This window comes from Suricata suricatta, chromosome 1, assembly GCF_006229205.1.
Source record: "Suricata suricatta isolate VVHF042 chromosome 1, meerkat_22Aug2017_6uvM2_HiC, whole genome shotgun sequence".
In the NCBI taxonomy this organism is placed as follows: Eukaryota; Metazoa; Chordata; class Mammalia; order Carnivora; family Herpestidae; genus Suricata; species Suricata suricatta.
In genome coordinates this window covers 138315322-138380840 of record NC_043700.1, presented here as the reverse complement: position 1 = coordinate 138380840, position 65519 = coordinate 138315322, and the positions used below count along the sequence as shown (strand labels likewise).

At 36.9% G+C, this 65519-nt stretch overlaps 1 long non-coding RNA gene across 3 annotated transcripts; it reads left to right on the top strand.

The window, feature by feature from the left end:
- Nucleotides 1-6110: 6110 nt before the first annotated feature.
- LOC115283592 lies at nt 6111-44790 on the top strand. Of its 3 annotated transcripts, XR_003905044.1 has the most exons (6): nt 6111-6178; nt 8569-8626; nt 9302-9427; nt 11147-11318; nt 30036-30312; nt 44594-44790. It is a non-coding gene; the product is annotated as an uncharacterized LOC115283592 (long non-coding RNA). The 3 variants fall into 3 exon arrangements; XR_003905031.1 differs by lacking the exon at nt 30036-30312; XR_003905038.1 differs by lacking the exons at nt 9302-9427; nt 30036-30312.
- The last annotated feature ends 20729 nt before the right edge of the window (nt 44791-65519 follow it).

Sequence of the window (65519 nt, the reverse complement as noted above, 5' to 3'; positions counted from 1 at the left end):
GCTTAAAGCCTGCTTTGGATTCTGTGTCTCCTATCTCTCTGCCCCTCCCCCGCTTGCTCTTTGTCTCACTCTGTCTCTCAAAAATAAATAATGTAAAAAAACAAACAAACAAACAAACACCTACATGCCTAACAACAGAGCATCAAACTACTTGAGGCAAAACTAAAAGTGCTGCAAAGAGAAAGAGAGAAATCTACTTTTAGAGTTGGAGATTTCAACATTACTCTTTCAGAAATGGATAAATCTAGCCAGAAGAAAATCAATAAAGGCATGGTTGAACTTAACAACCCCATCAATCAATAACATATAATTGACATCTATTGACTACTTCATCCTGAATACAGCAGAATATATATTTTTCTCAAGCTCAGAACATTTACCAAGGTAGACCACAGTTTGAGCCATAAAACACACCTAAAAAATTTTAAAGGATAGAAAGCATATAATGTGTGGTCTCAAGCCACATAGAATTAAACTAAAAATGAATAATAGAAAGATAACAGAACAATACAAAAGTGAATGGAGATTAAACAACATACTTTTATTTCTTTTTTTTATGTTTATTATTTATTTTTGAGAGACAGAGAGAGACAGTGCGAGCAGGGGAGGGTCAGAGAGAGAGGGAGACACAGAATCCAAAGACAGGCTCCAGGCTCTGAGCTAGCTGTTAGCACAGAGCCCGACATGGGGATGGAACCCATGAACCATGAGATCATGACCTGAGCCAAAGCCGTCTGCTCAACCAACTGAGCCACCCAGGCACCCCAACAACATACTTCTAAATACCACACAAGTCAAAAAAGAGAGCTAGGAGAAATTTGAAAACATTTTGAACTAAATGAAAATAAAAACACAACTTATCAAAATTTGTGGGATGAAGTAAAAGCAATACTTGAAGGGAAGTTTATAGCATTGAATGAGTATGTTAGAAAAGATGGATCTAGGAGTTCCTGGGTGGCTCAGTCAGTTAAGCATCCTACCTAGCCTTAGGTCATAATCTCACAGTCTGTGGGTTTGAGCCTTGCATCAGGCTCTGTGCTGACAGCTCAGAGCCTGGAGCCTGCTTCAGATTCTGTCTCCCTCTCTCTCTGTCCCTCCCCTGCTTGCTCTCTTCCTCTCTCTCTCTCAAAATAAAATAAAGACATAAAAAAAATTAAAAAAAGAAAAGAAAAAATGGATCTAAAATCAATAATCTAAATTTCCACCCTAGGAAATTAGAAATAGTAAAAATTAGAGCAGATATAAATAAAATTTAAAACAGGAAATCAAGAGAGAAATATCAATAAACTAAAAGCTTGTTCTTTGAAAAGATCGACCAAATTAATAAGCATTTAGCTGGGTTAACTAAGGAAAAAAGAAAGAGATACAAATTACTAATATCAAAGAAGATATACAAAGGACAAATAGACATGAAAAGATGCTCCACTCATATGTCATCTAGAAAGTGCAAATGAGACAAGGGCCAAAATCTGGAACATTGACAATGTCAAATGCTGGCAGAAATGCAGAATGACAGGAAATCTCATTCTTTGCTGGTAAGAATGAAAAATTGTATTCTGTCACTTTGGAAGACAGTTTGGTGGTTTATTGCTAAAACTAAACATATTCATACCATAAAATCGAGCAGCAGAGCCCCTTGGTATTTATGCAAAGGAATTAAAAACTTATATCTACACAAAGATCTGCACATGAATGTTTATAGCAGCTTTATTCATAAGTGCCAAAACTGGAAGCAAAAAGATGTCCTATAGTAAGTGAATGAATAAAAACTGTGGCATAACTACACAATGGATTCTTATTCAATATCATAAAGAAATGAGCTACAAGGCTATGGAGAAACTTCAAATTCATATTACTAAGTGAAAGAAGTGAACCTGAGAAGGCTACACACATACGATTCTAACGATATGACATTCTGGAAAGACAAAGCTCTGGATAGAATTTTTAAAATCAGTGATTACCAGGGATAGGAGATGGGAAAAAGAAATGAACAGGCAGAGCACAGGGATTCTTAAGGCAGTAAAAATATTCTGTATGATAGCATAATGATGGCTATATGCCATTATATATTTGTTCAAACCCACTGAATGTAAAACACCAAGAATGAAACTTAGGTAAACTGTGGACGTTGGGTAATTATGATGTAGGTGCATGGCATGCCCACGTAGGTTCACCCTTGGTAACAGTGCGCCATTCTGCACAAGGATGTGGCCAATGGAAGAGGTTATGCGCGTGTTGGAAGAGATATATGGGCAATCTCTGTACCTCCCTTTGAATTTGATCAGAAACCAAAATCTTCTCTAAAAAAGTAAAGTTTCTTTTTTAAAGAAACAAAACTTTTAGACAAAAAAAAAATAGTTCAAGGGCCCTGGGAGTTTTACTATGGAGAAGAAAAGATAGTAACCTACCTCTGTAAATTTAAGAATTTTTTTGTAGATTAAGCCACTAGTATTTCTTTATGTACCCCGAGGAAAAAGTTAAAAATAAATAGAATTCAATTTAATTTAAAGAAGTAGTTTAATTAATTAATTTATTTATTTTTGAGATATAAAGAGCCCACATGTAAGGGAGGGAGGGGCAAAGAAAGAGGGAGAGAGAGAATTCCAAGTAGACACAGTAGGTTCAGTGCAGAGCCCAACATGGGGCTCGATTCCACGAACCATGAGATCATGACCTGAGCCAAAATCAAGAGGTGGACAGTCAACCAACTGAGCTACCCTGGCCCCCTCAAGAAGTATGTTTTTTTTTTTTTAACATTTATTTATTTTTGAGAGACAGAGACAGAGATGGAGAGTGGCAAAGAGAAAGGGAGACACAGAATCCAAAGCAGACTCCATGCTCTGAGCTGTCAGCATAGAGCCCACCATGGGGCTCAAACACACAAACTGGAAGATCATGACCTGAGCCAAAGTCAGATGCTTAACCAACTGAGCCACCCCGGTGCCCCAAGAAGTACTTTCTAGTTGTCAAATCCATCAGCTACCTGAAAGTGGTATCCATTTATGTCTTGTTATCTTTGTACGTGCAATGCCTACAAAATGCCTGGTACATGGAAAGTACTGAGCAAATATTTATTGATTTCTTTTGCTTTTACTTATTGATTTGCTGATTTATTTATATATATATAAATCACACATATTTAAAGAAGATATATTTAAAGAAAATAATAAATCAATAACTGTATATATATTAACATATCAATATATCTATCTATATATTCTATTCATAGAAACCCAGCATATAAACCAGATAAAACCAGAGAAGTTTATGTTGAATTGGCTGTCAGGAAACCCTCCGCCCTTATGATATCTCCAAGGAATAAAAGCCCTTGTCAGTTTTAAAATCCTAAGGGGCCCCTGGGTACCTCAGTCAGTTGAACATACGACTTCAGCTAAGGTCATGATATCAGAGTTCATGGGTTGGAGCCCCACAACAGGCTCTGCACCAACAGCTCAGAGCCTGGAGCCTGCTTTGGATTCTGTGTGTGTGTGTGTGTGTGTGTGTGTGTGTGTGTGTGTGTGTGTGTGTTTCTCTCTCTCTCTCTCTCTGCCCTTTCCCCATTTGTGTTTTCTCTCTTTCTCTCTCAAAATAAATAAACATAAAATAAAATCCTAAGAGTTTAGAAACTCTAGATACTAGATCTAGTGTTAAGACTTAACTTTTTGGGGCACCTGGATGGCTCAGTTGGTTAAGTTTCCAATTTCAGCTCAGGTTATGATTTCACGGTTCATGAGTTTGAGACCACGTCAAGTTCTGTGCTGACAGCGCAGAGCCTGGAGCCTGCTTCATTCTGTGTCTCCTTCCCTCTCGGCCACTCTCCTGCTCTTACTATGCCTCTGTCTCTCTCTGTCTCTCTCTCTGTCTCTGTCTTTCTCTCTCCCTCAAAAATAAATAAACATTGGAAAAAAGACTAAACTTTTAAACATAAGAATATTATACAAACTTCCTTTGCTCAATTTCTTCATATGTAAACTAAAATGAGATTGGAATTACTGATTTTCCTTTAAAACCTACAATTACATGAAGCAAATATTTAAAATATATGTGAGATGTCACATGAAAAGTTGAAAAGAAGCAAAAAGGCAACATTTACTGAGTGCTTACAATATGTCAGACTTCAAGATAGGTCTTTTATGTTCAAAATTTATAAGATATTAGTTCAGGAAAAATTACTCTGAGACGATGTCAAAGAGGAAAGGGAATTTAAGTTTTCAATAGGTAGAGAAAAAGAAAGAACACTCCATTTAAGAAGCTTAATTTTTTTTTGTTTTGTTTTTTAAGAAATAAGACTACAATAAAGTGATCTTGTGATGAAATTGCAAAACTTACCAGGCCATTACATGATAACCAATTAGAATCATGTTACAAGCATAAAGGAAAAAAACTAATATTAGAAACAAATCTCCCAAACTAGCAATGGGACAAATCAATACCATATGTCTCCTGATACAGTCCATTAACAAAAATGCATCCCTCTCCACCTCATGCACACAACCTGAATCTAATCATGAGAAAAATACTGACAAACCCAAAGTGAGGGGATATTCTACACCATAACTGACCTGCATACTTCAAAAATGTCAATGTCATGAAACACAAAGATCGAGGAGCTGTTCCAGATGAGAAGACACTAAAGAGACATGGCAAGCTAATGAAACACATGACCTTGGATTACATTTCTCTAAAAATGACATTCTTGGGCCAATCTGAAAAATCTGAATAAGGATTATACATTAGATAATTGTTTAATTTGTATAATTATACTTGCATTATGCAAATAAATATCCTTGTGTTTAGGATATACACATTAAAGTATTTATGGATAAGGGCATTATGTCTCCATCTTACCCTCAACTGGTTTAGAAAGAAAATTACATACAGAAACACAGAGAAGTATAAAACAAATATGGTAAACTTATAGTGTATGGGGAAACTTGGTGAAGTATATATAGGAACATTTTCTACTATTCTTGTAACTTTCCTGAAGGTCTGAAAATATACCAACATGAAAATTTTTTAAGGAGAAAAATAAAGTAGTATTTCTATTTATAAAAGGAAGAAAAACTACTGAAGCTATGTTGACATACTAGAGGAATGGCATAATTCATATCAGGAAAGATAGTTATTTGTTTCAGGAAATTACTTATGGAACTCTTGGAGGGGAAATGTGTAGCTTCCCATGAGAAAATTTGGAAGAAAATGGTATAATAGAAAGAGAGCTGAATTATTCTGCATAATGAAGCAAGAGAAAATTTTAGTTTCTTCAGACAATCTGGGCCTGGGGCTCAACAATAAAAAGAAGAGAAGAAATGTGAATAAGCAATAGGAAAGAAAAAAAAAAACCTTTTAAACTGGGGCCTAAGGAAATAGTTAACAAGGAATGTCTTGAGAAGGAAGTAGTAAATGAAATTTTTGGACACAGTTGTCTATAAAAATTTAAGTTATTTTTTATAGCATGATAGACTATAATCTTCTTCATTACCCCCAAATATTTAATAAAAATCTGCTATATATAAGTCTCACTTGAAACACTTTGAATAGGAATGGAGGCATAGCATATGCTGAGCCAAGCAATCTGAGGAGACAACAATTACGGGAAGAGAAATATAGAGAAGATTATTCAGTTAATTTGTAAAATTACAAGAAAAGGTGGCCGCAACACTATAAAACCTTCAAAATTCTTTGACTGGTGGGAAGGGAAGAAGTCCAGGTTTTTCACAATGTCCCTGTGTGAACAAGAGATTCAACCATTTGTTTTAAATATTATAAGACAAAGCAACCTAAGGAGGATAGAAAATAAGATCGTATATACTTGGGTCACATAGGCATACATAAATATTAAATAATATGATCAGTAAAATGTAATTTTCCCCTACTAAAATTACTTATTAATATGATACCATAATTGCATTTCTAAGAATCTATCTGTGGTAGCCAGTCTTAAAGATGGCCCCTAATAATTTTCATCTCCTAATGTTCATGTGCTCCAACACTTAATGGAGTAACCTGTGTAACCAATGGTATGTTGAAAAAATTAGGGAGTATGATGTCTGAGGTTACTTCATAAAAGACATTGTGGCCTCTGTCTTACCTTCTCTTAGGTCATTTGCCCTAAGCAAGAGCAAGACAGCTTCCATGTTGTGAGGACACTCAGGCAGCCCATAGAAAGGCACATAAGGTGAGGAACTAAGGCTTTCTATCAACAGCCAAGAGCAACTTGCCAACAATGAGAGTGAGCCATGCTGGAAGCAGCTCCTCCTAGCGCTGCTCAAGCTTTCATATGACTGCAGCTCTAGCTAACATCTTTCCTGCCATCTCATTACAATCCTTGACCTGGAACCATCCCTCAAAACTGCTCCCAAATTTCTGACCATAAAATCTGTGAGATAATAAATGTTTATAGTGTTTAATACACTAAATGCTGAGGTAATTTATTATGCAGCAAAATATAACTAATACACTCTACTAAATTAATAATCAGGTTTTCTAAGACCCATGTGCAAATATGTTCAACATACCTTAATTTATGATAGTAAACATGGGACAATTTAAGTGTCCAAATACAAAGGACTTTTTAATGAATTATTTTACAGCAATATCATAATTAAAGATAAATTTTACTGGATCTTTTCTCCTGGCAATGTGCTAGCAGGATACATTCCACAACCATTAAAATTAATATTTTTGAGGGATGCCTGGGTGGCTCAGTCAGCTGAGCATCTGGTCATGATCTCACGGTTCATGAGTTTAAGCCCTACGTTGCGCATCAAACGCAGCACAGAGCTGGCTCCAAATTCTTGGTCTCCCTCTTTCTCTGCTCCTCCCCTGCTCATACTCTCTCTCTCTCTCTCTCTCTCTCAAAAATAAACCATTAAATTTGTTTAAAAAATAGTATTTTTAAGAATATTTAACAACATATAATGTTGAGTGAAATAAATAGCATATGAAACTATGCATATGATATGATTCCATGTTTTGTAAATATAGATTTAATTTACCTATGAAATAGATTTATAATTAAACATGTTTTTTATAGATTTACAAACTGAAAGTCAAATACACACATGCATATGCAAAAGAAAAACACTAGCAACTAATACAACAAACATTAACAGTAGCTATCTCTCATTGGAGTAGGAGTGATTTTGGTATTAAAATTATCTTTTGTTTTTCTGTATTACACCCAAATTTTCACAAAATATATGTATTACTTTATTATCTCCTTTTAAAAATAGTAATACATAATTATCCACCAAAGCACAAAATGTGCAAACAAAGGGTGGTGTGAGATAATACCCACTCACAGAATTTGATTTCTGGAAAAGTCATCTCGTTCAACACCCTCATTTCACAGATGAAAGAAGTGAGACACAGGAGGGTTAGGTGATTCTTCTGAAGTTTACCTACTTGGTAATGGCAAAACCTGAAGGGAAACTCGTTTCCTAGTTTCTGATCCAATGTTCTCTTTACTACATTACTGCCAAGGAATCAAAGAAAAGGCACCACAAGATCTCAAAAAGGATGAAGACAAACTTGAGAAAAATGGCCAAAATAAAAATAATGGCAACCAACTCAGAGCAATCATCACTTGAAAAAGGAAAAGCATGTTCTATGCAATTAGTTACCAACATTCACTACTCAAACAAATCAATATTTAAGGACTTTTATAGCACCATCACAACAGGTAGCCTTAGACAAAGAGGGCAGGCTAGACCCAGCAAGACTTTGACCTGAACTGATCCATAACTAACCCCTTTATGGGCAAGTGAAAAGGTAAATGCTATTTCATTGCCTGATGAATGGGAATCTTAGTGGTGCTGCCTCAGCCACTCTTACCACATCAGAGCCATCTATATGTGCCTTCTCTCTGCCTCCTTACTCATGCGGCCACACGGAGCGTTGTAGCCAGCCACAGCACGGATATTTATAACCCCTTTGGAAGGATCTAAATGAAGAATGAAAGAGCCCCTCACATGAAAAAAAAAATTCAACAGCTGACTCTTTCCTTACAGAAGATGCCTAACTGGTTAGCAATTTGGACTTTATTTGTGTTTGGGAAAAATAGAGATTTTGGAAAAACTTCTGTAGAAACCATAAAAACTATTTCCAAACATTTAGAGGATTCTAAGTTTGTATGTACTCTGTCGCCTCTACCGTTAGTAAAATTATCAAGAAAAAAGCAAACAAACAAACAAAACCCAAATTTACGTCCATCTGTTAGTTGCCTCTTCCATGGTAAAATGTTTCATCATCAGAAATGACAGAACCTCTACCTGAAAACTTTTGAAACTCTGATATATAATCATGAATAATTAATGTTAAAGCTTTCATCTAGTTACAGAATTTCCAAGGACATTCTCCACTTTTGGACTATGATCAAGTGTGGGCTACATGGTGCTTTTAGGGAAATAGGAAGCAACATGAAATTACTTGAGAAACCTCAAAAGAATCTATCAGACCATCAGTAAGGAGGAACTACTATTTGGCTCTTTAATTCTAAACATCAAATAAGATCCAGCTTTTGCTTTGGTGTTGAACAAAAACCTAATGAATCTACTTCTCTTCTAGGAAAAGTATCTCTTCACCCAAGAGCCAACAAATAAGGAGGCTGTTGTTTCAAGGGATGGTAAGGACATTTCCAAATATTGTTGACTGAAGGACATGAGTGATCCAAAGGTGAAAGAGAAACTTGGTTGGCCTATCACTTGCTTGGTGACTTTCTGCCAGTTAGAAAAAGAGACTGGGAAATTCCCACACGATTAGGCAAGGATTTCATGGATGGCATAACTCCAGTGGATCCCATACTATCTGTCCCCCAAATCAATACAAAAAAGAAAGATGACTTCTTAGGTCATTGAGCACATGACCAATTAACAGACAGATGGGCCTTCTTTCCAATAAATCTGTGTATGTGCACACTTTGTATGTATAAGTAAGTATATTTAAGTTATTAAAACTCATTTTTAAAATTTTATATCTTGATATTTTTCTACATGTAAATATAAATATATATGTATTTAAATAAATAAAATACATACTTTCAAAATATATTTATACTGGCCAACATTCGCTGGTCAGTTGTGGAATTAAGTGACGGTACTTTTGCTTCAAAGGAATAAGCACTAGACTGGGGAAACAGAGGATCTCAGACATTGGAGAGTTACAGTACAAACACACAGAAAAGTCAGCTTTGCCTCCAGAAGTGAGGCCCAGCCTGCCACAGTGTGGAGCTCCCATCAGGGCCCTCTTGGTTAACAGGGGGCTATATCTAACATCAACCATACCTGTGCTGTTTTCTAAGATCCTACATGGCTGAAGCTCAGGCAGAACAGGCAAATACATGTTGGATCATCCTGACCCATCTTGGCCCAACACAGACTATTTGAAGTGTGTAAGTTTGAGAAATCTCCTCTTGATGTCTTCTTAGGTAAGATTTTTATCTGTATGAGATGGTTGAGGTTTGGTCTTCCCTTAAGATAGAAGAGAAATCTTCACAAATCATCATCATTGATGTTCAAAACATTGCCAAATCAATCCCCTCTTTGAATAGTTCTGCTTCTTCCATTCATACCTTCCAAACTGTGGATGATAAATTTACCACCCAGTTTTAGGATGCTGTAGGGGGATTTTTTTTTTCATTTATCACTACTCACAGTTCTGGATTCTGAACCTCAGCCTTAATATGTCGATATATTCACATAAACCTACATGGCCTCTCATCTGTCAATCACTTCCCTTGGACATGCCACTGAGTCTTCATCATTCTCAAATACTGAGTTTTAAGTTGTTTTCTGCTGGTTTCAGCATTGTCCACCAAATTGCCATGAGTTGCCTAACTGAATCTCTTGACCTGCTACTTATTTAGGAAAGAGTATTTTAAACTCCTGATCACTCAGGGTTTTTTGTTTGTAATTCAAAGATGGGATAGAGGATGATAGTAACAATTCTTCCAAACTCCAAAGATCTTCCTGAGGACCAAATAAGAAACTGTATAAGTAATTAGATTATAAAACCATACATCATAATAGAAAGCTTAGATAGTATATATTTTATATCATAATAAATATATAATTACGAGATCATTACTACGCTGAGATATTATATAGATACATATGTCTGTATGGGCTGGGAAAAGCCAGCTTCTTATGTGGTCTGAACACCATGCTTTTTCTTCACACCGCTCTTTCAAATTGTAATTTCCTCTCTTCCTAAATCTAATTATCTTCCAGTTAGCCAGATTCCACCAAACCTCACTTTTTCCAACATTAAATACCTCTGTGGCCTTGGACAAGTCAGTTGGACAAGAAATATTTTTATTGAGGGTCTTCAACGCTGGATATTAGATTTTAGAGTGAGAAGCTGATTTGCAAAAGGTAACAACTTAAACAGCAGACCAGAAGACAACTCACATCTTTTCTTAGAAACCGGCCACCATCCCCTGCCCTAATCCACTTCTCTAGTGTTATATCAAGGAATTCAAAGATTATTGTCAAACTCAACCTAGTCTTACATATGCTGTTAGTTTATTACTAACAATTATATTATATTATTATACTATTAATAATAATATTACTTTATTACTAACTAATAATAAGTAGAATTTTTGTGCAGATACCACAATTTTTTCCATTGGTGAAAAGCCACAGATATAAGCCTCTGTTAATAAGAAGTATTCTTTATATTTCAATAATCAGAATAAACATTAAAATATTATTTTAGTTCTATCTACATTTTTAACTTTTTTCTATTTCAAATATTTTTTCTAATTATAAAATTAATGTCTGCCTCCTTTAGATGATTTATTGTCTACTTTTTTATGATTAATATTTTTATATACTACTTGATACTTCCATAAATATGAATACCTGTGTCACCACATTCTTAGCAGCAGTAAATTCTATCCATTTTGTAAATGGTTTAACTATTTTATTTCCATATTCCCTACCATCACTTCTGCATAAAGAACCAATTCTTATTTGTTTCAAGCAATTGTCCAATTTTCTAACCAAATAAGATCTTCCTTTTGTATAATATTTTTCAATTAAAGAAAGTTTTATTCTAGTTTTTATTTTTGTACACATTTTGCTTTTTGTCCCCTTTAAATACTCATTGTCTCTGAATTGGTTCTTTCTTCCTTCTCCTTTAGATCTAAATATCTCATCCTTGTGTTTAGCAACGTGCCACAATTAGCAAACATGCATAGGAGTCTGACAGACTTGAGCTTGAATTCTGTTCCATCGTCTCCTGGCTATTTGCCTGGGCACATTAGATGACCTCACCAGGTCTCTACTTCTTCTTCTGTAACACGTTGGTGTCCAGTAAGTATTCATTCAACAAGAGCCATCACTGCTCTCTTTTCTCAGTATTTTTTGAGTACTTCGGTTTAATCCTCTACCTCATCGATTTGATTTTCTGCATGTGACTTTATTTCTTTATGTGCTCTTTTGGTATTTTAACTCTCAGATTCTTCAGTTGATTCCTTCACTCATCTCTTACCCTTCTCAACCTGCTTCCCAGCTTAATGGGTTTTGTTTGTTTGGGTTTTTTGTTTTTTTGTTTTTGTTTTGCTATCAAGAGATTACATTCTCTTGGTATTTTATTAGGCACAAAGCAGAAACTTCTATGGGTTTCTTCTCTTCCCTGTAGTAGATCTTTGCCAAAAGCATGCTTTACCTCAACTCTGTTAAGGCATTATAGGTTTTTTTATATGATGGAATATTTCCTTGTGTCCTCTGTTGCTTTGATCCAGTCCCTGGATGAAAACTTGGGTAGGTCTTATGACTTGTCTGATTGCTTTTTTGGTAATGGAAAGCACTACAGTCGCTTTAAATGAAAAACATAGTCTTCATTCAGAAATTAGAAGTGTTCTGCCAGGATATTAATCAGAATTGGGTTCCTAGTATGCTGCAGGCTGGAAACTTCCAGTAGAAATGGAGCTAAATGGGAATCAAGGAAGCAATCCCATTGCGGTTGCACCAAAAACAATCAGATACCTAGGAATGAACTTAACTAAAGACACAAAAGATCTGTACTCTGTATAGAACACTTATGAAAGAAATTTAAGACAACACAAGGAAGTGGAAAAACATTCCAGGTTCATGGACTAGAAGAATAAACTTTGTTAAAATGTCTATACTACCCAAAGCAATCTACACATTTAGTGCAATCGATGTCAAAATACCATTAGTATTTTTCACAGAGCTAATACAAACAATCCTAAAATTTGTATGGAATCACAAAAGATCCTGAATAGCCAAAGCAATTCTAAAAAAGAAAAACAGAACTGGAGGCATCACAATTTGGGATTTTAAGCTATATTACAAAGCTATAGTCATCAGGATAGTATGGTACTGGCACAAAAACAGACACATAGATCATGGAACAGAATAGAACAGCCAGAAATGGACTCACAACTATATGGTCAACTAATCTTCAACAAAGCAGGGAAGAATATCCAATGGAAAAAAGATAGTTTCTTCAACAAATGGTGCTGGGAAAACTAGGAAGAGACATGCAAAAGAATGAAACTGGAGCACTTTCTTACACTGTACACAAAAATAAATTGAAAACAGATGAAAAGACCTAAATGTGGGACAGGAAACCATCAAAATCCTAGAGGAGGAAACCAGCAGCAACTTCTTTGACCTCAGCCAAAGCAACTTCTTACTAGACACATCACTAAAGGCAAGGGAAACAAAAGCAAACATGAGCTATTAGGACTTCATCAAGATAAAAATCTTCTGCCCAGTGAAAGAAACAATCAACAAAGCTAAAGGGCAGCCCATGGAATGAGAGAAAATATTTGCAACAACTCTAATATAAAAAAAGGTTGGTATCCAAAATCTATAAAGAACTTATCAAACTCAAAACCAAAAAACAAATACAATTAAGAAATGGGCAGAACACATGAATAGACATTTTTCCGGAGAAGACATCCAGATGGCTAACAGACACATAAAAAGATGCTCAACATCACTCATCATCAGGGAAATACAAATCAAAATGACAATGAGATACCACCTCACATCTGTCATAATGACTAAAATTAAACATAAGAGCAACAGGTACTGCTGAGGATGTGGAGAAAGGGGAACGGTCTTGCACTATTGGTGGGAATGCAAACGGTGCAGCCACTCTGAAGAATAATATGGTGGTTCCTCAAAAAACTAAAAATAGAAATGCTCTACAATCCAGAGATTGCACTATTACATATTTGCCCAAAGAATACAAAAACACAGATTCAAAGGGGTACATGCATGACAGTGTTCATAGCAGCATTATCAACAATAGCCAGACTATGGAGAGAGCCCAAATGCCCATTAAATGATGAATGCATAAAGAAGATGTGGTATACATACATACATACATACATCATACATACAGTAGAAGGTTACTCAGCCATCAAAAACAATGAAAAAAATGCCATTTGCAATGACATAGATGGAGCTAGAATGTATTATGCTAAGTGAAATATGTCAGAGAAAGGCAAATATCATATGATTTTACTCATATGTGTAATATAAAAAACAAAACAGTTGAACATACAGAAAGGGGAGGACAAAGAAAGGGAAGAGAGGGAAACAAACCACAAGAGATTTTTAATAATAGAAAACAAACTGAGAGTTGATGGAGGGAGGTGGGTAGGAAATGGGCTAGATGGTGATGGGTAATAAGGAGGACACTTGTTGTGGTGAGCACTGGGTGTTGTATGTAAGTGATGAAACACTGAATTCTACTCCTGAAACCAATATTGCACTGTATGGTAATTACTAAAACTTAAATTAAAAAAAAAAAAGGAAAAAATGGGGTGTAATAAATGGCCTCCTCCCTACTTCTCTGTGGTCAATATCCACCCTGCCTGGTTTACTAACTACTTCTGGACACTTTCAGGTGAAATACAAAAAGAATGAAGCATTAATGGAGAAAGGTCTTATTTAAAGGTACTCTCATAAGCTGCCTTCAGGCTCCTTGGGTTTGACATGTATTCGAAGCTCTTCTTTCAGTGGGTGTATTTGAGGGTTCTTTGGTGATCTCCAGCACTCAAATCGCTGTTCTGCAATTCTCTTGACCTAGGCAGATCTGTCTGTTTGGGGTGGTCCTTTGCAACTCATTTTGCAGCCCTTAGGAATTCAGGGCTCACCTGGAACTTCTTGCTACCAGAGTCTCCCTTTCTTCCAGATAGCCCCATGGGACAGGACCTAAGAAGATACCACCATGGCTCTCTCCTGTCTGCCCACATCTGCCCCAGAGCAAAGGCTACATGCTTCTTTGAACTAAAATAAACTGGCCACGAATGCTTTGGTCTTCTCAGTCATAGGTCAGGCACCCATCTTCTGTGAACACCCACCACAAGCCCTCAGAAGGATCTTGTAGCAGCTCCCTGCACTGTGCTTGAGGAGAGGAAAGCAGTACCCCTTAATCCTTCCACTTCTTGAGTGCGCATGTGGGCTGGGCCAAGAGAACTATCACTTTATAGTAACAGTTTCCTCTCCAAACAAATACCTTCAAAGGTCACTTCCTGATTTCTTCTATTATCTCTGATTTGGCTGAGTGGTCGAAAGGCCATAGTACAGGTGAGGAACCATTTCCATTGTATTAATCATGGAGTTTTTGGGTTTTTGTTTGTTGTTTGCTATGGTGTGATGGTTTGGCTTTCTGGGGAGACTTCAGGACAGGGAAAAAAACTGCCCCTTCCAGGCTAGCCAATTCCTAAAACTGGTAAACAACTTACTTGAAAGAACATCTTTTACATGCAAACTAACATCCTGAGCCTACACCCTCAATTGTCTCTTTATCAAACTCACACATCCGTCCATTATTTCCCCTGTGCTAAATAACCCGGGGCCAGGTATCAGAGAACCAGAGACCACCTCTACAGCCAAGAGCCCGCTAACATTGTACAAAATAGCCAGTTCTGAGCTGTTAACCCAGCCCCACTTGGCTCTTTTCACAGAAATGCTAGTAAAGGTTCTGGCCTAGGCTTTCTACTTGTTCCTGCTTTTGCCTCCTGACAAAGACCTGATGCTTCTCCTGTGGCCCTTTGTGGCATGATGTGCTGCCTTCTCTTGGGAAACATAAATAATTAATTGTCTTTCAATGGCATTGGCCATTCCTTTTCATCCTTCAGTATTGCCTCTATAAATTAAATCCCAGGTATAATTTTAATAAAATTGTAATGCTGCATATGGAGATCTGCTTCATAGTCACTTTGATGTCTGATGAACATCAATGTCATCTGAGTTGAAGCTTCAATTTTTATTATCTTTTTATAAATTCATAATTAAATGTTTTGATAGAATACAGAGCTCAGTCTAAAGTTCTACATATGCCCTCAAACTGTCCCTGGGTTATGTTTGTTCATTCAAAAGCTGTTCAGTTGACATTATGTCTGCCAGAAAGTACACTTGGTAACAAGCATATGAAAACCTCTGCCACACATAAGTTTAATTTCTGCTCACAGTAGATGCACCCTATCGCATAGAATCAGTGCCCTGGAATAGACTCTCATTTAGATCTAGAGGCAGACACTGCCATATGACTTCCAGCACTATATCTTTTTAGTTAACCAGTAAAGGAACACAGTCTTCAATCAGTGTCTAAAGTCACAAGTAAGCCAAAGACATAGTTATAGTGTCGGGGATCTAAAGCTTTTTGTTAGAAGCATTGACCAAAACATCACCTCAAAGGGATATTAGATGAGAGCCAGCATAACAATCTTAAATCCAGTTACTATTTCAAAGGGGAACTAGGAAAAGAGGGGGAGCCTAATGACATCTGAAGAACATGGAGGCTGGTGATGGCTAATAAGAGAAAGGTTGGAGAAGATGATGAGGAATGGAGCCAGGAGACAGTTCTGAGTCAAAAAGCAGGTGGACACAGAGCTTTTTATCTGGCTCTTGGGAGGCTGGGCATGTTAAAGAGGGCATCTGGTGGAATAAACATTAGCCCAAGAGATCTGGCATCCACAAAAGCAAGTAGCAGTTCCAGATGCTAAAACTGTCATTGTTCTAATAGTCTTTATAGAATTAAGGGCACTGTTTTCTTCCTTTTGTAGAGTCTAAACATATTAACCTGAAATCCTAAAATTGGGTCTGATGGTGAGAAAATATTTCTAATGTCAAATTATGATCTAAAGAAGAAAAGGCAGGTCAAAAAGACCAGAAGGGGACAGGAGTGAATTGGACTCTAGTCCTTAGTAGGGTACTGCCATATAACTGTAAGGGGTTAGAGTCAAATATTTCTCCCAAAAATTGATGTTCCAGGTTTATTTACTTGTTTCCAAAAACCAGCTGAGGTTTCTGAGACCATCATCATCTTGTTTTAAAGCCAGCTACCCTTACTTCTAAATAATGGAATATGATACCTCCTTTGTTACAGAGGAAGACGTAAGGCTTCTTACCTTCCATTGGTAGGTTGAGCAGCTACAGAAATTGATACACTGTTCTTAAAAACCAGGAACTCTGTCTCTGTTGACAATTGAAGAGTTAGTGAGTGTTGTCTAATCTCCTTCTTCATATCAATGATGCCTAAGGGTTAATATCAGTCCAGACAGAAAGCTTCCTGAGTGTTTGCTGAAGATTGAAGGAACAGAGCCCCTTACCAGTAGTAGAAGTATGTAAAGATAGGGAAGGATTATTTGAAGTACAATTTAAGGGGAAGTCAGGTCAAGGCACCTGGGTGGCTTAGTTGGTTGAGTGTCTGACTCTTGGTTTTGGCTCAGGTCCTGATCTCATGGTTTGTAAGACTGAGCCCTGCACCCTGCACCATGCTGATAGTGCAGAGCCTCTCTCTCTCTCTCTCTCTCTCTCTCTCTCTCTCTCTCTCTCTCTCTCTCTCTCTCTCTCTCTCTCTCTCTCTCTCTCTCTCTCTCTCTCTCTCTCTCTCTCTCTCTTTCTCTCTCTCTCTCTCTCTCTCTGTCTCAAAATAAATCAACTTAAAAAAAATAAAGTGAAGCCAGGTCAAAACGAAGGTTTAAAATCTGATTATGTGATCAAATAAGTCTATATGAGAGGAGGCACAAGAAAAGTTTCACTGTTTCAAAAAAGAACATGAGGAGGCTGGAGCTGACCTAAATGAATTCCATATCCAAGACTTAATATAGCCAACGTAGTTCATTAGGTAAAATTCAAAGCCAGGAATATAGGTGATGAAGGGGCCAAAGGGAAATAGATCCTTCCCTTCCATGACTACGGCAAAGAGATGAAACTACCTCTCTCCTCTTCCAACAGTAACCCTATAGGCTGACTTTTCTCAGTTTTAACTGTTTAAGATTGAGTTCTCCTTTTGTTTTTAAACCTGATTTTACCTATTTGAAAGTAATTCATGAAAATTGTGCACACACAGTCTACATAAGCCTAGAGGTCCTCTCAGATCCCGTAATCCACTGAAGACAGTTTGCAGACAATCCCTTGATGCAAAGAAAGTGAGCCAAGAAATATTTTGGGACTGACTTTCACTGTTTATAATATTCCAATTCTCATACCATTAAAATTGGAGAAATATTGTTGTACTCCTACACTACAGTATAAAAGTTAACACCTCTTGGGTTAGGAGATGACTATGTAGTACTCACATTCAGAACAAATTTTGTATCCTAGACACAGAGCTGGAGTGGTTTCTAATTTAAAATTAGATGTTCAAGAAAATAAATCTGGATACTATAAAAAAATTATACCTGTATCAGGCTAAAAAGGATTTTTTAAACAATTGTCAGGCCAACACATCATATTGCCAAACCCATAAACCGCTTCAAGAAACAGATGGAATTTATATCACAGACTCTCAAACCTCATGGGAGGGATCTTTGAATCCAATTAACCCTTTGGCAACAGTGTTTAATCTGGAGGGATATGCTCAAAGCATCCAAAAATATTTTGTCTAGACTTACCCACTGCAAAATTTTCTATGGTACATTCTCTGGATAGGGGAGCATGGATCTCAGGCAGTGGGCAAGCACTGATGAAAGCATCCCAGAATGTAGTTCTCTTTACACATATTCTCAAGCATATCTCTGTAAAAAGTTTAGAAGACAGGTATTCCATACCAGTTGGATCTGCCATTCAGCCTTGCTAGGATTGCTATGGCAAGTGCCAAGACCCAAATTAAAAGAAACTACAAAAACATGCTCCCATGTGCTGAACTACTACCGACAATATTCAAAACTGGCAAAAGCTGGAGAATTAGAATAGAATGTTTCATATAAAATGGCCTTAGTGTAATTTTTGTAGATATTTTCAACCAGTTTTAGAAAGAACTTGGAATTTAAAACAGTTGGTCCTCTTTAACATTTTATTGACCTTTTGAATATTATCTCTTTCTTCAGTGGGTAAGCTGGGTTAATTATGAAATAGTTCATTTAATTGGTTCTTGTGGTTATAGGTTGCTTACTACTGCAGCACTGTGGGAACAGAGTCAGGCCTCCTTTCCTGGAGGCCTCAATAACAAGTGTTCAGCCATTGTGTCTGCAACCACTTGGGTGTGGTTTTCTGCAAATGCAGAGGAGGAATGGACAAGCACTTTTCAAAGGTTGATGGCAAAACTCCAGGTTCTAACCTGGTTTGCCCACAAACAGAAGCATACATCATATAGTGATGACCCTGGGAAGGAAAGGGAAGAAGAGGAAAAGGAAAAAGTAGGTAAGCAAGGAAAAAATTTAAACAGGAGAAATGAAAAGGTTAGTAGCAAATCAAAAAAGGAGGAAAATGAAAGCAGTTGATTCACTAATTTATTGACCATATTGTTGAGAGGAGCTAAATAACAAGTTTAAGAAATGTTAATGGAATATCAGGATGTCCACTCTTACCACTTTTATTCAACATAGTATTGGAAGTTCTAGCCACAGCAATCAGACAAGAAAAATATAAATGGATAATAAAGAAGTAAAACTTCTACTATTTGCTGATGACATGATACTCTCGAGACAACCCTGAAGACTGCACCACAAATCTACTAGAACTGATGAATGAATTCAGTAAGGTCACAGGACACAAAATCAATATACAGAAATTACTGCATTTCTATAAACTAGTAATGTAGTAGAAGAAAGAGAAAATAAGAAAACAATCCCTTTTTTGTACCAAAAAGAATAAAATAACTAGGAATAAATTTAACCAAGGAGGTGAAAGACCTATGCTTTGAAAAGTACAAAACACTGATGAAAAAAGTTGAAGACAACACAGATAGAAAGATATTCCATGCTCATGGATTGGGAGAACCGATATTGTTAAGATGTCCATAGTACCCAAAGCAACCTATGAACTTAATGCGATCCTTATCAAAATATCAACAGCATTTTTCACAGAACTATAACAAATAATCCAAAAATTTGTATGAAACTACAAAAGACCCCAAATAGTCAAAGCAGTCTTGAATAAGAACAAAGTTGGAGGTGTCATAATCCCAGATTTCAAAATATAGTAGCTGTAGTAATCTAGGCTGTAGTAATCAAAAGAGTATAGTATTGGCATAAAAATAAACATGTAGATCAATGGAACAAAACAGAGTCCAGAAATCAACCCACGCTTACATGGTCAATTAATTTATGACAAAGGAGACAAGCATATACAATGGGGAAAAGATAGTCTCTTTCATAAATGGTGCTGGGAAAGCTGAAAATTAACATGTAAAAGAATGAAACTGAAATGCTTTCCTACACCATAAGCAAAAATAAACTCAAAATGTATTAAAGACCTAAATGTGAGACCTGAAACCATAAAATTCCTAGATGAAAACATACGCAGTAATTTCTTTGACATCAGTCGCAGCAACATTTTTTTTAGATATGCCTCCTCTAGCAAGGGAAACAAAAGCAAAATTAAACTACTGGGGCTATACCAAAATAAAAAGCTTTTGCATGGCAAAAGAAACCATCAACAAAGCAAAAGCAACCTACTGAATGGGAAAAGATATTTGCAAATAATCTATCCAATAAGGGGTTACTATCTGAAATATATAATTTGTACAACTCAACACCCCAAAAAACAAATAATCCAATTAAAAATGGGCAGAGTACCTAAACAGACATTTTCTGAAGAAGACATACAGATGGCCAACAGATACATGAAAAGATGCTCAACATCACTCATTATAAGGGAAATGCAAATCAAAACCACAATGAGGTATACTTTACACCTGTCAGAATGACTTAAATCAAAAACACAAAAAAAGTGTTGGCAAGGATGTGGAGAAAGGGAACTCTTATGCACTTTTGGTGGGAATTGCAAATTGGTGCCGCCACTGTGGAAAACAGTATGGAGCTTCCTTAAAAATTAAAAATAGGGGCGCCAGGGTGACTCAGTCAGTTAAGCTCTGAGTCTTGATTTCAGCTCATGCGCTGATTTCATGGTTTGTGAGATCAAGCCTGCATCAAGCTCTGCGCTGACAGCAGAGAGCCTTCTTGGGATTCTTTCTCTCCCTCTATCCCTGTCCATCCTCATTTGGTCATGCACTATTTGTCTCTCTCAAAAACTATATTAAAAAATTAAAAATAGGATTACTATATGATCCAGTAATTCTACTACTGGGCATTTACCCAAAGAAAACAAAAACACTAATTCAAAGAGCTATATGCAACCCTATGTTTATTGTAGCTTTTCAATAGCCAGGATATGGAAACAATCCAAGTGTCCATCAATAGGTGAATGGATAAAGAAGATATGGCGTATTTACACAATAGGATAGTAATCAGCCATAAAAAATAATGAGATCTTGCCATTTGCAACAACATGAATGGATCCAGAGGATATAATAAGTCAGAGAAAGACAAATCCCATATTATTTAAGAAGTAAAACAAATGAACAAGCAAGGAAGAAAAAAGACAAACAAACAAACAAAAACCAGACTCAAATACAGAGACAAACTGATGGTTGCCACAGAGGAGGTGGTTAAGGGATGAGTAAGAAAAGGATTAAGTGTACTCACTTGTCCTGATAAGCCCTGAGAAATGTATAGAACTGTTGAATCATGACATTGTACACCTCAAACTAACATAACACTCTATGTTAATTTTACTTGAATAAAAAAATTTTTTTAATTAGAAAAGTTTATAAGTTGATAGAAAAAAGAATGGAGAGAAATACATTAAAATCTTATTTATGCTGGTGAATTTTTCTTTTCAGTGCTTCTGTCACCATTACTGAATTATTCTTCAGTAGTTTCTCAATGTTTTATGTTCATTTCTTTAACAAACCTCTCTTATCTCCTCCTCTGTATCAGATAGAATCTCCTCTAGAAATTGCCAGCCATGGTTGAACATGTTCATCATTATTAAAAGTAATCACCAACATTTGTAAATAGCTATACACTTTCCTAAAAACACTTCTCAGGTGTATCTCTCAGTTACCACAACTTTGTGTTCCAGGTTGACCAGTATCATTGCCCCATTTTACAGGTGAGAAAACTGAGACTTAATGAGGCCAAAGGATTGACCAAAGATCATTCACCCTGACCACCCTGCAGTGACTAGGCATTCTGCACTTTTTGTCTGTGCTGTTACTGCTCAGTAGGCAAAGCAAACTTTTGTAAATGGGTGATGCATGAAGAAGGGGGTCTCAGCACCTTTACTGAATGAAAATATCTTTCTTACAAAGATGCTTACCAAATGTTTGTAGATAGTTCAGGGAAAAACTTGTTAAATAAACAAAATTAAGGCAAATAAACATGGTCTCTGATTTCAACCTTGTTTTAAAAACTTGATTGAAAGCAGTATGGAAGGAATTTCATGTAAGTGTGCATAGTGATAAACAAGGGTTAATGGCACAGCGTAGCAGTTAAGGTTTAGACCTTGGAATTAGTCTGCCTGTATCTGAATCCTGGCCATGCTGTTGATTAGCAAAATGGGTATGAGCACGTAACTTAACCTATGCTTCAGTATCCTCATCTCTATAATGTGGATAATGATAGTATGTATCTCATTAAAATCAACATGAGAGTCAAAAGAATTAATGTAAGTAAAGCATTTAGCACACTGTTTGTCATACGGTAGTGCAATATAAGTGCTAGCTATCATCATATTGTGATAATTATTTTCAGGCATTACATATTATTTTAATTTTCATCTTTATATATTTTGAAATTCCCAAATTTTTAACGTGTATATGTTAATTTAATGATTTTTTAAAGTTTATTTATCTTGAGAAAGAGAGATAGAAAGAACACGAGCAGGTGAGGGGCAGAATGAAAGAGATTGAGAATCCTGAGCAGGCTCTGCACCATCAGCACAGAGGTTGACATGGGACTCGACCTACATACAACCTGTGAGATTGACACCAGGGCTGAAATCAAGAATTGGTTGCTCAACCAACTGAGTCAACTTAATGATTTAATACAAAAAGACTATGAAAATAATAAAAAAGTAACCAGCAATAGACAACCTTCCACACCTACTGTAACTGAAAGTTTTGCTCCTACTAAGATTCAGAGCTCCTTTATAACACTCTCCGCTTTTTAGCTCCTTGGAAAATTTCTCTTACTGACAGGTAGGTGCCTTGTTTGCTGAAGGAAAGCTATGTGAATTATAGCTATCCCAAAGTCTCCCTGATGAAACCAGAGCAGATGTTTGAGAAAGTATTCAAGGTATCCAGGATTCCTTAAAGGGACAAGGTCCATCTTGAAATCATCAAGCAAAAGAAACAAACACCGATTTCCAGGTAACCTTGTGCAAATTAGATGGCAGGTAAATTAATCAAGTTTTCCTGACACTGAGTCTTTCAGTTATACACCCCTTAGCAACTTGCTTTGGGCTATTAGTCTCACCGTAAATATGTGCTGAAGCAGATGCAAAAGCATTTACCCCAAAAGTTAACAAAACTAGATTCACGAGAAACATGGCACACGCCAGACAGCTGGGAACAAATACAGAAAGCAGGACGTCTTCCAACCAGATGCTTCTCAAAATATGTGGCAAGTGTTTTAAAGAGTCCTGTAAGAATTTCAAGAACCATTCTTCTAGATGAAGAAAAGCACAGAAGGAATACAGACAAAGAGCAGATGGTATGCACAAGCTGTCTAAGATTGTGAAGGAGAGATATTACAATTTGATAAAGTAGTGGCAGTTTATGTATGTTTTAGGCAGCACCCAGCACATGTATTGTATTTCCGTAGACTGCCCTCTAGCCCTTAGAGGTTCTGTCACTCAAACAGCATCTGTGGTGAGCTAGAAACACTGAATATAACCTGTCTGTATTCAAATTGTAATTTAAGCTTCCCAAACAGCAATAACTAGGGAACTGGAAAATGATTCTATGATAATTAGCAATATATACTGAACTCTTAAATTTGGTCCATTTGGTTTCTTTATGGGATTTTTAAACTATTTTTATTACAGTTGAAAATGTGACAGTGTTCCTTGTGAGAATATATTGAACTATGCTTTATGACTATTTACTACTCAAAAGTCCTATTCTGGGGATACACGGAAGTTGGTACTAACCTTGAAGTGACGAAACGACTAAAGCCAAATACCTCCATGTTCTAGAACCACTTACCTCTACCACCATCTTAGTAATTAAAGAGAGGAGAAGTGCTGGCATACAAGGCATAGCTTTTGTGCATCTAACAGTAAACAAATATTTCCTAAAAGACCTTCTAATGAGACAAGGATTAGAGAGCAGAATCAGAATAAATGTGCTAATAATTTAAAGTTTCCGTTGGAAGAGCACTAAAAGATTTGAGAAAAAAATCAGTGCTTGTGCGTTGCTTTGAATTTTCTCCATCAATTCCTTTTTGCTTCTTTTAAAAATATAACAGATATAGGGGTGCCTGGGTGGCTCAGTCGGTTAACTGTCTGACTTGGACTCAGGTCATGATCTTACAGTTTGTGAGTTTGAGCCCCATATCCAGCTCTGTGCTGACAGCTTAGAGTTTGGAGCCTGCTTTGGATTATGTGTCTCCCCCTCTCTCTACCCTATCCCCTAACCCTGCTCATGCTCCGTCTCTCTCTCAAAAATAAACATTATATGTATATAATATTTACATATATATACCACATGTTTATATATATAATATTTATACAAATATGATATATATATATCACAAATACAGTTAAGGGTGAAAGAGGAAAAAGAGAGAAAAATTATTCTGATCATTTCTCTACTTTACTAGCCATTAAGAACCTTAGGGATTGATCAAAGGAATGTTAATATATTATACATAGGCTATGCTCTAAATGAGCATTTTCTACTTGTTCTACTGCATTGCTGAAAGTGGGAACAGGCTAATACCAAACAAATCTAATTATACAAATTCCCCAGACTTATCATGATTTCCACCCATTAGATTCTTGCACATAGCCGAAGTCTCTTTTCACTCCCAAAACAGTTACAGAGCTGTGGCCAATCTGACTATCCAAGAGATATATTAAAGTCTTTGCCATTTGATTAGGACTTTCCATTCCTGAGATTAATCTGCTTGACAAATTACACTGTCTCTCCTGCCAAAATGATATTTTCCTAATACAAATGCAACCTTGTGACAGAGTATGTTTCATTTTCTCCCTTATTTCAAATCCTGCTACCTACCAGAAAACAATTTTCCCTTCTGACTGACAGCAAAAATAAATCACTATGTGAAAGGAGATGGGAAAATAAAGCTTTCACATTGGAGGGCATAGATTTTTAATTCATACTCAAAAACTCTTACCTAGGTCTTTTCTGGGGCTTTGGGTGTATTCAGAAAGCTAACTACTATAGAGGAAAATATGGACTTTTCAATATTTCATAAGGAATTGTGTTCACTGAGCTGATACTAATTTCTGTCTCAATACTCTTAGGTCATCAGAGACTAGATGTGAACAGAGCAGCGTCATGTTGTTCTAGAAATGGGTCCTACGCTCCTTTCTAGCTATATTATCCTACCTCTGCTTCCCCGTACTGGCTGCCTCCATTTCCTGCCTGCGCACCCTCTTCCAAGCTTTGCATTTGGTTTCTGCATTCCTATCCTTCCACTCAACATAAGGTGCTCTTTTGATATTACCAGCAGCCATTTTCTTGCCAAAAAATAATTATGTTCCCCTGTCTTCTCTATTCTTGAGTTCCCTGCTACACTGAGATCTCTCTTGATCTCTTCTTCTTTCTCTAACTGCTCTGATTCTCTCTCCTTAGATCATTCCCACCCCTCAACGCTGCCCTTTCCTGATTCTCAAGGATCTGTCCTTCCCCCTCCATACTTTTCTCTCACACTCTGTCAGTCAGTGAGTTATAACACCATTGCTTCACCTATCTCCTAAAAAGGTAATCTCCAAGTCTTTATGTCTATTTATTTTCCCACCCGCCCCTCCTTACAAATAGTCACACAGCAATTCCATTTGGATGGACTTCTATAATCTCAAATTCAACCTGTTAGAAACTGACTTCATCTTTTCTCCAGATTAGCTCTCTTTTCCCAGCACTCCACCTCTCTCCTTGATTTCACCATTAGTTTAGCTTGCCAACTCACAAAACATATCTTTTTAAACCATTTTATGGGACCTGTAAAAAGTTGTACTTATTTAATATAATAATTCAATGAGTTTAAAGATAAGGGTTTACCCATGAAACCATAATCATCATCAAGGCTGCAGACATACCCATTACCTCCCAAAGTTTCCTCCTGCCCCTTTTATTATCTTCGCGTGTGTGATAAGAACACTTATTATAAGATCTTTTATTTTTTAAAAAAGTTTTCTAGTATTTATTTAGTCCCAGAATACAAACTTCAACAGAGCCCAGACTTTATTTTGTTCACTGATGAAGGTTGATCCTGTAAGAGTGCCTGGCACAACGTAAGCTCTCAACACTTACTAAATGATTGAATTGTAAGTATTCAAAGATATACTATATATAAAATGCTTAACAGTAGATTGCAGAAGTCCTCAATAAGTGTTACCTGTTATATATTATTATTATTACTATTATTACTATTTCCAAATAGTTGCAGCATTAAAAAGATGACTACCTGCATTTTTGTAACTATTGTCTTACATTTAGAAAAATTTTTTTCATGCTTATTTTTCCCCATTTTAGGAGAACAGGAACCTGGTTTATTTTTGTCCTTTTTATCACTGGATCCCCAACAACTGGAACAATACAAAAGAAAATGTCTAGTGAATCATCTTTCCTGGTTTTGCAGAGTGGCAGGCAAAAACAGAAAGGAAGGCAGAAATCTGGAATAAAAGAATCATTTTTCTTATTCACATAATTGGTTTTTGTAGGCACTATATTTGGATAAATTTTGATGGTCTTTTGAACGCTCAACAAGTAACAATTAGTCTAAAGAGAACATTAAAGCACTTCCAATTCTAATTTTCACAAACGTAGATGGAAGTTATTTTCATTAAACTTGAACTGTTATAAAAACTTATCTGATACAAGAATTGAATTATTTTGTGTCTCTGTAAGATTATTACAGCTTGACAAGAATTCTTACTCAATATCATCAGAAAACCAAAACGTAATAGCAAAAGAGGATATTTACCTAAAGAATACAAAAGCACAAATTCAAAAAGAGATATGTGTCCCTATGTTTATTACAAAATTATTTATAATGAGCTTTATTACAGAAGCAACCAAGTATCCATTGATAGATCAATGGATAAAGAAGAATGGATAAAGAAGATATATATGTATATTATATATAATGGAATATTGGCCACAAAAAAAAGAATAAGATCTTGCCACTTGCAAGGTGGATAGATTTATACTATACAATGCTAAGTGAAATAAGTCAGAGAAAGACATATACCATATGATTTCATTCATATATGGAATATAAGAAACTAATCAAATGAAGAAAAAAAGGGACAAACCAAAAAAATCAACTCTTAACTGTAGAGAACAACCTGGTTGGCAGTTTCCAGAGGGGAGGTGGGTGGGAGCATGGGTAAAATGGGTAAAGGGGATTAAGAGTACACTTACCATGATGAGCCCTGAGCAATGTATAGAATTGTTGAATTGTCACTATATTGTGCACCTGAAACTAATATAACACTGTATGTTAACTACACTGGAATTAAAATTTTTTTAAAAAGCAAACAAGCATAATTCATTTATTTTACTCCTGGTTTGGTTTATCATGTTAAAATGAGCTTTTAGGGTTTAGTTTTGGGAATCTGTCTGTTTAGGTTCCTTTGATACATTTTGTTAGTTTATGTTGTTTCATTAATATAACTTATCTTCTTGCTTGTTTTGAGTATTTTATTTGCTTTTTTTCCTATGTATTTAACTTCTCTTTTCCACAATCTGATTTGGGCATGCTAGACAGTATCATTTGTTGGAATGCAATGTAAGTATATTTCTGATTGTTAGAGAGAATCTTGCTTTTAATCCTTCAACTCTCACTGGTCTCCAAATTATAGCAAAAACTGCAGTCTAGTCTCCCACTGGGAAAACATTCGTCCAGTTCCAGTTGTGGCCCCTTCTAGCTGTCTGAGGTTTGAATGACTGCTTATAGCATGCGTGAGCCTTAGGACGGCAGTTAAGAAAACTGACTCCAGGGGAGCCTTGGTGGCTCAGTTGGTTAAGCCTCCAACTCTTGATTTTGGTTCAGGTCATGATCCCATGATTTGTAAGATCAAGAATCAAATACCACATGGGGCTCTATGCTGACAGCATGAAGCCTGCTTGGGATTCTCTGTCTGTCTGTCTGTCTGTCTGTCTCTCTCTCTCTCCTGTCTCTCTCTCAAAATTAATAAATAAATATTAAGAAAAGAAAGAAAGAGAGAGAGAAAGAAAGAAAGCCAACTCCATAGCCAACATCTTGAAGTACTGCCCCAGTATTCTTACTTATAAAATGGACATGATAACAATGCCCACCATGTAGGTCATAGGCATGAACGGAGTTAATACATATGAAGCACTTAGAACACTGCCTGTCATGTAGTAGTAAGTAATGTGAGAATTACAAGGAATTATGTGAGATGATGGTGAGGCTCACAATGATGGTAGCTAACATTTGAGAACTTGCTATGCATCAGACTATATATGAATTCATTCAATCATCACAACTCATGAAGTATGTGTAGTTACTATCCTTATTTTACAAATAAGAAAAATAAAATCCAGAGAAATGAACTAAATTGAACAAGGTCACGCAACTAGTAAGTGATAGTTCATTTTCAAAACCATGAAATGTAATACAGAAGAGCCTGGGATATGAGTAGGTCCATAATGCTGTATATGGTATCTTGCTAAGCTCTACCATATCTATGGAAACTGTTTTATCTTGCAGTCATGTTTGACATTGTCATGCAAAGTTCTATGCTGAGGGCATTTTCTCCTTGGGTCTGCTCAGTTCCTTAGAAATGTATCAATGTCTCAATAATCCCTTTCAAATGTTAGTCTATACATGACTAACAGATTTAAGAGTAAGATAACTTTCTACTTCCATTTTTGCACGTATATCATGAATGAAATATAGCACAATGGTAAACAACCTGAGTGGTATCTGTGTTTGAACTTAGCTCTGCCATTTTCCAGCTGTTGCTTCAGTAACTTTCTCAAGCCCAATTTCTTCATTCAGAAAATGGAGGTGATACAAAACCACACTGAGATACCACCTCACACCAGTCAGAGTGGCTAATATTAACAACTCAAGAAACAACAGATGCTGGTCTAGATGTAGAGAAAACTCTTGCACCATTGGTAGGAATGCAAACTGGTGCAACCACTCTAGAAAACAGTATGGAAGTTTCTCAAAAAATTAAAAACAGAACTACCGTATGACCCAGCAATAGCACTACTAGGAATTTATCCTAAGGATACAGGAGTGCTAATGCATAGGGGCACATGTACCCCAATGTTTATTTCAGCACTTTCAACAATAGCCAAATTATGGAAAGAGCCTAAATGTACATCAACTTATAAATGGATAAAGATGTGGTTTATATATTCAACGGACTACTACTTGGCAATGAGAAAGAATAAAATCTTGCCATTTGCAGCAATATGGATGGAATTAGAAGGCATCATGAGTGACTAAGTGAAGTAAGTCAGAGAAAGACAAATATATGTTTTCACTCATATGTGGAACTTGAGAAACTAACAGAAGACCATGGGGGAAGGGAAGGGGAAAAAATAGTTACAAACAGAGAGAGAGAAAGGCAAACCATAAGAGACTATTAAATACAGAGAACAAACTGGGGGTTGATGGGAGGTGGGGGAGAAAGGAAAACGGGTGACAAACATTAATGAGGGCACTAGTTTGGATGAGCACTGGTGTTCTATGTAAGCAATGAATCATGGGAATCTACCCCCAAAACCAAGAGAACACTGTACAAACTGTATGTTAGCCAATTTGTCAATAAATTATTTTTTTAAAGAGAAAAGGGAGGTGATAACAGAGTTGACTTCGTAAACTTAAGTGTTAAATGATATAATGCAGCCAAAGCCTTTGCAACAGTAATACAGATAATCACTAAATAAACATCAAAAGGGAGAGGGAGAGAAATTTCTCCTTACGTTTCCCAACACATGTTTTTCCTATAGGAAGGGTCACAGTCTTAAAGCCAATCAGACTTCCAGCAATTGAGTCACTGATTTCTGCTACACATCTGAAAATAAATAATCATTAACACTGAATGTCTGACAGACTGGTCTCTGAATTTAAATATCACATACTATTAGCTTCCTGATTTTTTTGTGAGCTCCATGGTTCATTTATCTTTCAAGATTCTCCATAGATTAGTTTTTCCCTCAATAACTTCTCTCAACCTAGTGTGTATGCACTCCAACCAAGCCTTCTCGTTTCCATCACACTTGAGAGCTACACCTCTAATCTCTCCCACATTCTCCTCATACAAATACAAAGGGATCTGACCTAACACTCCAGGGCCATCTCCAGGGACTGACTCTCACAAAGAAATGCTTACTATTTCAGCATCTCCGCAATGTTGGATGACTGAACCAACATAATGGCAAATTCAGCTTCAGGAGAGAGTCTTCCTTAGGGTTGTTTTGTCCACAAAGACTTTTAGTGGCAGAGATAGGAAAGTGGAAAATATGAGCTCTGCCTAGTAGATCAATGCCATCAGTTTCACAACAGTGACCAAGCATTCTTTCCTCAGAAAGCATCGGCTGCGTTCTCCAAGAATGACCTGGTGGAGCCTCCCCCGGAGCCTCCCAGCCTTCAGTTATTGACTCCAAGGCAAAAAGCAGAGGCTGGCGCGCTTCCACGCAACCTCCTTCACACTCACTGACAGCTGAACAAGCTCCACACTTCTCTCTCCAAATGACTGGCAACACCAGCAGAAATTTGGATCAGTAGGCAGACAAAGAAAAACAATTTAATTTCTCTCCGACTGGCTGCTGCTTTCCAAATGTGACAGATTTTCTAACCAAATGGTTCGTATTCTAGTCAATTCAGGCTGAAGTAGAAACAGGGTGAACAGTGACACCAAATGGTTAGAAAAGGGTGGTTATTAAGAAGGGGTGTTTATATCCCATCTCTCAGCAGAGATTATGGGGGGCTTACAGAGGTAAATAGTAGGCACCAAGGTAACAAATCAAAGGCAGGCGGCAGATAAGGAAACAAAGTGCTTTGGGGACTAACCGAATTCAAAGGAATAAAAGGCACAGCATAGGGAATACAGTCAATGGTACTAGAGTAGCAGTGTGTGGTGACAGGTGATGGCTACACTTGTGGTGAGCAGAGCATAGAAAAGTTGAATCACTATGTTGTATACCTGAAACTAATATAACATTGTGTGTCAACGGTACGCAAATTAAATAAACAAACAAACAAACAAACAAACTGAGAAAGAAAAGCCAAAAAGAATGTCTTCAGGCTTAAAATGTCTTCAGGATAGTGGAGAGAGAGAGAGAGAATTTGGGCTACTAATCTGACTTTAGTCGTTATTGCAGTGCATAGGAAAAGAGGAAACCTGTGCACTGCGATTTCGTTAACTGTTTGTTTGGCTTTGGGGGTGCTGCTGGATCATAATTACAGTCTCTACTCAGCCCCTCTCCAACTAAAATCAGCCAGGTAGACAAGTAGATCAGTTGTTTGTAAGATTTTTTTTTTAAAGAAAATACCTCAGTGGAAACACCAGTGTGAGCAAGAAGGAAAAAATGCAGGCATTGCTGTTTGGCATTATTAACCATTCATGATGATGTTCAGAACATCTTTAATCAATGTACCAAACTATTCTAAGTTGCATAAAAGGTTCATTTATTAATTTTTTATTATGGATTTACTGGAGAAATGGTTGGCAGAGAGCATGTTAGAGAAAACAGAATTAAGTGATATGGACAGGGAACAACCTAGAAAAATAGAGAGAAATGGTCACTAAGGAGTGCATGGAAGCTCCAGTTGACAAATAAGAAATGGGAAAGATAAACAGGGGGAAGAGTGAGCTAAATCATGGGAAGCAAAACCATGGCAGACGCTCAGGTTATTGGTGACCTAAGCCAAAAGAGGGAAATGAAAAACAAGATGAAAGAGATAGATAGGAGATGGTGAGGAAAATAAAACTTCAAGTCAGGAAGAGAAGAAGTCTAAGAATGCTTTTAAAATAACAGCTGGAAATTTCAGCATACTCCAAGGTTAAAGTGCCAGAAAGTAAAGAGAATGTGGAAAGAAACAAGTACTTGGCTCATAATGGACTCTTAAGAAACACTTGGTAGGCTTTGGTTGCTCTTGAGACAGAAAAGAGATAGGGGAGTGGAAACAAGATTAGAATTTGTAGAGGAAAGAAACAGACTGAAATATATATTGTTTTAGGTTTCATATTCTTTCCATGATGTGATGTACAAGGGTAATCAGAGAAGTACTGGAACAATTGAAATGTGAGAAAATAAGACCTCTGGTAAAAGATGAAATAAAACCCAGTCTTTTCTCCATAAAATAAAAAGTTAACAGTCATTAAGAATGTTGGGAAGTTCACAAGTCTTGCTGCTAGCCATTTCTGGAACATCCAATTGAGCTCGTTAAAACTGTCAAACTCTTCATGATAAGGAAATGCAATCCTGAAAGCTCCTTCCTCTTCCGTTTTGTTCACATCTCCATCATGTTGGATATAAATTTTTATTGACTTTTTGGACTTGTGTATCCTCCACTACACTGTGAGCTTTTCAGGACCAGAGATGGTCTTTTCTTTTCTTTTTTTTTTTTTTTTTTTGTATATTTTTGTGTAGTACCCAATATATTCCTCTTGTATATCTATGCCATGCCATTTCCAGAAAAGACTTAATATGTTACTTGGTTTTTGTTGGGAGAACTTGCTTCTCCCAGTCATCACTATTTCAGTATCTAGCAATCTTTCATCCAGTTACTCAATCCAAAAACCTAGGAGTCATCCCTGATTCTCCTCCTTCTCTTTCTCTTCCCAGTTCATCCATTATCAATTCCTGTTGGTTCTCTTTTCTGTATAAATCTTGAACCATCACTTCTCACCACTTCACCATCACCACCCATCTTGGATTGCAGGAACAGCTTCCCAGTTGGTCTCTCTGCATCTTCCTTTGCCCCTGGCAGTTTATTCTTTACAGATCAGCCAAAGTCAGATCACATCATTCCCCAGATTAAAATTTTCTAATGTTCTCCCATTGTACTCAGAACATTCCCTACCAATTGACTTCATTTCTTGCCAATTTGCTTACTAGGCAACATCTACAATAGCTTTCCTGTTGTGAATTGAAGAAGTCAAACTCATACCTGTTCCTTAATCCCATATTCCTGCATAGCTAACCCTTTTTAATTGTTCATTCTCTGAGCAAATATTAATTCTTTGGGGGGCATTTCTGACCACCTTTTCTAAAGGAGCACATACAGTTTGCTTCACTCTATTTTATTTTCTTCATAGCACCTGTTACTCTCTGAACTTACATATTCATTTGTTTTCTATTTTCCATGCCCAAATATAAACTCCCATAAAAGCCTATACTTTGTCTATTCAACGTAGCCCTACATTCCCAGGATCCTGAACACGTATAAGGTGCTCAATAAATAAACACCACTTGAACAAATAGAGACGTTGGAAAATAAGGTCCTGAGTTCATGCAGAGATACTTCCCACTCATTATCTAACACATATGCTAGCTGTATGTTTTGATTTCTTACTATAAAAAAATTACTATCTTTCTTTAAAAAATATTAAATAAATGACAAGAAATTTGTGAAGACTAACACTTCTCAGAAAATGACGCTATGTTAAAAAAGTGAATTAAAGGAGTTTAAAGATGAAAAGAATTTTAAGAGGCCATCTAGCCAAATCTCACTCTTATTTCTTGATTCTCGCTACCCCAGATCCTCTAACACGTCAGAGCAGGGGCACCCACTACCTCATGAGTCAGTCTGTTTTACTATTAGAAGGCTAAAGTTGACACACTGTGGTCACTATAGTTTATAATACTGTTTTGCATATTTTCAAGTTGTTAATAGATCAGACCTTAAAAGTTATCATCACCAAAAATGTTCTGTAACTATGTATGGTGATGCATGTCAACTAGACTTACTGGGGTGGTTATTTCATAAGACATTAAATATCAAATAATTATGTTGTATCTTGAAACTAATAGAATGTTATATGTCAATTATGCCTCAAAAAATAAATTTGTCATGCTGAACTAAAATATGCCTTTTTTCTGAGTCACAAATTTAAGAAAAAAAACCCACCCCAAAACCAGTTAGATAACAGTGATGTGGAGTTGGCCAAGAGTGTGGCAGTGGAATAAACAAGAGAGTGCTTGCCTCTTGTTTAAAGCAGGTAACTCTCATTCCAAAACTGATAACCGTTGCCATGACAGGAAGCAGGCCCAGTATCGCCAAAGTGTTCTCAGTTTTCAAGAGAAGCTTAAAGAATAGATTTTTATGTGAAATGTCTCCATTTTAAAAACCCTGTATGGCTACATCAAAACTTGAACACTGCTGGTTGATGAACTTCTAGTCTAAAGTATCATAAAAAAAGCCTTCTCCATCTTCCTCTAGAGGATTCAGAATTTAAATATATTTAGGATATCTCCTCTAATTTTCTTTTCTTAATCTATAATTCCTTGGATAATTTAAAGATTTAAAAAATCATGCTATAATTATTTATATAGCAAAAATCAAATAAGCAGATGGCTTTAAGAATCTACTGGATTAACTGAAATATTTAGGTTATAGTTGAGTTAAAAACAAACAAACAAACAAAAAAGTAAAGTAAATGGATATAAGGATGATTACAAGGCAAACAGCACTGTGGCAACAGCTTTCCCTCTGGTATTTCATCTTGTGGCCTCTTGTCCAGACCACATTTCAATCCTACCATTTTATGTACCGTTAAGATTACTAGTTTCAAACTTCACACAGCACATGATGTACTTGAGGGAATTGACCCTCAGTGAACCACAAGACAAGTTTTAGTACAGCAAAATTCAGAGCATTATTTTAACACAAATATTGTAGCTCACCCACACATATTGAGAGCAGCAGCCCTATCTGACCCCAAAAGGAAACTTACGCTGTATTACATCATAAGAAAATTATCATCTTTTTCTTATTTCACTCCCACGCCATTTATCTTTTTTAGAACATTCTTTTTCTGTGGACTAATACTATGACTTAAGTTGAGGAAGACAATAATTAATAAAAAAAAAACCTCCCCAAAGCAAATTATCTGGAGTTATGAAACTTCCAAAGATGTCTTTCAACAATAAACTACACATTTACATTGTTTCTAAAGCATTATGTGCTAACGTTTCTCAAAATTCTTATAAGACAGTATTATACCAAATTGCTTTACGATTACATTACACTGATTTGTGTCTCTTCCTACTTTCATCATGCAGACTACTGATTCTGTTTTGTAATTCTAACTCTAATTTTTCCTATGCATCACAGAGCCATGGCCTTATTATCCAATTTTATAAAAGAGCCTCTCTTCTGTTCAGTCTGACATCTTCTTGTCTTCCTAACTTTACAATTAGAAGTCCTACTTCCCAGCTGTGATTGGAAGTATGATATATTTTATAATCCTTATTCAAAAGATTGTCCTTAAAAAATATAACCCATCGTTATAGCATTAACATTTATCAATAAATCTCCCTTTCCATGAGCTGTCTTCTTTATGGTAAACTCAAACATATTCCTGACCACCCTGCAGGATTGAGCTTCCTTATAAATTTTTCTGGGTTTTTTTTGTTTTTGTTTTTGTTTTTGTTTTTTGAGAGACAGAGAGAGACAGCATGAGCAGGGGACGGTCAGAGAGGGAGACACAGAATCCAAAACAAGCTCCAGGCTCTGAGCTAGCTGTCAGCACAGAGTCCAACATGGGGCTCGAACCCACAAACTGTGAGATTCTGACCTGAGCTGAAGTCAGATGCTCAACCGACTGAGCCACCCAGGGGCTCCTTGATCTCCCTTATATTTGAGGCACAAAGGGTGGTAGACTTCCCATTGGTTCAGTGAGGTGTGGGCAGCATTTGGATTTTGAGGATTTGCTCCTATCTATTTCCCCTCTCAGCTGAAGGTATTACTAGGTACAAATGGAGTTTCTTTAGGCTGTATGGGCTGAATGATAAAATTGCCATTTTTGCAGATCAGAAATAATTTTGTAATAAAAATTATAAATCATAAATGGTTAATTATCAGCAATTTTATATGGTTCAACATAACAAATTTGAGGGTAAAGTTTAAAGTAACAAATCAATGAACTTCTATATTATTAGAATAAAATTGTTGAAACTTGATTATCTACAATTCCATACATTTCCATTAAATTATTTCTTAAATAAGACCTAAAATCAGGAAATTAAGTTGTGATTAAAATATGTTGTATTCTATTAATAGCAAATAAAAATGTTCATATATTAAAAATTATAAATAGACCTCAAAATATTATTACAGAGCTGATTAAGGAAAAGAAGGGAGGGAGGGAAGGAGGGAGGGTGGGAGGCACGAAGGGAAGGAAGGAAGGAAGGAAGGAAGGAAGGAAGGAAGGAAGGAAGGAAGGAAGAAGGAGGGAAGGAAGAGGAGAGAGAAAAGAAAGGAAAAAATATATATAACTATAGTTCCATGTAAATTAAAATATGAATACATAATGCTTCTACTCTATGTGACTTAAGTTGAACAGTAATAAAAGTAAAAATAGACAATGCTAGGACCATGCTACAAACAAATATCAAATCATAACTAAGAAAAATACACTTTTAGAGGTCACTATGTGATGGCATTATCAACATTGGTTTTTTTTTTTTTAATGTGCAATCCACTATGCATTTTTATTAAGGACAATAGCCCAGATAAACATTTTGGAACATGAAAGACACCAGGGAATACAGTTCTTATGATCCCTACTAGAGGACAGACTTGAGCTAAACAGAAAGTCCTGGAGGTGAGCTTTGAATCCACCCACAACTGTGGAACTAAGACTAAAACAAAAGAGGTTATGATTGCTAATCATAAATGTTATACCAGACATACCCATTAAAAATGTGAGTATCAACATTGTTTCCTGAATAGACAGAGCTGGTATGATGATCACTAAAAGATATAATCTTACTATGCCTTTGTGGAAAGACCAGTCACCAGGAGTAACAGCTAATGTCCAGACACTGTATTAGTCAGAGTTCAGAAAAACAGAACCAACAGGATATATTGAGAGAAAAAGAGAGAAAGTGGTTGAGTTAGTTGAATAAATTGGTTCATGCACATATGGAGGCTGGCAAGCCCAGGGTCTGTCAGGCAGGCTTGAGACCAGGGAAGATCTGATATTGCAGTCTAAACTCTGAAGGCAGTATTGAGGCAGAATTGCTTCTTCCTCATGGGATCTATCTTTTCTCATAAGGCCTTCAAATGATTGGATGAGACCCATCCATATCATGGAGAATAATCTGTTGTGTTTCAAAGGTTACCAATTTAAATGTTAATCACATCTAAGAAGTACCTTTATGGCGACATCTAGACTTGTGTTTGACCAAACTGAGTACCACAGTCTAGCTAAGCTGATGTGTAAAACTAGTCACCACACAAACTATCTTTGAAATGGCACCTAGGTGTACATTGATTTTTTTCCCTAAAGTTAGATCACCATTTTGAATAATTACGAATGCTTAGTAACAATGCCCACAATCATTTGTAATATGAGCCTAGATAAATAAATGGAGAATCTAGTTTCAGGCTAATATAAACATTTGTGATGGAGCCTACTCCTGCCTTCTTGTACAAGACTGGCACCAAATAATAGCCCACTTATGAGGTCTCCCCAAGATTAAGGCACTCTTTCTAAAGACATTTAAAACACCCATTAATTCCTAGGTTATATTAAGTCTCTAAGGGTAGAGATACTTGTTCCTTCTTCTCTTCTAATACACTTATCACAAATCCTCCTCAATCATAGTCATTCTCATTTAATCGGAGCTGTATTCAAATGTTTCAGTTAACTGCTCTCAACTCACTGTCTTTGAACAACCACCTTTCTGTTTTTGTGATTAATCATCGCTATATGTAATTATGTATATGTTTTTAGATTATGTTTAACTCCTTTTTCTAAGTATTTCGTCTCTGTATATAATTTGTACTCTATTTGAGATTGTATGATATGTCTTCTACATTCTTTGTAAACTCCACAGAATTTCCCCCAAAATATTGATCATTGCAATGACTGAATTAATCTTAACTTATTAAATATAAAACTTTTTTTATTGTCTTTAAAGTAACATGCAAGGGTGCCTGGGTGGCTCAGTTGGTTGAGCATCTGACTCTTGATTTTGGCTTAGGTTATGATCCCAGGGTTGTGGGATCAAGACCCATGTTGGGATCTCTCACTTTAAAATAAATTTTTTAAAAACTAACATGTGGTAGAGTATTATTTACAAAAGAAATAGGATATTTATATTATTTATGAAATAACAGGATAATCCTAGTATAGGATAATTCTAAAATAGGATATAGTAATTGCTTTTTTAAGTTGTGGTTGATTGACAAGTTGTAAAATAAACCTCTGAACAATCCCAATAGTACATTCATACTTAACATATTATTATTAACTGGAGAGTACTTTTCTCCCTCCAAAATGAAACTGAGTATTCAACTTAAATCTTAAATTAAAAAAATGGATTTGAATTTTTATAATTGCTTATCATCTTGGAGATATACCAACAATTTCCATAACCACATAAAACTTGAGGAAAAATAACCTCTGCAACATTAATCATCCTACAATTTGTGTTTGATATGTATAAAGTTCCCAGAGATAACCTTCATTTTAAATGTCATCTGCAGCCCGTCTGGGACTCTGACATATGGAACATCCAAGACCTCAGTGGAATGTCTCTGGTTCCCTATGGTAACTAGGACCATATGCACAGTCCTCCACTGACAAACTAAAATATGAAAAAAAAAGAGAGAACTTTTTGATGCATTTCCATCTATAAACAAAACATTGTGGAAAAAAAAAGACACTGAAAAAACTATTATAGTCTTCATATTTAAGCAATAAAAAAATCCCAACCACTGAGCACACAATGTAATTTGTTACAGCCTATGACTAATCACCACAGAATTATTCCACTGGCACCAGATGGGGAGAAAATCCTTAATTACTGGAGATATATGTTGTAAGGTTATCAGCACTTTAAACCACTAAATTTGATTAACACTAACAATATTATCATAGGAATGATTACTCTGGGAAAGACTTTTTGTGGTTGATGGTAGACTGTGAAATAAAGTTGAAGCAAGCAATAGCATACATTAAAGAGTATGAGAGTATACCATTAGTGTCCCAGAGTCTCCAGTGGAATATATATGCAAGACAGTCTCTAAACATCGAAAGAGATTTAATTTATTTTTTAGTTTGAGAGAGAGAGCATGAAAGGGGGAGGAGGGGCAGAGAGAGAGAGAGAGAGAGAGAGAGAGAGAGAGAGAGAGAGAGAGAGAATTTTAAGCAGGCTCTATGCCCAGTGCAGAGCCTGACATGGGGCTCGATCCCACAACCCTGGGATCATGACTTGAGCCAAAATCAAGAGTTGGACACTCAACCGATTGAGCCACCCAGGTGCCCCTCCAAAAATGTAATTTTTATTTCACCAAATTTAATTGCTATTTTTGTAGTTTTCATAAGATACATAAAATTCAGTGCTATAAATGTTGATTTGAGATACACACTCCACAATTCCCAATATGCATGGCTTGGAGTAATAAAACCTGTATTAGACAATAGAAATACCAATAGTGGCTAGGTGCCAGGCACTATTCCAAAAGCTTTACATGTAATATTTGCTTTATTCCTTATAACTCTATCAGATAAGCACCATTATTATCCCCATTTATGAATGAGGAAACTGAGATGCAGAGAAGTTAAGTAACTTGCTCAAGGTCCCAACCCTGATGTGGTAAAATATATTTGAAGCCACACAGTCTAGTTCTACTGCTTATGTTAGAATGATTTTATTATATAGGCAATGCTGATATTAAATTTTATGCTCTAGTTAATTTAACTAATTTCAAAATCAAAACAAAGAAACATACTGAATAGTACCTGACCTAACACAGACTCTCCAGTTAGAAATTTCCCCTCAGGGCACCTGGATGGCGCAGCCTATTAAGAGCCCAACCTCAGCTTAGGTCATGATCTCACTGATTGTGAGTTTGAGCTCTGCATCAGGCTCTGTGCCGACAGCTCAGAGCCTGGGACCTGCTTCAGATTCTGTATCTCCCTCCCTCTCTGCCCCTACCCCACTCATACTCTGTCTTTCTCTCCTTCGAAACATAAATAAACATTAAAAAAAATTTTTTTTAATAAATAAAAGTTTTCCCTCAACATGTGGACTGTAGATTCCTTTTGGAAGTAATTCTGTTGGCAATGAATGAACATGCATGTGTTCTTAAAGAATTTCCTTAAAGAATGCATGTCTTAAAGAATTTCCTAAACATTTTAGCAGAATGAATATTTTCTACTCGTCACTGCTCACTCAAGGCTATAGACAAGGTGCTATAGACAGAAGCTATAGACACGGTGCACGGAAGAGGAAGGTTACACAGCAGAAGAGGCCAGAGAGTCCATCATTTCCAAAGAGTTGCCACATAAAGGAAAAAGAAGATGGATTTCTACTATTGGTTCTGCCATTTACCACCTTTGAGATTTTTGAACAAGTTATTTCACTTCTCTGAGCATCAATTTCTTAATGGAACTGGAATCATTGATATCTAAAATGAATCTATGAGTCTTTAGCATCCTACAAAAGCTGAGAACCAAGAACTCTGAACACGGTTAAAGCAAGTCTGCAGGAACTAACTACCATAGCTTGGCTGACAACACAGTCACACAGGTAGCGTAGGGACAAAGCTAAAGAACAAAGCAGGAGAGAGTTAACATGTTCATTAAGCTGCCTTGTAAAGAGCTTCTGGCAAAAAATATATTGTAATTAGTTTATGGCTGAGTTATTTGATTGTACCTTATATACTAACATTGTAACTTGTCAGTTAAGAATAACTTTGCCTCTTTGGATTGCAAGCAGAGCTTCTTAGAGGTCTAGAGGGACTCAGACCATTTCTGTTTTTTCAAGTCCTTCATATTTAACAATAAATAAATGCCAAAACATGAATCAAAAACTATGATTTACTTCAAGTCTTCATGGTAGACAAAGTAACATCTCAAACACAGAAAAATATGCAATATGATTGTGCTATTAACAAGTGCATTGCAAGTTTCAAGAAAATAGGTTAGTGTCACCTTAGGCAGTGTTTTCTAGTCAAAGGACATTAATGGCATACATCTTCATTCATTTTCATTTAAGTTGTGTACAACATTATTTAAAGATGACAGCCAAAGTCTAAATTGGAGGTGTTCTCAGCACACTTTCCTGGCCCCTGTTATCACTCTGTTTGAGGAAGCTGCCTTCCAAGTGTTCCTTCAGGTAGACCCAGTTTAATCTCCACCTATCACTAAGAAATGAGCTATTGGAATGGAGTGAGCAGTAGACAAGGATTGGCAGAAACTGCGAAGGATGATTTTTCTCCTAGAACGTTTTAAGAGCTTCTCCTACCAATCAACTACATTGGCCAAAATGACCCAGGAGTGCCTCCTGGAGAATTACCAAATTTCGGTAGAACTTCATCTTTGAAGACTGAAAGAATTGCAAAACACACTCTTAATTAGTTGATCAAATTGCTCTTATAGTAGGAATATATTAGAATAATCACTTAACACATTCATAAATACCTATCATTTTTCTAGAAGTGATGAGGAGCTGCTCTTTCAGAACAAAAATAGTTTTTTAAATGTATATTTATATTTGAGAGAGAGAGCATGAGCAGGAGAGAGGCAGAGAGAGAGGGAGACACAGAATTTGAAGCGGGCTCCAGGCTCTGAGCTGTCAGCACAGAGCCCGGTGTAGGGCTTGAACTCATGAGCCATGACCTGAGTAGAAGTCAGACGCTTAACCAACTGAGATAAAATATCCATTTTTTTTTTTTTTTTTTTTGGTCTCAAGTAAATAAAAACACCAGCCTGGTGTTTCATAGTAATCATGAGCACTGACATTTGACTCGAGGGTCCAAGACAGAGCACAGGGTTAAGATTTGGCCCTGACGTTGTAAATGTGGGAGCTGGGAGATGCGGGAATGGCGGTACCAGACTCTCAAAACCACAGGGCGACAGCTAATGCGGCTGCAGAAAAATATGTTTCTTAGATGTAAATTCCAATGGAATTCATCAGACTGTGCCTCGTGGGGGTATTCTACTGATGTCTGAAAAGTTTCAGAGCCAAGACACATCTATCCAAATGAGAACTGAACTGACAAGAGCAACATGTGCACCTACTCTGGAGGATGAAGCTATAAGAGTTACTAATCTTGTGCTTCTAGACACTGGCAAACCGGTAGCCACGATGGAGGAAACACTCTCTTTTTCTCCTATTATTTCTCACTGAAGAAATGAATATTAGGTACATAAAGAGAGATCAGGGTGCTTGAGTGGCTCAGGCGGTTAAGCGTCTGACTCTTGATCTTGGGTCAGGCATGTCTCATGGTTTATAAGTTGGAGCCCCTGGTTGTGCCCTGCTCTGCCAGCATGGAGCCTGCCTGAGACTCTTTCTCTCTCTCTCTTTCTTTCATTCTCTCTCCCTCTCCCACTCATGCACATGTCCTCTCTCAAAATAAATAAATAAGCTTTGAAGAGAGAGAGACAGAGACCAATAACGATAGGAATTTTCACTTTTCCCAGAACTTCCAGCACCACAGTTGCTTTTAAAATTGGAATGCTTGGAGGCACCTGGGTGGTTGACTCAGCTGAACTTCCAACTTTGGCTCAGGTCACGATCTCCCAGTTCATGAATTCGAGCCCCACATTGGGCTGGCTGCTGTCAGCCTGTCAGCGAAGAGCCTGCTTCAGATCCTGTCTGAGGCTCTCTGCCCCTCCCCCACTTGCACTCTCCCCCAGTCCCAACAAACAAACAAACAAAAACTGGAATGCCTGATAAAAGGCTTCTTGTTTTGCTGTTGGGATGTTCTTCTGGCCCCAAATACCCAACTATGTTTCATGGTGCTCTATTCACAACTTATTCCTTAGAAGTATATAGCAAACCATACTTATAGATATAGAGGCAACAGAAAATAACCTAAAGAAGAGCCCACAGTTGAGTCTACAACAGCCTGCCCCACTTTCCTCTTCTCATTCTTGTTAGTTTTTTATTTGCTCTTCACTCCATCTAGGCTCGTGAACTTTGCACACAAGCAATGCTTCTGGAAAGCCTCCCCTGGAATGTTTCCTTGATCAGGTGGGGTATGCAGAATTTGGCCGGCTCTCATCAGAGCAAGAACTGCCCAAGTGAACTCCAAGGAATGCCTCTCAGCAGGCTGTCTGCACTGGCGTGTGCCCAGGAGAAACATGATTGCGCCTGCTAACCTTTGAGGCATAACCTTTTATTCTCCCCAGTGGAGCTTTGTTCACTGAAATTGTTATTTGTGACTTGTATGGAGGACCATGGTTTTCTTAGGAGAATCATTTACAATGGGTAAAGGTTTTTCTCTCTCCATATCAGTTACTCTTAATCATTTTATCTTTTAAACAAATTCTTTTCTCCCACACACACACACAAAATGGAATATCATGCACTAGTCTTGGTGATATCAGCTTACACAGCTCATAAAGACATGGCATGGCACTAGGGACTTTGTGAGAAATTCATCCAGCAACTTGAAGCTTTTTGAGTTTAAACCATTTTTTAAACTTCTAAATTATTTGCCTTTGTTGCCCCGATCAGGAAAGTAGTAAATTTACCCCTAATAAGTTACTGCCAATAAGTTTTGAAGACTAGCTTCTGATTAATATTTAAATAAAGTCACTTACATAAGCCTGTCATTATTAACCATGGAAAGAATCTACAGCAGCATTGTCCAGTGACTTTCTATGATGATGAAAATGTTCTCTATTCTGGCCAATAAGATAGCCACTAGACTCACATGGCTTTGAGAGCTCAAAAGTGCTGGGTATGACTGATTGAGTACTTAATTTCATTCCATTTTAATTACTTTAAAACTGTGTAGGTCTAGGGACTTGCTACTGAGAGTGTAGCCACCTACGGGAAGCATCACTTCTATCTAGGAACTTGTTCAGGTCCCACTTCAAGACTAGTGAATTCAAATCTGTACTTAATAAGATCCCCAGGCATTTTGTGTGCACATTCACATTTGAGAAATACTGATCGAGAAAAGTGGTTTTCAACACCAGAGGCACCCTTGAGGATGCCTGAAACATTTTCAGGGGTTTAATGAAGTCAAAATATTTATTTTTACTATTATTATTTATGTGAGCATGTAAATATATCTATTATTGTTATTTTTAAAGAAAATCATAACTATTTTTAAATGTCTGTTTTAATTTCTATTATGGAAAATATTGATAGGTATTTCCCCTGTTAACAAAAACAGCCCAATAGTGTTCTTATTACTTTTTGAGAGTGTAAGAGTCCTGAGACCACTAAGTTTGGGTGCTCTGGGCTTACAGGAAGCCTTGGAAAACTTGGAGAAAGTCAAAATTGAAAATCATTACTCCCCCCACCCAAAACTGAAGTATTGGTTCCTCGTAAAGATCCAGAAGAAAGAAAAGCACGGGGCACACTCAAAAGAGAAAATACGGAGTTTCTATACTTACACATTGACTCATTCAACCCACTTCTCGGCATCCACTCTGACAATCCATGCAAAATCTGTAAGAATTTATAAACAGACACACTTATTATAGCATTTTTCAATGTGATATGAGAAAAATCTGAAGGTCTATCAGAAGTGGAGTGCTAATTAAATTATAGTGCATTACACTATACAGAATAGTACGCAGCATTAAAAAGACTGGATGAAATCTTTATGTGTCCAAACCTGGAATGTTGTCCATGGTGCATTATTAAATGACAATGCAAGTTTCAAAATAATGTGTAAAGTACAGCTCATTTTAAAAGCAGGGAAACAGCTATGTGTGTCTAGCTTTACATGGATTTGGTCTTAGAGAAAGGTATGAAAGGGTACACACCAATCTGTTAACATTGGTTTAGCCTCTGCAGAGGATGGGGGTGGACATAAGATGATTATATTATTACTTCTCCTGTATTCTTATTCTTTTTGAAATTTGTAACAATTTTGAACTCCCTGTTTATTCAGCTGTGTCCCCTTCTATATTCAGTGGCCCTTGCTTGTTCTTCTTTGCAGTTCGACACATGGTAGACACTGAGAAATGCAAGTGAAGTGACCTTGGTATCACTCTCACCCTTCTGAGGAAAAGAGAAAAGGAAGATTTGTAAGAAGAGAGGAGACAACATTCCAATTGTGGCACATAATTCAGAGCATAAATGTGGTAATCATAATGTAGAGATTTCTCCCAAATTCAATAAAAGTTGATTGCAGTATCAATGTTCCAGAAACAATTAGAGATTTGTGCTGGTGACTAAGATTTTCCTCGGTCTCAGCTTCCATCAAATATAGATTCATCTTTTATGCCTGCTACGTTCCACTCTCCCTCCTGTTGCCCACCTCTTCGCCTCATTCGATCCAGTGACCCACTGCAACGCCAACAACTAAACTCTTCAGCTCTCAGCATATGCCCTGCTTGGTCTCAGCTCTGGATTTTCATATTTGTGTTCCCTGTGTTTGAAACTCTCCTCTCTTCCCTTCTCCACAGCACACATGCCTAATTCAGGCCACAGAAGAGAAAATCACCTTCTGCGGAAAGTCGCCCTCATCAGAATACTGAATTGTGTGTCCCTGCTCCCTACTCCTCAAACACTCCTCTCTGACCGTACACCCTATTATAATTTTTAGTTGGTTGTTCATCTACTCTACTTTAGCTTTCTGAGGGCTAGAACCAAGTCTGCATTGTTCTTTATTGTCACACTAGCACCAAGTACAGAGCACACTGTTGTAGCAATAATGTTTATTGAGGACATACCTTGCGTCAGGCTCTACATTATCTCATTTAACCTGCTATTAACCTTTAAGCCTATACTACCCTGCTTCCTTGTAGACACTCCGTGTTCTTGTATATCATCTGGGGCTCTGGTTTCTCTTCTTCCACCGAAATACCCTGACTCCATCAAAACAGTCTTTTACCATGTTTATGAGACATTTACTTGAGCTTAGCAATTACTTAGCTTAATTTATTTACCTTACTAGATCCATGGGATCCAATTCCTCAAGCTAACATAGTAAATCTAGAAAAAACTATAGGAGAACAGAAACCCAAGTGATATGCACTTTTGTGGGGCACACAAACAGAAATAATGCCTTAACCCAAGTAGTGGAAATTTGAGCATCCCAGCTGTACTAGGAGGAAGACAGTTTTAGAAAGAAAATTTTAGCACTTGTTTTGTAGGTTACGTCTTTGGGGGACCATCTACTCTGTCTATTTGGAAAGACAGTCCTTGGTTTGGAGCACTTTTGTGAGTGTTCAGCCCTGATCCAGGACTAACTTGTACCCCTGAATATCTGCATATCTTCTAACCATAGCAAATAAAAAAGCAACTGTATTCCTCCATTCATGCTTTGATTGAATTGATTTCCCGTAAGTAGTTTAGATTATCTAAGGAAAAAAAACAGTGGAATGCTGTGTCTGCAACTGTTCTAAATATACATAAACTACAAAAAGTTTTGGAATCCACTATAAAGTACTAAACCACCCACGCTCCAGTGAGATCAGGTTGAATGTGAACTGACTCCCCAAGTGCAGGGAGTAGAGTGTTCTTTGCCTTGATACTTAATCCCTCAGGACCGTCCTTGATGTCAGACCTCAAAAATAAAATGTCAAGAGCCACATAGGCATATGTAAGAAAGTTTTATGGCATTGGCCTTTAACTTGGCAGGAATGGCAACAAGGCCTCCTGGCTTGAGATGGTTGACCTCCTTCCTGAGTAGCCAAGGCTAGTGAGCCAACAAAGTATTTGGGGAGTAGGGATGGACAATTGCAAACATGTGACTACAAAACCTTCCTTTGACAGTCTAATAGGAGGAGAACTTCAAAATACAAGTCTGGAGGTCCTGGGTGCTAAGGAGCTAGAATAAGAAGGTTGGGTAAATGAAGGTGGGAAAAGAAATAGAATATTTAATATAGAATAGAGTATGGAGTATAGAATAGAGTATGGAATAGCTAAGGTCAACCTAGTTCAATGCAGGATGGACAAACTCAATGCTTCCACTCTGCCATCTAGCGGTAAGAAGTGCCTCTAGCTGTATTCAGCTCCTGCTCTAGGCTCCACTTCTTTTCATTTCATGAAGGGCTTTTCCACTCAGCACCTCATTTACTTGTTAAGGGGAAGCTGTGAACTAGACAGTTTTCTCTGTTGTACTGATAATGAAACTGAGGTCCAGATACAAAATGGCTATAAAAGGAGAAATGGTATGTATCCCATATTCTGTAAGGTAGTATATACATAGTGTACTGGAAAATTCAGGGTGGTAATGACTCTCTCACCAAACTCCAGGACAGATGAAGTAAAATAGAAAACTCTTCACATAGTAACTGAAGAATGTACCCCTCACAGAGAAAACAAACCTGCCAGAAAACTGAAAACTAATGAATTAAAGATAAAAAATAACTGTCCTTTCAAAATCATGCAAATGAACAGGGAAGAAAACCTGGAAAAATGGTGAAGACATCACCTAGTGACATTATGATGGCCTAAAGAAAGGACAAACATAAGAGTGTAAGAGTTGGGGATAACCTTAGAAAACTACTAACTCAACTCTTCTACTTTATAGTTGAAGAAAGTGAAAACACGAAATCAAGTGGCTTTTCCTAGTTCAAAGATGAGTTACTGTGAGAACCAAAAATCTATCTCCTCTTCTTTGTTTGAGCTTTTTAACAAAAGAAATCAATTACTTAGATTTAAAAATTTCTGAAAGGAGGGACAGATGGTGAGAAAGGAGAAAGAAGAAAGGATGTGAGAAAGAAAACTTAAAACTAATTTCTCTCAATTTGTACTCCAAGTCACTGTTATTATAAAAATAGTCAGATGAATTGGAATACCTTTGAAAAAGAATTTCAGTTTTAAGAGGTCAAGCCTCATTCTTTTAACACTCACACTCTGGAATATATATAACCATATTTATTACAATGTAATTAAAATGGAAAAATCTGGAAACATCCATTTGTCCAACAGTAAGGAGTCAGTTACATGAATTATGGTACATATATATTCAATAAAGCTATGCAATCATTTAAATTATATTTTATAAAAAGTTTTACAGAAAGAGGAAATTGTTCATAATAAAACACCAAGGAAGATAAGAGTTAACTGCATATAATTCTAATTTTGTATTTTAAAAGTAGATATGATGAAAATAAGCCAAAATATTAAAAGTATTGCCTCTGAAATATTTTAAGTGCTTTTAATTTCATCTTTATACTTCTCTGTATTTTTTAGATTCTTCTGAAATGTACATTTATAGATTCTATATATAATCCTACAGAGAAAAAAATTTAAGTTTAAACTACTGTATGGCAATATCCACTGTTGTCAAAACATGTAGAAATGATGGTTACTCTTATGTTCTGTTGAGAAAACATAGTACATTTTGGGGTGCAGTTTGAGAGTATGACCCAAAATTCAACAAGCAGTTTCCTGGGACATTGTCCTAAGACAATTTGAAAGACATGTGTTGGAGTTTAAAATATTTACCTCTTAGAAAATAGGATACACAGACCACATGTTTCTTAACAACCCCAGCAGGCTGGACAGCAAACCCTCACCAAACATCTTAATATTTTTTAGCAATCATAAAGTATTGAAGCAATTTGGATAAAATAAGACCATAGATAGCCTTTTGTGAATTCTAGTCAGATTTTGTACAAAATAAATTTGCACTAAACATTGTAAAATATTTTTGGATTACATAAATATAGACTAGAGAACGTGTCCCCGATATCAAGATATGTCCATCACTATATTTTTTATTACATCATTAAATGTATATTACTAAAGGATTAGTTAAAAGGACACTATGGAGGGGCACCTGAGTGGTTCAGTTGGTTAAGCTTGACTTCGGCTCACATCATGATCTCATGGTCTGTGCGTAGCAGCCCCACACCAGGCTTCACAAAGACAGCATTGAGCCTGCTTGGGATTCTCTCTCTCTCTCTTTCTCTGCCTCTCTTTCTTTCTCTCTCAAAATAAATAAAGAAACTTGTCTATTGAAAGAACGATATCAATCAGTAGTCATTGGAATAGAAAGATCTTCACAACATACTTTTGAGTAAAAAGTTGGTTGCAAAAATGGATCTTGCTTTATCAGGATTTATTAGGATTTTTGCCTCTAGGATGATGGAGTAGGCATTCTTTTCCTTATTTCTCCTACTAAGGAAAACTAAAAACCCTGTGTATTATAAATAAAACAAACATAAAAAGACTCTGGGAAGAAGTCAAACAACTTGAGGACATCAGGACCCAGAAATGACATGGTGGTGAGGTCCTTGAATTTTCTTTTTGCCTCATCCCAGATTTGGAGCAGAAAAAGCCAGCAATCCAATAATGTTAATGGCTGCACAAAAAATACCCTCAACAAATATCTACTCTTTCTAGTCAAAGAACTAGGAAAGAGGCAACCAGTCAAGAATAAAACTTTTAGACAAATAGTTCTCTCCTCCAGCCAAACAAAAAAGAAAACCTCTGATCTCACCACTACTCAAGCCAGTAAATGTGGAATGGGACTGCAGACTTGGAGCCTCACGAGGCTGTAATGAAGCTCTCCAATACCCCACCAAGTAGTAGAGAAGGTCAAGGAGGAGCTGGGAGCTCTCCCCTTGCTGGCTGGTAATGAGGCCCATCCACTGTGATGACAGTCGGTATTATGTGGGGACCTATCTCCATCTTTCCCCAGCAGTAATGAGTCACACTTTACCTCTCTCTAGGGGGCCTAGAAGAGACTCAGGACTTTCCCAGTCACTCACTCAGCAGCAACAAGGCTACCCCTACCAAGGAGTCAGTGGAGACCACAGAGAAGCCAGCATTTCCACCCCTGCCCAGCATTAAGGAAACGTAGCACCATTTTGGGTATCAGTATAGATACAGTAGGGAACCTGAGCTTCTATCTCCACCTGGCATGAGGCTGTAATGAGGTAGAATCACCCTTCCCCAGCTGAAGCACTGTCTAAAAAGTCAGTTCAAACAGAAAGTTTAAATAAGACACAGCACACAGAACATAATACTCAAAGTAGAATATGAAAATGACCAGGTTTCTTAGTAAAAAAATTACTCATCATACCAAAAGTGAAGGAATTTCAAACTAAATGAAAAAGACAATAAGTCATTTCCAATACTGACATGACAAAGATGTTACAATTATCTAACAAAGTGACAGAAAAAAAGAAGAAAGAAACCAGAGTTGAAAAAGTACCTGAAAAAATAATGGCTGAAAATTCCAAAATTTAGCCAGAAATATCAACCTATAGATTTAAAAAGATGAATGAATCCCAAATAGTAAAAAACAAAGAAAATCCTCACCAAGACATAGACTAAGTTCAAATAGAATATATTCCAGTCATGCAAGTTGGGTTTAATAGTTGAAAATCAATGTAATCTATGATATCAGCAGACTAAAGAAAATCATATATATTAATTGATTCAGAAGAAGCACTTGACAAAATTTAACACCAGTTCATGATTTTTTAAAAAATTTCAGAAAACTAAGAACAGAAAACAAAGAACAGTAACTTCCTAAACTTGATAAAGAGTATATAGCTACAAAAATCCTACTGCTGCTAGCATGATACTCAATGGCGAAAGACTGAATGCTTCATCTCTGAGATCAGGTAAAAGGCAAGGATGTCTGCTCCCAGCACTATCATTTAACATAGTTCTGCAGGTTCTAGTCAGTGCAATAAAACAAGAGGGAAAACAAAGGTATGCAATTTGGAAAGGAAGAAGTAATGTAAAATAGTACAGTCACTCTTGAAAACAGCTTAGCTATTTCTTTAAAAACTAAACATGTTACTACCATACAACCCAGCAGTTGCAATCCTGGGTATTTATTCCAGAAAGATGTAGATTCCTGTTAACAAAAAAACCTGTACACTAATGTTTATGACAGCTTTATTTGTAATAGCCAGAAACTAGAAACAATCTGGACACTTTTTCAACAAGTGATTGATTAAACAAATGGCTACATCCAAATAGTGAATATTACTTAGTGATAAAAAGGAATAAACTGCTGGTACATGCAATAACTTGGGTAAATCTCTACAGAATTATTCTGATGGAACAGCCAACCTTAAAAGGTTATATACTGTATATATAACTATGACAAAATTTTAGAAAGGGAGAACATATTTAGTGGTCACCAGGGGTTAGGTAGGAAGTGGAGGGTGGGGGGAAGCTGGTGTAACTATAAACTGGCAATATGAGGTATCCTTGTGGGAATGGAAATACTCTCTATCATGACCGCAATGTCAGCATCATGGCTGTAATATTGTACATTTACAATGTTACCACTGAGATAAACAAGGTAAAATGTACAAGGGATCTCTCTGTAATACTTCTCACAACTGCATGTCAACCTACAATTAAGTCAAAATTAAAAAGCTTAAGTAAAAATGGCTTCAGAATGCATTATGTATGGCTTCAGAAAGCATTTTGCTTTCACTTATGGAAAATTAAATATATCTGCATACTCATTTGTCCAATCAAGTGGTCTGAATGTATGCTCACCAAAGTGTTCATAGTAATTGTCCTTGGGTGTGGGATTTCAAGGAATCTGGCTATTTTCTTTTGAAACGTTAAAATGTTATACGAGTAATATGCATAATACATAAATATTCTTACTGTAAAGTAAAGGAAGTGAAAATTAAAAGCAAATCTTCTCCCAAGTAACTTTCCTCCCCAAAGGTAATAATTGTTAACAATTTGGTTTGTATTCTTCTAGATACAACTCTATAATTGCAAACATATGTAAAGTATATATATATAAAATATGGAACATGGACAATAAATAGAATTATACCTGTAATTCTGTTGCTTGTTTAAAAAATATGTCTTGAAGATATTTCTGCAAATACTCAAAACTACTTGATCTTTCTAATCAGAACATAATTGTCCACAATGAATCTAATTAGTCCACACGGGTTTAGATTATTTTCCATTTTTTATAATTATTAATAATGTCATATACACATTCTCACAGACATAAAAACACTTCTATAGGATAAATTCTTAGAGATGAAAGTGCTAGGGCAAAATATATGTTTATTTAAAAAAAAAAAAGAAACTACCCATTTTCCCTCTAAAAAAGCTAGACTAAGTATACACCTTCCAACAGCATATAAGAATATCTCTTTCAGAATATACTAACACAGAATATTATCAATCCAATCTATTTAATTTTATTTGTAAAATTTTACTTAAGAAAATGCAAATAATAAACTATATTAAGATATTTTTTCACCCCAAGTAAGACAAAAAATAACCTGGCTTCATTTCATTTCCTTCCTACCCTACCCCTCCCAGTTCTGCCAGCATCCACATTAGAAATCATCTGTGATTTAAATTTCCAATTGTTATTATTTTTGTCACATGCAGCAAACATTCAGACTTCATTAGATTTATGAGTCCCTTTGCTCTCCACTGTTACTTGCATCCCATGTCTTCTTCTTTTACTTCCTTTTGTTTTTACTAGAATATAGCCTCAAGTAGTTCTTCCAGATGGAATCTGTGGGTGGGAAATTTTCTGAGTATGTCCAAAAATATCCTTAGCCTTCATTCATGAATGCTACTTTGACTAGGAGTAGAATTCTAAGTTTAAAATAATTTTGTCTCAGAATTTTGAAGACCTTATTTCTTTGTGTATAATACTCAATATTGCTTAATAAAAGCCCGATGACAATCTGTTTGCCACTCACTTGTGTTTAAGCTGCTACCTGCGAAAGATTTTAGACATCTCTTATCCTTGGAGCTCTAACATCTCACTAGTGTCTAGTTGTAGGTCTCTTTTTATATATCCTGCTTTTATTGCATGATCCTTTCAACCTTAACGACTTATTGCTTTCCCCAGATCTGGACATTTTTTCCTCTTATTTAATTGATCCCTTTTTCCCATCTGTTTTGTCCCTACTTTCCTGGGACATTGCTATTACATGGATATGGGTATTCAAGATCTATACTTTATTTATTTTAATGTTTTTCTCATAGTTTCTGTAGTAGACAAAATAAAGCCCCCTGTCTCCCTACCGAAGAGGTCACATAATGCTATCCAGAGTCTATTAAATATGTGGCCTTACATGGAAAATGGGACTTCACCATTGTGATTAAGTTAAGAAAGTTGAAATGGGAAGATTTTCCTCAATTATCTGGGTGAACCCAAGAAGGAGGCGGTAGTGCCAGAATCAGAGAAGAGGGGACTACAGAAGCAGAGAGCAGAGACAAAGGGAGAGAAACCCTTGAAGATGCTGTATCATTGGCTCTGAAGACCGAGGAAGGAGCCAAAGAATGCAGGTGTCCCCTAAAATCTGGAAAAGATTCTCTCCTAGAGCCCCCAGAAGGCAGCCCTTCCAACACCTTGATGTTAAGACTCTGACCTCCACAACCGTAAGATAATAAATTTGGGCTGTTTTAGGCCTATTAGACCATTTGTAACAGCAGCAATAGGAAACTAATGCACTTTCTAATTAACCCTTTGTTATATTGTATTGTGTTCTGTAAGAACTACACACTTCCTATGGTATATTGAATTAGTTTCCAGCTCCGTCCTTTCAGCCATTTAGCCTATCAGTTGAAATGTCTTGTTTTAGTGAGAATTGTTTTTATTCACTACAACTCTGATTGTCCCCCCTACAGGGGAGTATTTGACTTTTACCAGATGCATTGTTCATTCAAATCTAAGAATATTAACTGTGTTCATTGTTGAGTCCTCTATTATCTCCATTTCTTCAATGTTAGTTTTTCCATTCATGAACTTGGCAGTTCTTGTGATATTAGTTTCCTTTAAATGCACAACAATTCTCAGTGTTTGCTCTTCATTATATTTGAGAATCTCATTCACCTACACGATAGTTCTGGCCACTCTGGCCAGTCCCTGATAATTGTAGGAGGGGAATAACAAAGACAACTTGATGGAATTAAGAGAGCTTACCATTTGAGTCTAGGGAGTTCTTTCCATTGATCATGAGGTGATAGGAAAAATGGAGGCCAGTGCAGCATGAGTGCTAACAATCAAAGGAGATGCCAGTCGGTATGTCATGCTCTCTGGGGCATGGTTGAGCAGGCCAGCTGGGCCCTTTCCCTGCAAGAAGTCTGAAGTTGCCTGCATTCCCCATCCTCTTCAGAGAGCTACACTTCTGTGTCTATCTTGGGGGCAAATACTAGAGTAAGTTTTTCCCTTTTTACTATTTTTTAGGTGATACATGCATGTCTATGTGCATGCACTTGTGTATTTGGGTCTGAGTCTTCTTTTACTGCTCTTGTAGACATCTGAGTTATTTCAGAATTCACTTCTATTTAGCCTCCTGTTTCTAATTCAAACTCGAGAGGTATCTGGGTGGCTCAGTCAGCTACGCATCTGACTTTAGCTCAGGTCATGATCTCGTAGTTCATGAGTGTGAGCCCCGCATCAGGTTCTGAGGCTGACAGCTCAGAGCCTGGAGCCTGCTTTGGATTCTGTGTCTCCCACACTCTTTGTTCCTCCCCCACTCACTCAAGTCTCTCTCTCAAATAAACATTAAAAATTTTTTGAATACATACTACATACATGCATACATATCATTAGATTATAGTGTTCTAATTTGATATAAATCCCAAAACTTCAAAATCACAGACCTGGAAAAAACATTAACGTTAACTAATTTTAGACTCTCATTTTACAAATGAAGAAACTGAATCCCTTAGAGTTAAACAATTTTCAAAAGAAACAAAATCTTTGTGGACCCAGAATGGTTAATCCTAAACCACTGTGCTTCTTTGATAAATTTGTATAGAATTTTCTTTAATCTCTCATCACCTAGATGTTTGGTAGCACCCCCAAAGGAACTTCCTCGTTATGCCTCCTTCTTATGCCTTATAATGCTATCTGGTTAGCTACTGCGTTCTAAATACAGAAGACACTGATTTGCTGCACATTCTATCTTCCGAAAGTAATGACCAGCCTCTCCATCTATCTCCCTAACTTCTAAAAGAAAGCATTATTTTATAGGAAGCACAATCCGAGCCCACTTCTTTCTAAACAGATTCTTTAAAAATGAAACAAAAGCAGTAAGAAGAGCTATGCAATGTGGGCTGTAATATTCTAACACTAGAGAGGACCTCAGTTTCATGCACCAGAAAAAAAAAGTGGGGCCTGGCAAGGCAACTATCTAACTTCTCATTTTGAGGCCCAGCTTTAGGACTAATGAGCTAGATGACCTTGAGTGAGCCATGTACCTGCACTAGGTTTGGTTTCTCCAAAGTTAGTTCTCAGATTTCATTTTTATTATTATCTAATTTCCTGTAAGATTAAGAAAATTTCTCTTATATTACAGAAAAATGTAATATTTTCAGCCCAATGGGATTCACTTATAAAATTGGGAAAAACATAGTGAACCTTTCTAAGCAAGGAAGCAAAAGATCATATACCAAGATGCATAACCTTGATTCACAGATTCACGTTACCATCACTCTCCAAGCCCCAGGGCTCAATCGAACATCCCCAGATAATCACCCTCAGATCAGGGTGGGGCTTGGCTGGCTTCAGAATCTTATGGTCCGCAGCCAATTTATGTTGAGGAGAAACATCATTACAACTGGTATTTTTCCAAACGGGGATTAAAATTTTTACCGAGAAAGGCTGCACACACAGGCCAGTGTTACCACATTTTTTTCTGAATTGCTAAATGAAAATGAGCCCAACTTAGTAATTAAGTATCATTTTAACTTTACATCAAAATACTTTTTAATTTTTTTATTTTGCATTACTTACTAGCTACACTTTCACAGAATATTAGAAATAATTTCCTTCACTTAATCCTGGTAATTTAACTCTTTTGCTCTTTGACAGAAATTTTTCTCCATTCTGTTTCAATTGATGTGAAATTTGCATGACTGATGTTACTTTCAAATTAAACAGCCCGCACATAACTATTGCTATTACATGGGGTGCAGTTATAAGTAAGAAAGCTGCAGCTGACTTCCACCTCTTCCTTTTAGCTAAAGAAAAATCACCGAGCAACACTAATGGGATAAAGCTTCTGCCAAGGTCTCTGAGACAAGAATTATGTATTACATGCAAATCAAGCAAGTACTACAATTTTGTGAAATAAATCCTTAGAAAACTCTTAGTTAAGTCTATTTTACCACCCTTATATGTAATGATGCTTTTATTAAAATATGTAATGGCTTAATCAGTCATCATTTATACCTACTGGCTGATGACTTGAAAAGAAAATTCTTTCAACAAGACCATGGGGAAACTTAATGATGTGATATGAGTTATTCTGAAGAACAATTTCCTGGCAAGTTTGTATTTATAGGCTATTTTTTAAATACTCAACTTTTAATAAATAATACATACTAATGCTAATCTTTGTATCTTATATATTTATAAGCCATAAGATTTATAACATTTCTAATCATTTATGTGCATTATCTTGTGTGTGCCACAAAACAATCCACTGATGCAGGTAGATGCAGGTAGAGGTGATCTCTATTCTACAAATGTCATTATTTAGACAGAGGTGAGGGTCCTTTAAGACACTGGGTTTTGAATTTCAGACAACTGCCTGTGGGGAGGAGACGGTGGAGCAGGACAAGCCGATTGCTAGAGCTCCTCTTTGAGGTTTGCCTGAACAGCATGGCCTGAGACTCCCAGTCTGGGGAGGAGAGATAGAAGTGTCACCATTTTTCTTAACAGCTTCATGGAGCAGCACAGTGGCCCCCAGTGGAGGAAGGACCTGCCTCCCCAAACCCTGCTCCTCAGAGCCTGGAAACTGCTTATCTACCAGAGACGGACCCTGACTGACCAGCGGGCCTCTCCCCCAGCCCAGCACAGCCGCCAGCCTCAGGCACCAAAAGACAACTGTGTTTTTCTGGACTTTTTTTTCTTTTCTTTTTCCTTTTACCCTCTTCTTTTTTTAATTTTGGAATCAGGCTCATAGTTTCTGATCTGTTTTTGGTCAATATTGATCAGGCATTTTATTATTCTCTTCTTTATCACTTTTTCTCTTTCTTCCTCTTTATTATCCACTCTCTTTCTCTGGATTTAGCCTTATAGTTTTTTGATTCTCTGGTATTCTTTTTCCCCTTCCATTTTCCTCTTTTTATGGGATCAGTCTCTCCCCACTCCCACTCCCACTTTTCCTATTTTCTCCAGGGTTATTTCAACAACAAATCAAAGTACCCCTGGTTGAAGGACCAAACACTCCACCATTGTAAGCAACGAGGAGCTCTGCAGAAGACTGACCAGGGGGGGAATGAGCAGCCAAAACACAACAGCCGAGTGCATGCAACATACACCAAAAACATTCCCTGAAGCAACAAGTCCTGGACGGTGTATGACCGCTTTTTAATATAGTAGTTGTCACAGGTGCAGGACATATAACAAGGTTTCAAAACATGCAGAAGACAGAAACTTAGCCAAAATGACAAAATGAAGGAATTCTCCTCAAAGGAAAGTTCAAGAAGAAATCACAGCCAGAGAATTGCTCAAAACAGACATATACTTGATCTTAGCCAAAATGCCAAGAAGCGATCAAAACAGACATAAACAATATACCTGAACAAGAATTTATAATAACAGTCATAAAACTACTACCTGGACTTGAAAAAAGCATAGAAGACAACAGAGAAACTCTTGCAGTAGAGATCAAAGACTTAAGAACTAGTCATGATGAATTAAAAAATTCTATAACAGAGATGTTAAGTAAACCAGATATAGTAAGAGCAAGGATGAAAAAAGCAGAGAAGAGAATATGTGAAACAGAAGATTAAATTACAGAAAAAGATAAAGCTGAAAAAAAAGAGGGATCGGAAATTAGTAGATCATGAGGGGAGAATTAGAGAATGAAGTGATTCCATGAAATGAGACAGTATCTATATCATAGGAGTCCCAGAAGAAGGAGAAAGAGAGAAAAAGGCAGAAGGTTTATTTGAACAAATTAACAAATTATAGCTGAGAACTTACCAAATCTGAGGAAAGAAACAGGTATCCAAGTCCAAGAGGAACAGAGAACTCCCTTCAAAATCAACAAAAAGAGGTCAACACCACTATATATTATAGTGAAACTGACAAAATAAAAAGACAAAGAGAGAACTCTGAAGGCAGCTAGGGATAAATGAGCCTTAAGCTACAAGGATGGACACATAAGGGTAGTATCAGACCTGTCCACTGAAACTTTGCAGGCCAGATGGGAGTGGCAAGAAATATTTAACGTGCCAAATAGGAAAAAATATGCAGCCAGGAATCCTTTATCCACCAGGCTGTCATTCAGAATAGAAGGAGAGATAAAGGCTTTCCCAAACACCCAAAACTAAAGGAGTTCATGACCACTAAACCAGCCCTGCAAGAGATCCTAAGGGGACTCTGTGAGTGGAAAGCAGCAAAGACTACAGAGGACCAGCAACATCAACACAAACATGAAATCTACAGATAACACAATGACACTAAATTCACATCTTTTAATAATCACTCTGAATATAAATGGACTAAATGCTCCAACCAAAAGATACAGGGTATAAATGGATTAAAAAGACAAGATCAGAAGATCCATCTATATGTTCCCTATAGAGATTCATGTTAGACAGGAGGACACCTGTAGATTAAAAGTGAGGGGATGGAGAACCATCTATCATGTTAATGGACATCAAAAGAAAGCTGGAGTGGCCATACTTATATCAGATAAACTAGATTTTAAAACAAAGACTGTAACAAAAAACTAAGAATATTATATAATTATTAAGGGGTCTCTCCATCAAGAAGACCTAACAATTATAAGTATTTATGCCCCCATCATGAAAGACCCAAATATATAAATCAACCACAAAAATAAGCAAACTTATGGATAATAACATAATTGTAGGCAACTTTAATATACTACTTAGCAATGGACAGACCATCTAGGCAGAAAAATCAATAAAGAAACAATGGCTCTGAATGATACATTGGACCAGAAGGACTTAACTGATATATTCAGAACATTTCACCTTAAAGCAACAGAATACAAATTCTTCTTGAGTGTACATGGAACATTCTCCAAAACAGATTACATTTTGAGTCACATAACAGCCTTCAACAGGCACAAAAAGACTGAGGTCATACCATGCATATTTTTAGATCACAACGCTGTGAAAACTTGAAATCAACCACAAGAAAAAATCTGGAAAGCCCCCAAATATATGGAGGTTAAAGAACATCCTACTAAAGAATGAATGGGTCAACCAGGATATCAAAGAAGACATTAAAATAGTACATGGAAGCAAATGAAAATGAAAACATGACAGTCCAAACACATTGGGAGGTAGCAAAGGCAGTCCTAAAAGGAAAATACATTGCAATTCAAGCCTATCTCAAGAAGCAAGAAAGGTTCCTTTTTTTTTAAATTTTTAATGTTTTTTATTTATTTGAGAGAGACAGTGCGAGCAGGGGAGGGTCAGAAAGAGGGGGAGATACAGAATCTGAAGCAGGCTCCAGGCTCTGAGCTGTCAGCACAGAGCCTGATGCGGGGCACGAACCCATGAACCATGAGATCATGACCTGAGCCAAAGCTGGACGCTTAACCAACTGAGCCACTCAGGCACCCCAAGAAAGGTTCCAAATACACAACCTAATGTTACAACTAAAGAAGCTAAAAATGCAACAGGAAATAAAGCCCAAAGACAGCCGAAGAAGGGAATTAATTAATTAACTAATTAATTCTAAAAACAATATAGAATCCAGAAAAGCAATAAAACAGATCAATGTAACTAACAGCCTGTTTTTTGAATGATAACCTCTTAGCCAAACTTATCAAAAAGAAAAAACAGGGCCCCAAACTGATAAAATCAGAAATGAAAAAGGAGAGATCATAACCAATACTACCAAAATACAAACAATTATAAGAAAATACTATGGATAATTATATCCAACAAATTGGACAATCTGGGAGCAATGGACAAATTCCTAGATACTCACACTCTACCAAAACTCAAATGGGAAGAAAGAGAAAATTTGAACAGACCCATAGCCAGCAGAGAAATTGAGTCAGTTAATCAAAAATCTCCCAACAAATGAGAGTCCTGGACCAGAAAGTTGATCAGGGGGAATTCTACCAGACATTGAACAAAGACTTAATACCTATTCTCAAACTCTTCCAAAAAATAGAAAGGGAAGGAAAGCTTCCAACTCATTCCATGAAGCCAGCATTAACTTGATTCCAAAACTAGACAAAGATCCCATGAGAAAGGAGAACTATAAGCCAATATCCCTGATTAACATGGTTGCAAAAATTCTCAACAAGATACTAGCAAATCAAATTCAACAGTACATTAAAAGAATTAGTTACCATGATCAAGTGGGATTCATTTCTGGGCTGTAGGCCTGGTTCAATATTCACAAATCAATCAACATGATATACCACATTAACAGAAGAAAGGATAAGAACCATATGACCCTGTCAATAGGTGCAGAAAAAAGCATTTGACAAAATACAGCATCCTTTCATGATAAAAACCCTCAAGAAAGTTGGGATAGAAGGAACATACCTTAACATCATGAAAGCCATATACAAAAGGCCCAAAGATAATAGCATCCTCAGGAAAAAATGGAGAGCTTTCCCCCCGCTGAGATCAAGAACACAAGAGCAATGTCCACTCTCTGGACTGTTGTTCAACATAGGGTTGGGAGTCAGAGTCTCAACAATCAGCCAACAAAATGAAATAAAAGGCATCCAAATTGGCAAAGAACAAGTAAAACTTTCAATCCTCACAGATGATGTGATACTCTACATGGAAAACCCAAAAGACTCCACCAAAAAAAAACTGCTAGAGCTGATACATGAATTTGCAAGGTCACAGGATATAAAATCAATATACAGAAGTTGGTTGCATGTCTATACACCAATAATGAAGCAGCAGAAAGAGATATCAAGGAACTGATCCCATTTATAATTGCACCAAAAAGCATTAAATGCCTAGGAATAAACCTAACCAAACGGGTAAAAAATCTGTACACTGAAACTATAGAAAGCTTATAAGAGAAACTGAAGAAGACACAACGAAATGGAAAACCATTCCATACTCATGGATTGGAAGAACAAATATTGTTAAAATGTCAATACTACCCAAAACAGTCTACACATTCAATGCAATCCATATCAAAATTATATCAGCATTCTTAATAGAGCTGGAACAAACAATCTGAAAATTTTATGGAACCACAAAAGATCCCAAATAACCAAAGTAATGTTGAAAAAGAAAACCAAAGCTGGAGGCATCACAATTCTTTAACTTGTATTACAAAGCTATAATCATCAAGACAGTATGGTATTGGCACAAAAACAGACATATAAATCAATGCAAGAGAACAGAGAACCCAGAAATAAATTCAAAATGGATGAAAGACCTAAATGTGAGATAGGACACCATTAAAATCCTACAGGAGAAAACAGGCAGCAACCTCTTTCACCTCAGATGCAGCAACTTCTTACTTGACATGTCTCTGGAGGCAAGGAAATAAAAGCAAAAATTAACTATTGGGATCTCCTCAAGACAAAACGCTTCTGTACAGTGAAGGAAACAATAAAAAAAAAAAAAAAACTAAAGGCAACCAAAAGAACTGGAGAAAATATTTGCAAATAACATATCAGATAAAGGGTTAGTATCCAATATCTCAAAAGAACTTACCAAATTCAATACCCAAAAAACAGTCCAGTGAAGAAATGGACAGAACAAATGCCTTTTCCAAAGAAGACATTCAGATAGCAAACAGACACATGAAAATATCCTCAACATCACTCATCATCAGGGAAATACAAATCAAAACCACAATGAGATACCACCTCATACCTGTCAGAATGGCTAAAATTAAAAACTCAAGAAAGAATACATGTTGGTGAGGATTGGAGAAAGGAGAAGTCTATGGCATTGTTGGTGAGAATGAAAATTGGTGCAGCCACTCTGAAACAGTATGGAGATTCCTCAAAAAAATAAAAATAGGACTACCCTATTACCCAGTAATTGCACTACAAGGAATTTATCCAAAGGAAACAAAAGTGTTTATTTGAAGGGGCACATGCACCCCAACATTTATACCAGCACTATCAACAATAACTAAATTATTGAAAGAACCGAAAAGTCCATCAAATGATGAATGGATAAAGAAGGGTATATATACAATGGAACACTACTCAGCAATGAAAAAGAATGAAATCTTGCCATTTGCAACAACGTGGATGGAACTGGAGGGTATTACGCTACATGGATTAAGTCAATCAGACTTATTCATATAATAGGAACTTTAAATTTTTTTTAATTTAAAAGACACTTTTATTTTATTTATTATTTTTTAAATTTATTTTCAAGTTAGTTAACATACATATAGTATACTCTTGTCTTCAGGAGTAGAACACAGTGATTCATCTCTTACACATGACACCCATGCTCATCCTGAAAAGTGCAGATATCATATGATTTCACTCATATGTGGAATCTGAGAAACTCAAAAAATGAATATAGGGGAAGGGAAGGAAAAATAAGAAGGAAGCAAACCCTAAGAGCCTCTTAAATACAGAAAACAAGCTTAGGATTGCTGGAGGGGGGTAGCTGTGGGTTAAATGGGTGATAGCATTATAAGAGGGCCCTTTTCAGAATGAGCACTGGGTGTCATGTATAAGAAATGCATCACTGGGTCCTACTCCTGAAGCCAAAATTATAATTTGTGTTAATTAACTTGAAAATAAATTTTTAAAATAATAATAAATAAAAATAAAAGTGTCTTTTAAATTTAAAAAATTTTTGAAGTCCACAATTACTTACACTGGCAGGAATAAATATCTACCTCAAGTTCCTAATATATGAATAAACCCATCGCTGAAATTGCATGTGTTTTCTTTCCCCTGCTAAACTTCATGTTCTCATAATAAAATAAAATGGCTGCTACATAAATAGCAAATACTGAAGTATAAAGTAAAAGCAGGGGAACCTGGGTGGCTCAGTTGCATAAGCATCCAACTCTTGATTTTGACTCAGGTCATGATCCCAGGGTCATGGGATCAAGCTCCGAGTCAGATTCTACACTGACAGCATGGAGCTCACTTGAGATTCTCATTGTCTCTGTCTCTGTCTTTCTCTCTCTCAAAATAAATAAAATAAACATTAAAAAATCATTTAAGGGGCACCTGAGTGGCTTAGTTGGTTAAGTGTCCAACTTCAGCTCAGGCCATGATTTCACAGTTCACGAGTTTGAGCCCTACAGTGGGTCCTCTGCTGTCAACACAGCATTCTGGAGGTGCTTTCATACAGCCAGTGAAAATGCTTTCAGTACTCTTTCATAGGTCCTTAATGTACTTTGAGAAGTGACATCACCAAAATAGTGATATAAGTTGTGCCTAACTCATGTTTCCCTCAGAGAAGAACAACTATTACAGAGCAAGACACCAGTGAGAGAATCATAGGATATGGGAGTGAGACTAAAGCACCCACCCTACACCACAGAGACCAAGACAGACTGCATTTGAGAGGTAAGAGAAATGGCCACACATTGACTGCATTGTCCTCCCGGAGGCCAGTGCAGTGCTACACCATGTAGAGAGGTCTCCCCAGAATCTCTGGTTCCTTCAGTGGGAAAAAAAGAACCTGTGAGGACAACCAGCTACCACCAAGCATTGTAGGAGCACTTTAGGGGTTTTTCAGGAGCCCTTATTCTAATTTTGCACCACAAGGATAGCAGGGGAATCTATGGGGCTCAACCACTGGGAATCTGCCTGTAACAGAGAAGTGGGAAGGGGCTTGCAAAAATCATCACATGGATCTTGGCAGACCAAATTCATACCTGCAATTTCCCTAGTAGAAATCCCAACCAGAGGCTTTGTTTATCTCCAGAACCAAATCAGTGATACAGTCTCTCCAGGGAACTAGGCAGGGTTAAGGTCTGCCTAATTCAGATCCTCAAATAAGCAGTTTTGCCAGCCCAAGAATCCAGTTTGCCCATACCCAAGCAAGAAGCTGACTCGCAGACCCACTCACTCTGGAGAATGTCTTCTAGCGCCATCTGAACAGAAAGTCTGGAGACAACTTCTGGAAGCTGTGTGGTCCAGAAGGACTTGAGCAGAGAGATGAGCAGAGCCAACAATTTGCAGAGCAAAGCCATTGGTCATGTGTAGTCAGGGATGTTGGGATGTGAGTTGGCTTGAAGAAGAACAAAGAGCTTTACTGGCTTTCGAGCGGTTTCCTTTGCTGTTACCAGGCAGGGAAGCTAATTCATAGCCCTGCTCATCTTTGAATACAGACTTGAGCCTGTCCAAGTAGGGAACCTAACCAGAGCACATGGGAAGCTTCATCACCTAGTCAACAGTTCTACATACAGTGATACTTGAACAGAGAGCATAGACTGTGGTTTCCTTCATCTGCAGACCAAAAATGGTGGCCTTGTCTGACCAGAGAATTCAGTGCACACTCTGGACTGATTTGAATGTGAAAGAATGAGCTGTACAGGCTCTGGGTTCTGTCCTGCTGCCCTGCCAAGACAGGGAAGCTAATTCATAACCCCAGCCACTTCATATAGTACCCAGTCTCAGGTATTTAGTGAGCTTGACCAAAGAATCAAGGCAACCACAGAGCCCATCCTACAACCTTACTTGGGTAGGGAACCACATCAGCAGTCCTATTCAACTGTTCTCAGCCAGTAGCACAACCTCCATCTCTTTTCTCAGAGTTTGAACAGTTCCCTCACCCAAAAATAGACCTCAATAACAGATTCCCACCTGCCCAAGAATATTGCCAGCAGACATACCCAGAAACCCAAAACTAAGCTGACTGGTGAAAAACTTTCTCTGCCAAATCAAACAGGAAAGTCTGGAAGAGGAGCCTGTTTACTCAAATGAACATATACTAACACAAGAAATCAAGGATTACAAAAAAATCAGGTAAACATAATACTATACAGGAAACTAGTAAATCTCCAATAATGGCTGAAAACTTCCCAAACCTAGGAAGAGAAATGCACACCCAGATCCATGAGGCCCAAAAGACCTCAAATAGGTTGAATTCAAATAGGGCATATTGAGTTACATTATAATTAATAGTCAAAACTCAAAGACCAAGAAAGAATTTGAAAAGTAGCAAGAGAAAAGAGATAAGTTATAAGAGATAAGTTATAAACATGGGAGCCCCCATAAAAGTTTCCTCAACAGAAACTTTTCGGATCAGGAGAGAGTGAGATGACATGTTCAAAATACAGAAAGAAAATAACTGTCAACTAATAACTCTAAACCTAGTGAAGCTGTCCTTTAAAAATGACATAGAGGGGCGCCTGGGTGGCTCAGCTGGTTAAGCCTCCGACTTCGGCTCAGGTCAGATCTCACATTTGTGGGTTCGAGCCCCACGTCAGGCTCTGTGCTGACAGCTAGCTCAGAGCCTGGAGCCTGCTTCTGGTTCTGTGTCTCCTTCTCTCTCTGCCCCTCCCCCCTCATGCTCTGTCTCTCTCTGTATCAAAAATAAATAAAACACTAAAAATATAAATTTTAAAAAATGACATAGAGATAAAGACTTTTTCAAACAAAATCTGCAGTAGTTCATTACCATCATGTCTGACTCACATGAAATGCTAAAGGGAATTCTTCAAGTGGAAGTAAAAGAACTCTAATTAACATCATAAAATCATCAAAATATAGTGTAAATCTCACTGAGTAATGGTAAATATATTGTCATAGAGATTCTGCAGTGTGATAATAGTGGTACATAATTTAGTTAAAATTCACTTAATTTACTTAAAACTCTAAAAGTTATAAAATGAGCGTAGTAGGAATAACCATTATAATAATTTTATTAGTTATACAATATTAAAAAACATGTAAATTGTAACAGCAATAGCCTAAAATGTGACTGGGGGAGAGGGCATAAAAAGTATATAAAGTTTATGAATTCTATTGAAGGTAAGCTGCTATCAGTTTAAAATAGAGTGCAATAAGTTTAAGGTTATTGTATAATGATAAAGGAGT